This window comes from Alexandromys fortis, unplaced genomic scaffold, assembly GCF_014885135.2.
Source record: "Alexandromys fortis isolate MF-2015 unplaced genomic scaffold, M_Fortis_MF-2015_v1.1 scaffold_7, whole genome shotgun sequence".
NCBI classification, from domain to species: Eukaryota; Metazoa; Chordata; class Mammalia; order Rodentia; family Cricetidae; genus Alexandromys; species Alexandromys fortis.
Genome location: NW_026067920.1, coordinates 5032472 through 5085865, shown reverse-complemented (window position 1 = coordinate 5085865; position 53394 = coordinate 5032472). Strand labels below are relative to the sequence as shown.

General features: G+C 43.6%; 2 protein-coding genes and 1 long non-coding RNA gene across 8 annotated transcripts in view; 2 read left to right on the top strand and 1 right to left on the bottom strand.

Moving 5' to 3' along the window:
* Positions 1–1886, bottom strand: part of LOC126500960 (uncharacterized) — an 8953-nt gene extending 7067 nt beyond the window's left edge. The window contains exon 1 of the long non-coding RNA XR_007591471.1: positions 1728–1886. This is a non-coding gene — a long non-coding RNA (uncharacterized lncRNA). The remainder of the gene's footprint in view (positions 1–1727) is intronic.
* Positions 1887–1904: 18 nt separating this feature from the next.
* Positions 1905–7993, top strand: LOC126500958 (zinc finger protein 120-like). 3 transcript variants are annotated; one of them, XM_050141310.1, is made up of 4 exons: positions 1905–2024; positions 4120–4246; positions 4449–4509; positions 5100–7993. In XM_050141310.1, the coding sequence occupies exons 1-4, from the start codon at positions 2022–2024 to the stop codon at positions 5911–5913; spliced, it is 1005 nt and encodes a 334-aa protein (XP_049997267.1). In that variant the 5' UTR covers positions 1905–2021; the 3' UTR covers positions 5914–7993. The 3 variants fall into 3 exon arrangements, with proteins under 3 accessions (XP_049997267.1, XP_049997269.1, XP_049997268.1); XM_050141312.1 differs by having other exon boundaries at positions 4449–7993; XM_050141311.1 differs by lacking the exon at positions 1905–2024 and having other exon boundaries at positions 3710–4246.
* An 8823-nt stretch (positions 7994–16816) lies between these two features.
* Maea (macrophage erythroblast attacher, E3 ubiquitin ligase) lies at positions 16817–52352 on the top strand. Of its 4 annotated transcripts, XM_050141308.1 has the most exons (11): positions 16827–16945; positions 17882–18068; positions 21791–21983; positions 37616–37798; positions 38697–38900; positions 41033–41155; positions 44844–44920; positions 47800–47908; positions 49573–49706; positions 50653–50848; positions 51328–52352. In XM_050141308.1, exons 4-11 carry the CDS (start codon positions 37691–37693, stop codon positions 51421–51423), a joined length of 1047 nt encoding a protein of 348 aa, XP_049997265.1. In that variant the 5' UTR covers positions 16827–16945; positions 17882–18068; positions 21791–21983; positions 37616–37690; the 3' UTR covers positions 51424–52352. The 4 variants fall into 4 exon arrangements, with proteins under 4 accessions (XP_049997263.1, XP_049997265.1, XP_049997264.1 ...); XM_050141307.1 differs by lacking the exon at positions 21791–21983; XM_050141309.1 differs by lacking the exon at positions 21791–21983 and having other exon boundaries at positions 16889–16945; positions 17916–18068.
* Positions 52353–53394: the final 1042 nt, after the last annotated feature.

Sequence of the window (53394 nt, the reverse complement as noted above, 5' to 3'; positions counted from 1 at the left end):
GATGGGGGGGGAAGGGGAGGCGGAGGTGGGGAAGAGACAGAAATCTTAAAAAAAAAAAAAAAAAAAAAGATTAGGTTGTGAAATTCCCTAATGCTTCTTGTGCTGAAATTCAAGGATCATTGTTCAAAACAGGGTGATCCTGGAAACGAAACACATCTTCAGCCACCCATCACTTTCTGTTTTCTGGTCTTTCTAGCAAATGTTCAGATGCTGTGACAATAGTACCACTTGTCCTCTGGACGGTCCAGTGACTATCACAACTGTCCAGCTAGTTCTGGAATCACTATTATCGGCTGTTTTCCAAGTTCTGGTCATTTTGTTTCGGCAGCTGGAACTAAACAGGTAGAAATGAATAGCCCTAAGAAACTAGATAGTATGTCAGACTGAGCATGCCAGTCAAACAGTAGTATAAGCGAGAGCCCTCGGTGGAATCTCTGCTAGCAGGACACTGGGTAAAATCCCTCCACAAAAGCGGTGGTGCATAGCAGTAGACCAGCAGGATGCTCCTGGTCACCGCTTCTGTAGTGTTACAGATATAAGGTAATGCTGTCAGAAAGGGAATATGGATTTTGGGGCAAAGATCAGGGTGGGATAAACCCATGGTGACCCCACCATGTCAAGGCCTGCATAAATGTTGCTACTTGGTTTTTGAGCTAGGGTATGGCCTATAACAGAGGTTTGCCTAAATCTCACAGTGATTCTTCTGCCTGACTCTACTCTTTGAGGGGGACTGCAACTGTCTGCCATACCTGACTTAAAAATATGCAGAATTAGTAGAAGTCAGGTGTGGTAGTGCTGATCTTTAATCCTAGCACCCTGGAGGTAGAGGCAAACTGATTTCTGTGAATTCAAGTCTAGCCTGGTCTACACAGTGAATTCCACTTCAGTCATTGCTTCAAAGATAGATGCTGACAGAGGGGCCAAAAAAATAAAATAAAATAAATACTTGTTTTTAATTTAGCTTACTTAGTTTCCCTAATCATGAAACATTGAGAGAAAAATAATTCAGTGGCTTTATATGTAAACTCTCATAAATAAGATATTTCCTATTTGGAAATTAATAAAATATTAATACCTTCCGGTATCCCTAAGGAGGATATAATCAATTAAGAAGTAATATATGCTTTATGGAGTCATCAGACTATTAAGAGCCTCGATACTAAATGATTTCTATTTAATGTATTAAGTGATTAAATACAAATCTGCTTTGTTTCCAAAAGACTTAACTGACTAAAATGCTGCATTTACAATGTTTGGCCTTTAATACAGTTTTTTTGGTGCATAGTATTATTTATTTATCTTGTTTTTTTAAGACAGAGTTTCTCTGTGTAGCTTTGGAGCCTGTCCAGGAACTAGCTCTGTAGACTAGGCTGGTCTTGAGTTCACAGAGATCCGCCTGTCTCTGCCTCCAGAGTGCTGGGATTAAAGGCATGTTGCCACCACTGCCCAATTTTTTTGTTCGTTTGTTTGTGTGTGTGTTTTGTTTTGTTGTCATACAACTTTTAAATCAAACTTTCTTTTTGCAAAAATGAAAATCAGAACCTGTTGCCCAGAGCTGGCCTGTGGTATCACTAGCTCAAAATACCCAAACTGGCAGAATTCCGTTTCCCTTTGTTGATTTCAAAGCAAAACCAGGATAGTATCTCAGAAATCAGCTCTCAGCACCCAGAAGTAAGTCAAAGTTGAGGTTTGGTCTGTTTCTAGGTGGGATGGTTGGAGGCCCTTACCTCATCCTGTAGGCTGCCTTAGAAGTCAGGGCTTCAGGTGCAAGTTCGATTTACTGAAATTTAAAACTCTGCAGGTGTGGGACAAATGGGTTGTTTTGTGCACGCAGTCATTAGAGAGAGTCTCTTGCCACTCAGGACGCACCATCCAATCAGGGCCTCAGGTATACCAACCGTTCAGAATGGGCGGAGGGCTCTTCCGTCCGCCATGCTTGGCTTGGCTCTGTGGCCGAACGTGTGTGAGCAGCGCTGTGAGCGCGTGTGCAGCGCTGTGAGCGGGCGAACGGAAGCAGCATCATGGTGAGCGGGGTCCACTGTCCCCAGGTGGGGATGAGCGGCCGGCTGCTCAGGGGGAGCAGATGTGGTGGGTCCTCTCCCTGCTTGGATGGCAATGCGCCCCATGCGGTCCTTGCAACTCCTGGTGCCAGGACTGCACCCTCCGAATCCCTTGGCTCTGCATCTGCTCAGAGCACTGGCTGCAGTGGATTGTGTGTTGATAAATTTTTGTGGTTTAGCTGACCTTGCTATTGCGCCTGTGGTGCCTTTGCTCTCTCTGTGTAATGCAAGTTTCTAAACCACGAGAGCCTAGATTCTCTACTGTCTTCTAGAAAGTTTTCACTTCGGATTTAACACTTACTGTACATTTGGAGTTAATGTTCTGGAGGTTATAATGTCTGTGTGTAATTAATTTATTTATAGTAATATATTTGCATATAGATACCAGCCACATTTGTTAGTAACTGCATACTGAGTGTTCTTGGCTCATTTGACTGTGTTTTTATTTCTACATTTGCTATTATACGCAGCTGATCTTTTTATTCTTTCCCAAATCGTACCGTCTTTATTGCAGTTGTATGAGAAGTTTTGAAGTTGGGGTCACTATATTTACTATTTATTAACTAACTAGTTGACCTTATTTTTCTGTCCATATTACCTTTTGATTTTAGTTTTCTGTTATTGATAAATTGTTAGAATTTTATAGTTCAAATTATTTTTTTCCCTGTTTTTGTTTGTTTTTTGAATGAGGGCTTCTCTGTGTAGCCCTGGCTGTCCTGGAACTCACTCTGTAGTCCAGGCTGGCCTCAAACTTAGATCTGCCTGCCTGTGCCCACTGAGTGCTGAGATTAAAAGATGTGTAGCACCATGCCCAGTTTTATAGTCCAGATTCTTAAATGAAATAATATTGAGGCTTCCTATCTACAGCCATAGAATTTCCACCTTTTTATGGTGTTTCTTAATTTTTTTAAATTATAAATTTATAGTTCTGGTCTATTGATATTGTTATATTTTTATATATTTCTGGCCATTTTATCCATGGTGACATATAAGAGGCACTCTATGTGTGTGGGTGTTTTGCTTGCATGTATGTATGTTCACACATGTTGGGTACCTCATAAGCCTCATGGCCTGCAGGAAAATGATCTGCCAGGCAAAGAATGAAACTCAAGTCAACAACTTTTGCAGGTACTCGGGTAATAACTTCTTTCATCTATGCCCAGGGTTTATTTTCCTACACACTGAAACACAGTAGGACTTGGGAAAAAGGCTTCTACATGACAATTATCCCAACAAAGCTTCAGGTTTAGCTATGTGGGAACTCTCTAGCAATGTAGCAAAGCACCTGTGACCTTTAGAGTAAGAATGGGTTCTATTGGGTGGTAAGTCAAGCTCAGGGCAAGGATCTAAGGAAGAAGGATTTGTAATAAGCATAAGTATCCTTCTATTGATGAAGAATGCAAAGTACATGGGACCTCTTTCATAAGGATGGTTTCTATTCACTGTAAGATTGAGCTCAGGATAAGCGCCTAAAAAATGTTCTGGATGTTGTGGGATTCAGGAAGGCTGGCTCTGTAGAACAGATCACCAAGAGCTAATTCCAGGACAACTAGGACTGTTAAGCAGAAAAACCTTGTCTTGAAAAAAAAAATTTTTTTTTTTTTTTTTTTTTTTTTNAGACAGGGTTTCTCTGTGGCTTTGGAGCCTGTCCTGGAACTAGCTCTGTAGACCAGGCTGGTCTCGAACTCACAGAGATCCGCCTGCCTCTGCCTCCCGAGTGCTGGGATTAAAGGCGTGCGCCACCATCGCCCGGCTAAAAAACAAATTTTTCATTGGTTTTATTGTTCTTCTCACTACTGTTGATCTGTTTGGCTGACTCTCTATATATCTGTTAGTAGGCAGTCCTTTTTCAATGGCATAGTCAGTAGCCTAGACATGAGAAGGTGAGCCTCCATTTCAGTTTCCTTCTAAAATGAATTGGTGGTTACATCACAGACTCTCTGTCATGAAATAAATGTGTGCAGCTCACTGGATTATGTAGATGCAATGTCAATGAAATAAACATTTGTAATCCTGCCAATCTCACCCATCTGTTACACACATGTATGGGACATTTTAGGACTCAGTGACCTTTCAGGATGTGCTTGTGAACTTCACTCAGGAAGAGTGGGCTTTGCTGGACAATTCCCAGAAGAGTCTATACAAAGATGTGATGCTGGAGACCTGCAGGAACCTCACTGCTATAGGTAAGAATGTGAGTTTTCATCTGCTTTCTAAATTAGGGGGCAAGTGTTTCTTGGTTACCAGTGCTCTACTGTAAATTATGCTGTGTAAAAGGAAGTACATGGTGAGGAATTCAGGAATGGTTACAAGGTTCACTGAAGTTTGAAACTTAAATTTTCCAAAATTACCAACAATATGTCATAAATTTTCTGGTATATATTTTAGGCTACCAATGGGAAGACTACAATAGTGAAGAACCTTGTCAAAGTTCTAGAAGAAATGGAAGGTAATTCTCATGTGAAAGATGGTACCAAGGTCCCTTTGAAGAAATTTTAACGTCTCCTGGTAATTTCAGGACAATCAACAGAAAAAAAACAAGCACAGCTTTAAATGTATTGATGATTATTATATTTTCACAAAGCTTTATTCTTCAGTGTAAAGTAGCTGTTTGGTGTTTCTAATACATTTCACTAAGAAACAACACTAGGATCCTGGTATTAAAATATCACTTTTTTAGCTATGAAGGATTTATCATCCTTCAATAGGCATATCATATATCTCTCTAGATACAAGCCATGTGTGCATACAGGATATGGAAATATGCAATGTACCTCTTTTTCTCTAAGAACTGTTCATAGTTATAGGAGCCCCAACTATGAATAGACCTGGTGAATGTGATACATGTTTACAGTTAATTGGTTTTCAACCTTCATTAGAAATATATCAGGAAAGTAACACTGGAAAAAAGCCCTATGAATACAAGCAGTGTGGAAAGCCTCCAGTTTGTCCTGGTTCATTTGGTACAGGCAGAGTGGCTCACACTATAGGATAATGTTATACGTGTGATCAGTGTGGTAAATCTCTGTGTTCTTCCAGTTCTCTTCAAAGGCATGAAAAAAGTCATAGTAGAAAGAAACTCCATGAATCTAATCTATGTGGTAAAGCCTTTGCATATCAGAGTCAACTTCAAAGGCATAAAAGCATTCATCCTGGCGAGAAACCCTATGAATGTAATCTATGTGGTAAAGCCTTTGTGTGTAACAGTCACCTTCAAAGGCATGGAAGAGTTCATACTGGTGAGAAACCTTATGAGTGTACTCAATGTGGTAAAGCCTTTACATGTCCCAGCAGTCTTGCAAATCATGAAAGCCGTCATACTGGAGAGAAACCGTATAAATGCAATCAGTGTGGTAAAGCTTTTGCAAGCCGTGCTGATCTCCGAGGGCATGAAAGATTTCATACTTTAGAAAAGCCCTATAGATGCAATTATTGTAGTAAAGCTTTTGCATATCCTAGTAATCTTCGATATCATGAAAGAATTCATACAGGAGAGAAACCATATGATTGCAATCATTGTAGTAAAGCTTTTGCATGTCGCAGTGATCTCCTAAGGCACAAAAGAATTCATACTGGAGAGAAACCCTATGAATGTGATCAGTGTGGTAAAGCCTTTGCAAATCACAGTCATCTTCAAAGACATAAAAACATTCATACTGGAAAGATACCCTATGAATGTAATCATTGTGGTAAAGCTTTTCCGTATCGTAGTCAACTTCAAATTCATAAAAGAAGTCATACAGGAAAAGAACCTTTCAAGTGTAATCACTGTGGTAAATCCTTTCTATCTCCCAATATTCTTCAAAGGCATACAAGAATTCATACTGGAGAGAAAAAAACCCTATCAGTGTGATCCTATGTGGTGTACACTCTGTATGTCACAATAATTTTCAAATACCACGAATTATGTCATACTGGAAAGTAACTCTGTAACTGTAATTAGTGTGCTGAAATTTTTTATGTCACAGTAGCCTTGGAGAGCATGGAAGATGCCATACTGGAGCGAAAGTGTAAATGTGAACAATGAAGTAAGGCTTTCACAAGTCACAGTCATTTTCAAAGACCTGAAGGAACTCCTTCTGGAGTGCAACCATATGAACGTAAACGGTGTGCATAGCAAACTCCATTTCAGATACTCATACAGCAGAAGAACTTAAGGATGTGTATAGTTCCGTTTCTGTTGCTGAGATTTAAAAAATGCATTTCTAAGTTAACTTACTGAAGACTTTGGGTTATGGTTCCATAATCCATCATGACAGGGAGGCATGGTAGCTGAAGCAGGAAGCTGAGAACTCACATTCTCAACCTGAAGCATGAAGCAAAGAGTGGGAACTGGAAATGATGCAAGGCATTAAACTCTCAAAACTCACCGCCAGTGACATATTTCCTCCAGCAAAGTGACATTTCCTAAATTATGCCACCAATTAGGGACACATTGCCACCGATTAGGGACACAATGTTCAAAATACCCAAAAGTTTGGAGGATGTTTCTCATTCAGATCAACATAGAGAGGTAATGCCTTTTTAAGTTACTGTCATCTCTAAATACATAAATGAAATACTGCACAGAAACTCTGTGTGTAAAAAGTCTTTAGCCAGCATGCCTGCTTTCAGTTATGTGAAGAAATCTATGATGGAGAAAACTTTGTAGGTGTGACTGTAGATGCTGCAACAACTGGCTTAGAGGAATGAACACAGCAGAAAAACAGTCAGAAGTGGAAATGTTTATTTAAAGATGTGTTGATTTTTAATTGTGTGGTGTTGGTGTGTTTGCATGTGAGTGTGCGCAAAGCAGCCAGAGGTATTGTATCTCCTATTGCAATAAATAGTAGGAAGTTGCCAGCCATCTGCCCTTGGTCCTGAGAATTAACTTAACTACTGGGCCTTCTTGCTAGCTGTGGAAGTAATATTTTAAGCAATATTTAAGTATATTTACCTTTTGTCAGAAAACAGGAAAGAACTCATACACTAGAAAAACCTTATTCATGTAAACAATTTGGTAAAGACATTAGGCATCACACTTATCTTCAGTGTTAATAAAAATGTTTGCTTCATCATTTCACCATAGTTTTGAAATAAATATAATTTTCCATGTTCACTGAAGTGCATATCACTCCAATGTTGTTTGCGGTTTGAAACTTTGGGGGGTAGCCATTGATGTGTGCAGTAGATGTGGTAAATCTCTCTACTGAAGTTTATTTGGAAGTTTTTATTTTCCTTCTATGATTTCTGTTTCTCTCCTATTGTGCTTTTACTTGGTAATTAGTATTTTTCTGCTGCAATATATAGACTTGGATGCCCATCATTCAAGTGGTTCACTTTTTATGTAAATACCAAGCAGTATGTGATCATATTATTCAAGGAATAGTATCTTTGAACTTAGGATGCAGAATTGTACCTCCAATATTTCATGTTGAATCAAATGGTCTTAATAATGTAAATGTTCAAATGATTGATAGCAGGATACCAGGATGACCTCGTGTATCTGAAGCAGCATTTCCACTTGTGGGATGCTCCATCACTCCTATGTCTCATAACACTCCTGGTGTTGTTTCTATTCTATCAGACATTTCTGTGGTGTTTGTGTGTGATCTGGTCATGGGCATGTAGGCTGCACCAATCTAGATAGGAGCCCGCAGGTGTCCTGCCAGATAAAACTTAAGCAGCCAGGACAGTGTGACACTGAAACAGCCAGCCTGCCTACAATAGAAATGTTTAAGTAAAAGGAGCCCCTCGGTGCTTCTGAGAACTGTTTCTCTGTCTGTACTCTCTGTGGGTGTACTGCAGTGTACAACATACTCTACCTACTTTTGTTTATTGTTTTCTTTTTAAAACTAATTTTTCTTAAGTGCATAAACACATCTCTGAGTGCATGAGTATGCAAGTATGTTTTATGGGAAAATCTTTTAAAAATAAATTGAAATTAAAAACAATGATTTCTACAGTGATATATCATCTATGAGACAGACAGCAGCCTGGGCTCATTAAATGAACTCTTTCTGGTCTTTTAGATTTGTGAGTGTTTTGGCATTGATCCTTCTGCCTTTTCAATCATACATTTTGATTAACAGATAGCATTGGCTCCTAAGCAATCCTCTTCCAAAGTATCCTTTACTTGATTTTTCACCTGAGACCTTATGATGCAAGTTGAACATGCTATAGGCATTTCTGTCTATCATTTTATAATTTACATATGTTCCTGCCTCACTTTGAGCTAAACATATCTCAACATGTTTGTGCATTTACCTTATGACCATGTTCAAAAGTGGACTTGAGCAGGGTTAGGAATAGGCAGAACCTCTACATGAACATGTCCAGACTCCCCAAGTAAAATCCTTTTGCTTTCTTGGTAGAAGAAAAGCATTTGGAAATGCTTCCCATGATCTCGCTGCCTCCTATTAGTAAATCTCAACTCTTTTTGTCTTGTCTGTGTTTGTTTTGTCTTCTTGGCCCCAGGAAGATGAGACCCGTTGAGTTGGCTAACAGTAGTGCTCATGGAAAGCACCCTCCCGTTTCTCTGTAGGTGTCTCTATAAACTTTCCTTTTGTGATTTCTCACCTGTCAACAGATTGGCCTGAATTTTATGGAGAAAACTCCTATAGAAATGGAGCCATAATCTAGCATTCTGGTAGGAGAAAGAATTGTTGTTTTTCTGATTTTTTTCAGTAAGGTAGAATGCATTGACTGACCCAGTGCCAACCTGCTGTTTAGTTACAGTTTACATACAGATAGACTGGGGTTAAGGTGGTTAAGCAAAATTAGTAAGTTCTGTTAGAGTCATCAGCTGAGGGAGCCTAGGAGAGATAGCTTTTAACTCTGGGGTGTGTCATTATGAGAAGTTTAGCTGTGAGTGAGACTATTTTTAATACTCATTTTTTATTTGTGACAGTGGTCACATCCATGTCTCCATGCAAGTTTGGAGGTCAGTAGACAACTGTGTACAGTTAGTTCTCTTCTTACTCTTTTCCTTGGGTTCCAGTGATGCAATTTTGGTCACACTGTGGGGCAGATAGATGTTCTACCTGCAGAGACATCTTTCCAGCACCAGTTTGTTTTTTGGTTTGGGGACATGTTTTTTTTTTTTTTTCTTTTTTGAGTTTTTGGTGGCTTGGAGGTATTTTCTTTTTCATTTTCATATTTGATGTCATTTCACTTTGTTTGCATAGTCTACTGTTTGAGATTTCAGTTTCTCTTTTTCTTCATCAGCTGGGTTAATATCAAATGTGCAAGGGCAGTTATAATCCCAGTTATGACTTTTCAAATTGAAGTAGTTTTTATTTAAAATAAAATTAACCTTAAGCCGGGCAGTGGTGGCGCACGCCTTTAATCCCAGCACTCGGGAAGCAGAGGCAGGTGGATCTCTGTGAGTTCGAGGCCAGCCTGGTCTACAAGAGCTAGTTCCAGGACAGGAACCAACAGCTATGGAGAAACTCTGTCTCGAAAATAAAAAAAAAAAAAAAAAAAAAAAAAAAAAAAACTAACTAACTATATGTAAATATGTATATATTATGTGTATACATAAACACACATACACATGCAGAGTAAAACTAAACAACCATATGCAAACTTGAAGAGGCAGTCAAAGGAAAGAACTAAAATAGTGTCCACCAGAGTGGAGATGGGAGGAAATGTTTCAACAAAGATGATACTTTTTATGGACTCATGAAGACATGTTGCCAGCATATTCAGACCAACATATGAATGTGCAGAATTTCTCCTCAATCAAAATGTGACAAGGAGAGAAGGAAAAGCTCCAAAATGAAAATTACAGCCCAGACTAGAGTGGTGGCCCATGCGTATAATCCATGCAAACAGGAGGCTGATGCGAGAAGACAAATTTGATGCCTGCCCTGGCTACATACTGATAACTACAATAAAGGAAAATTCACACACATGCGCACACAGCACATGAACTGCAACCCTCTGTTTTGTATAGAAACATTTTAAAACAGATTGAATTTGATTACAAATAAGATTCTATCACTTAAAAATAGTATTTGAAATTGAAATAAACAAGTTTTTAAAATCTGAATAAAGATTTATATATTTTATTATGTATATGATATACATATATAATAAAGTAGGAATATTTTTCCACTTCTGGGAATTGGAACGACAATATGAAGTAAAATTTAAATTCTGTGGAATTAAAATGCAATGAAAATCAGTCAGTACAAAAATAGGCCAGAACTGATGGCCAATGACTTTAACTCCAGCACTAAGGCAGGTTAGTTAGTGAATTAGTTAGAGGCAGGTGGATCTTTGTGAGTTTGAGTTCAGCTAGGTTTATATTGTAAGACCCTATCTACAAAAAGAAAAAAATAATTTTAAAAACTATCTGTATTTTTGCAACTTGTTGTTGTGACAAGGTTTATCTATTATATATATATATGTATATAATGTGTGTATATATAAAAGGTTTCAGCCTTATATAGGTGCTAGAGTCCAACCTAGGTCCTCTGAAAAAGAAGTATGTGATTATTGACCCAGGATTGGGCCCATTAGCACTTCAGCATGGAGAGAGAAGGAATTAGCAAGGCTCCACCCCTTCTTGAGGGTTTGTAAGCGGTTAATGGCTGATGGGGGAAGGAGAGACATTTTCTTCAGTAGTATTGCCATTAGTCAGTTGCTCATGTTCCTGTAAGTAACCCCTCACCCAAACTCCTATAAGCAATCCTAATAAACTCACTGGGTCACAAACAAAAAAGACATGTAGAAGAGGCAGAACAGCAACAACAAAAACAACATGGAGACCCAGGACATGCATTGACCTGGTTCTCTCAAAGATTTATGTGGCAACAGAGTCACAAGGTTCCTCTGAGCTAAGGGATGATCATTCTTGCAGGGCCCAACAGTCAAGGCCATGGGGCATCAAGTCACAGAACTTAGACAACCACTTACACACACAAATTCCCAGCATGGCATTCCTTTGGGCAAATTCAGTGAGCACCCAGGGGTGGAAGCGGCACAGGATCCATTTTCAGAATAAAAGCATAAGTTAAGCAATTCCTTTACACTAAAAGGACCACTCAGGAAAGTGCCTAGTATGACACAGGAAAAGTACACTCTCCAAAATGAGATTCGTTGAATTCCATCTAGTGGGGCAACTGGCAGGAAGCTGGACCACTAGGCCCTAATGTGACTTCTTTGGTACCCTTAGGAGAAAGTGGATCACTGGGTGGGGGGATATTCCTTAGATGGGCATAGCTATCTTGTCTCCTGAGCCTTCTCTTGGTCTCTGCCTCCTGCCTGCTATGAGAAGACTTTGCTCCACCACATGCTCGCTGCTCATCAATTACAAGGACCGGAACCATAAGTCAAAATAAATCCCACCTCCCTTGTGCCGCATTCCCAGGTGTCCTGTCACGACATGGAAACTGACCGAGATGAAAGTTGGTGTCAAGAAGCAGGATCATTGCTATGACTAAACCTGACGGTGCAGTTCAGGAGTCTTTCAGAGCTGTGGGCTCGAGAAACCTAGAATGCAATGAGCAGAATTTAGAATTTAAGGGCGATTCTGGTGTAAGATGAGCGGATCCAAACGTGGGTAAGGAATACAGATAGTAAAGACTGTGCTTGGGAAGTTTCATATGGAAACAAGAATGCCGTCTGGAACTGGACCAGAGGCCAACTAGAGACGAAGAATCTGACTGCAGTTTGCCCACGCTCTCAGACTGTAAGTCTGAGTTCAAGATGGTGGACTAATTAATTTAGCAGAGGAAATGTCAAGGCATCTCAGCATTCAGGCTGTGTTGTGGTTATTGTTAGCTCCTTTTAGTCAGCTTTGCATTGATAACTGGGAACAAAAAGCGGACTTTTAAAGCTTCCAGTTTGAACAGAAAAGGGCTCACTTAAAGTTATTCCCAGGGGAAGTTGCTAAGAACAGGACCGTTACAAAGGAAGATAAGTACTTTATAGTAGGACAGTGGGAAAGAAGCCTTTCCCGGGAATTTACCAGATCTCTCCCACCACAGGCTTCAGGGTGGAAAGGGAAAGCTCATCTGAAAGACATTTTCTTGCTTGAACAGAACCATCTATTCATCCCAATAGTAAACCAGGCATCAGAGGCCACAGGAGCCCAGTAAGCCCTGGTTACTGCTCATGCTCATAGCAGACTTCAGCCGTGTTCATATCATGCTGGCTTTGCAGGCATGCAGAATGTAAAAAAAAAAAAATGCCTATAAAGGCTTCCACTTATACATCAAAGCAAGGTCCGGGACTCCAGGAAGTATGTGGCAGAGTCTTACAGGCAACCCATAGTAGGGTTGAAACTGCATGAAACTGTGAGCAATAGAAAGCCCGGGATTTGGTGGTGCCAGGAATGTAGAACGCCTGCTGGAGAAAAGCCACTGGCGATGGGCAAAGCCAGATGAAGATAGAGGCCATGTGGGCTCCAACCCAATATGCTTCTCCATGTTCTAGGTGTTGGGCATGGAGCTGCATTTCTGCCTTGTTCTGGTCTCATTCCTCTTTTCTACCCCCTCCCATATTCCTGTTTTGGAATGAGAATTATTATAATTGGTTTTAATGTCAACTTACCATAATTTATGATCACCTGAATAGAGAACCTCACTTGAAAAATTGTCCCAGTTGCCTTTGTTGATGTGGGGGAGTACCTTCTGGTAAGAGCCCTGATTTTTCTTTCTTTCTTTTTTTTTTTTTTTAGAAAAAAAAAGTATCTCAGAAGGAAGCTTATTCTGCTTGAATAAAATTTTAAAAAAGAAAGAAAGGATGGGGGCTGGATAGATGGCTCAGAGGTCATGAGTTCAGTTTCCAGTAGCCACAACCATCTATAATGAGATCTGGTGCCCTCTTCTGGTGTATAGACAGAACGCTATCTAGGAGCTCTCAGCTATGCTAGGGTTGAAGAGTCACAAGCAGTCTCCTATGTGACAGATCCTAGGATCATAATAGGAGGGCCCCTCCTGCTACAGGACATTCATTAGACGAGGCCTTGTGTCCTGAATCACTAGGATGGGGATTTGGGGAGGGGCTATGCTAGACAAGTGCAGAGACGGTACCTCTCTGGAGTACCAGGCTATGAGAAAAAGAAGGCAGGACGTTCTCATGCTTAGGAACTTTGAAAATCACTGTCTCCTGTCAACTTTGGGTGCCAGTCACTTTCTTTCCTTTTCTCTAAGCTGATGATGTCCACCATTTCTGCAGAATCAAAAGATAAAAACTGCTCAGCTCTTTCTAGTCTCTTGAATGTATTATAGTTGAGGGGCTTGTTTCTCAGTCTTTGAGCCTCTAGATGACCATGAGGAGACATTTTCCTTCCCCATGTATTCCCTGTCATCATGCTCTGACCCATCACACGAGGCCTAGAGGCAGAGGAGCCAGAAAAAACAACTCAAACATTTTATCACTCAGAGAAAAATAGTTCCAGTGCAATTTTATCTTCAAATACAGGAAACTCTAGAGCAGAGGTTCTTCTCAACCTGTGCGTCATGACCCTTTTGGGGGTCATACACCAGATATCCTGTGTATCAGATATTTATGATTCCTAACAGTAGCAAAATTACAGTTATGAAGTACACCAAAATAATTTTATGGTTGGGGGTCAGCACAACATGAGGAACTGTAATACAGAGTCGCAGCATTAGGAAGGTGAGAACCACTGGTCTAGAGTGAAGGATTCAAGCAGACTGTGTAAGGTCTACAACTTCACTGTGCAAACGGTCACTTTACTGTTGCTGAACATTTCTGATTAAGTTCAGACATGATGGCTTGGTACAGAGATGAGCAAATAGGAATGAGACAGCCCCTGGTAGGAAGACAAAGAGGTAAAAGAGGCTCTAAGTAGATCACTCTACTTTTTTGTTTGTTTGTTTTTGTTTTTCCAAGACTGGGTTTCTCTGTAGCTTTTGGAGCCTGTCCGGGACCCGGGACTAGCCCTTGGAGACCAGGCTGGCCTTGAACTCACAAAGATCCTCCTGCCTCTGCCTCGGGAGTGCTGGGATTAAAGGCATGCGCCACCACCTGCTGGCAGATCACTCTACTTTTCACTTAAATTTCTAAGATGGCTGACTTCCTGTTTCTTCTCCCTCTTTAAAGACAAAGGCGTGTCCCCTGACTCCCACAGAGGAGTTGGGTGAGACTTTCAAATCTCCCACTGGAGAGCTCCTGTGGTGGGAACCAATCTGCTTCCCTGTATTTGGATCATACAATCCCCTGCCAGAGCCCAAATCAGCCAAGGGAGAAAGGGAACTCACCCCATTCCCAAATACAAAATCCCCTATCATCTGAGCAGACTCTGGCGCCATCTTTTGGCTCCCTCCCTACTATGGAGAGCCTTGTCTTTTTGTGTTTGTCTATGTGCTTCTGCTTTCAACAAACTTGGTTGAGTGCTGAGACCTTGCTTACCCTGCCTTTTTATTCTTTAAATCAACAGTATAAGAATTCATTCCCACAACCCTAGACACATCATCCTGACAGCATCAGAGAAGTCTGTTTTGGATTAGCTTTAAATTCATGAATTGGCCTCTAAGATGGCAGTGGAGCAGCAAATATTTCAACACTGAACACAAATGTGACCACAGCAGAATCAGACAGGATGGCTACAGAGAAGAGTGTGGAATATCACCTGTGCAAATATGGACTGGAGGACTGGGAACTTCTGTGCCTCAGGGTCTCTGATTTCTCCATCATCTCAGGCCAGATAGGACTAATTCTAAGACTAAAGACTATCTAGTGGTGGGGGTGGGGAGAAGACTAAAGGGGAGAAGATACCATCCAGGAAGGAACCCAGAGCCTTCTCTAGAATCGAAAATGGTCCTAGCTTTTGATCAGCTTGTGTGAGGGGAAAAACAAAACAAAACAAAAAAACATTCAGTAGCTGCAGAGTTGAGATGTGAGCAATTTATTCAAAGCAATGTCTCAAAGCTGGGCGGTGGTGGCACACGCCTTTAATCCCAGCACTCTGAGGCAGTGGCAGGCAGATCTCTGGGAGTTCAAGGCCAGCCTGGTCTACAAGAGCTAGTTCCCGGACTGGCACCAAAGCTACAGAGAAACCCTGTCTCGAAAAACCAAAAAAAAAAAAAAAAAAAAAAAAAAAAANAAAAAAAAAAAAAAAAAAAAAAAAAAAAAAAAAAAAGCAATGTCTCAGTATTCAAAAGAATCTGGATGAGCAGAATCTGCGTGCATACACACACACACACACACACACACACACACACACACACACGGACTAATGTATGTTTTCAGCTCTCAATCTCCTGCTAAAATGGGAAGCCCTTCTAAGATGCCTCTTCCCTCCCAGCTGTGACAAACTGTGACTGAAGTTCTCACGCATCATCCAGCAGGTTCTCCCTTCACTGAACGGCACCACCAGAAGTCCTTTCTTTTCTAATGCTGCACTTAATGTCTAAAACATTCCTGAAGAATTGAGTTCTGAAAGGCGGTGGTGACACACATCTTTTATCCTAGTACTCGGGAGGCAGAGGCAGGCGGATGGATCTCAGTGAATTTGAGGCCAGCCTGGTCTACAGAGTGAGTTCCAAGGTAGCCAGGACTATATAGAGAAAAGACCATATCTCAAAGAACAAAAACAAAACATAACTAAGCTCTATAAAACACAAAAGATGATTTAATGTAGAAGTCCTTTCCTAATGAATGAAGCCAAACTTCATTCATTTTTAATTTTCAAAGTAGGCGAGAGGGCTGGAGAGATGGCTCGTGGGTTAAGAGCATTTCATCTTGTAGAGGACCCAGATTCAGTTCCTAGCACCTATGTGCTTGCAAACTTTCAATCCAACAACAGAAAGTGAAATGCAGAGAATGGAATCTAATATGCCACATTTTGTACAGATAAAGGGGTTCAGTGACCTCAGGTTTATTGTCTGGCCACCAACCGTCAACTTTAAAATAGAGGAAGAACTAGAGCAGAGGTAAGAGGTATAATGACTAAACAATCCTAGTCAAGGTGTGGTCTTGTTGAGCATTAGTTTTCTGTGGAGTGGTTCAAAAGAACTCCTTATTGCCTGAGGGGACAAGCAGATTCGCAGGTCATCACTACTTGTGCTTTAGGGTGCAGCCTACCTCACAAATAATTACCCTCACTTGGGGGCCCTGGAAGGTCAACGTTGTTCAGTTTCAGTTCCTTGCTAGATGTTAACCCATCAGTACCATTGCTCCAGGAATCCAACTTGACAAGTGTAGCACAGCCACTGGACACTCTAGGTGCCTTTTGGACCCGATTCAAGGAATCAACATTTTTTAACAAAATCAGTTGCCGAGCGTTCCTTATGGTATCACCTGCGGGAAAGCCCAGCTGCTCGCAGGCCCCGTCCTACTCTATTGTAAACATCCACTTTTATCTTTCATTAGGAAGCCTGTGTAAGGACTCCAGCTCTGCTAATCCGTGAAAATGGAGACGAAGGAAAGTAGTTCCCGGATGGCAAAAACCGCACCTCTGTGTGACCACCAATAGATGATGGCCACCAAGCACTGAGACAGGGCCAGTGGCCACTACCAGAAGTGACCGGTGCGTGGGCGGGGGCGTGGGCGTTTACAAGACAGCTATCTAACACGCGCTACCCAGCCCCAACCGCCAAAATGCACACGGCGTAGGTGTCTAGGCTACTTAAACCCGCATCAGCGGCCTAGGCCGGCTGACAATTCTATGAGGAAGCCGCTCTCTAGAGCCGTCGACGATTGGTCGAGCCCGTGGACGGTGACTGGCCCGGGACTTCTTCCTCTCGAGCGGTCCGGTGACGTGATTGGTGCAGGCGCTCAGCCGCTCCGCCTGCCCCCGCGCGTCGCACGTCACTACCCGGCGTGCCGCGTACCCGCCTCCTCCGCTCGGCCGGCCCAAGATGGCGGTGCAGGAGTCGGCGGCCCAGCTGTCCATGACCCTGAAGGTGCAGGAGTACCCGACCCTCAAGGTGCGTTCTGGGCGCGACCAGAGCCGCTACCACACCTTCGAAGGCGCCGTGGGGGCGCCGAGGCTGGGGCGCGGCGGGAGCCGCTTCTCCAGGGGCTGCACGGCCGGGGGCGGGGTCGGGGTCGGTGGGCTGTGGCTCTCCGGGGCGTCAGGCAGGGGCCGGGGCCTTTCGGCGGGGCCCCCGGGAGCTCTCTGCGTCTTGGGGACCCGATGGCGCGGGGCGGCGGGGTCTGAGGACCCCCGAGGTCCGGGCGACGGCGCCTGAGCCCCGCCTCCCGCCTAGAGGCTGCGGGCATTCCGTGTGCGGGCAGCAGGGCTACGGCCCAGGCTGCGGGCACTGGAGAATTGGGGGCCCCTGGTCGTGGGCGTGGGTCGCGGCGGTACCCGGCGTTCTTCCGGAAGCTCGGCCTGGGGCGTGGCGGGCATGCCTTGGTGCTAATTAGGGGGCCATTGGGGAGCATTGGCGACCCGGTGGCACCCTGCCTCCCTGGCCGTCCCCAGCGCAGCTCCTGCCCTTGGTTTCCGGGGCGTGACCTTGGGTGGTCGCTGCGCCAGTGCGTTCCTCTAGGACAAATGTTCACCCCTTGATGGACGACTGCTAGTGGCTCTTCGGTTAAAAGGGGGTTTGATGGTGGCGGATGGTCTGCGGTGACGCACCGGGGAAGAAAGCCTTCGGAGAACAAATCGGGTAGTTTTTAGGAAGGCGGCCGAGCCTTGGGGTTCTACATTCCTCCTGAGGGCCGGGCAGCTTTCTTCTGGAGCGCTTGGCACCGTGTCTATCTCTGTGGTGACCGAGCGGTTGCCGTGTGGCTTGGCGGTGGGTGGGTAGTTTAGCCGAGATTGAAGAGCACAGGTTCTAAGCTCGGCTGCCTGCTTGTGCTTAGGGAGCCCCGGAGTGCGTATGGGAGGCACCTGATTGCTGGCATTCTCTCATCAGATGTAAGCCCTAGGGAGCGTTTGTTTCCCACTAGGGTGAAGTGAGCGATCACGTATTGCACACGGACGTCTTGGCATTCACTGGAAGTTATCTGCTGTCATTGTCCCTGTGACATCTGACTGCTCTGGTGTAGTTGGTCTTCACAGGAGGGCAGAAGCAAGGCCCTGCTGCTCCTCTTCAGCAGTAGGTGAGCAGCCATATTTAATTGCTGTTTTGTATCCCATGCTTTATTCACCCAAGGAAAGGAGCAAACAATGCTGGCATCGCCAGCCTCTTTGCCACACCTTCAAAACGAAGGGTTATGGGGGGGGGGCGGACTCGTGACAAACTTAGTTCTTGTGCTGCTAGGCAAATGATCATTCTGCTACTGCGCTATACCCTTAGGCCTTATTTTTTTTTTGTTTGTTTGTTTAAAGCAGGCTTCTGTTGGCCTTGAACTCTCTTTGTACTTCCTCCTGTGTGCTGGGAATCTAACAGTCCTTAGCCGCAGTTTTCTGGCATTGTTGGATTTCTGTTGATTGACAGATGGAAACCCTGCAGCTCCTAGTGGGCTGTACCTGGGAACTGCTATCAGTGGACCTGTAACCACTTTGCGGCCTAGTCGGGGGCCTCCAGGCCTATTGCAAGGAAGTTGCTTTGGGAGAACCTGGTTTTCTGCTTTGGCTGGTGAATTTAGGACGCACAGACAGGAAGGGTTTCCAGAGCTCCCTCTCTGGCCTACTAAATGCCTTAGGCAAGGAAATGGATGGCCAGGAAAGGATTCCTCCAGTTCTACATCTTCTGGTGATCATGAGTGCACTTTGCATTCCAAAGCAGTTGCACAGCTTCTGAGCAAAATGATTACGTGGATCCTCATGTAGGTACAGAGAGGTGGTGGTGTCGTTAAACAAGATTGCTGTCTCTTTCTTTTTTGGAAGAGTGACTATAAGCAAAGATTTGTGGGTAGAAATGCTACTTCCTCCAGAAAAAAAATAGCACTTCCCTCCAAGTCCTTTAGGTCCTACCATATAATTTCTGTTATGTTGACAGTATGTCTTTGCTTTGTTAATGTTTTTCCTATAAGTTACTATTGCTTGTTTGTTCTTTGTTTTTTGAGATGGGCTCTCACACCGTCTTGGCTGGCCTGCAATTCACTGGGTAGCTAAGGATGACCTTGAATTTCTGCTGCTCCTGGCTCCAGAGTGCTGGGATTTCAGGCATGTGTACCACACCCACTTTATGCAGTGATGGATATCAGATCCAGGACTTTCTGCACCGTTGGCAAGTACTGTGCCAACTGAGCTACATTTTTCGCTTTTTTTTTTTTTTGTCATTTTTTCAAGAGTAATTAATGCTGGGTACTGGGAAGTTTTAGAGCTTTGATTTAGAAGTATGTATTGGCACAGAATCGATCAGGATGCCAGGAGAAATGTATTTGTGGACAGTCTTAGGAATGTCCAGATGCAGGTGTGACATGGTGGGTTGGGATCCACAGGAAGTGAGGATTGGGGGCTAGAGGGCTCCTGAACAGTCCTGGGAACGGAGTATACTAGATAGACCTTTACACTTTTTTATTCACTGAAAAATTCGTAATTTATGTATTTTTATCATTGACAGATTTTTTTTTTTTTTTGCCTGCCAAGCAAGGCCTCCTCAGATGTGCAGGCTTGACAACTGTAGGTGGGCTTAAGCAGTAGACTAAGATGTCTATTGTGCAGTCTCAGGCCCCTGGCAGGAACTCTTTCTGTTTTTCCTTTCTCTTCGTTTTCCTTTGAGGTGCTATTGCTGATATGCATATATTTCCTCCATAGTGGTGAACTGATACAGGCTTCTTTATAGCCCTTGGAACCTTTGGGCTTAATTTCCCAGTTTCTGGGGTCAGGAATTTCAGGATGTTTCCTAGTATCTCTAACCTCTGCCCTCCAGGTGTAGGAGTGTCCTCAGAATACCTCCAGACTTCACCAGGTTGCCCTGGGTACAAAGTCACCAGCATGAGGATCTCTGGACTGAATGTTGCTTAGGGGACTTGTTTCTGTGTTCTTCAAAAGCTCTGGAAATGTGGTTCATAAGACATCCTCTTGTATTCTGACTGCAGAATTTTCTGCTGAAGTCTGTTCTGATGCCAGTTTGTAAATGACAGCCCTTTGAAGCAAGGGGAAACTGGGATTTGTGGCTCAACGTCTTAAGCTTAGATCCCTTGTTTGATTTAAGTTTTAAGCAATCTTTAGTTACAGAAGATTTTTCTTCCTTCAAATTACTCTACTGAAGACACCACTCCATCAGTATTCCTACTTCCCTCCAGATAGCTGTGGCCTAGTGCCATGCCAACCTTCTCTGCTCATCACCTAAGTCAGGAAGCGGCTGTTCAGTCCAGTGGCAGGAGCTGAAGACACTGGGACAGCCAGCTCTGACCCCAGCTCCTTCCTGAATCTCACCTGCTGTACCTTTCCGCTTTTGGACACCTAGTCAGGTGTCTAGCTCCTGCAGTTAGTTCTCTTAGACACACAGACACAGCTGCTGATCTGTTCTGTGCTTTACAGAAGCCTAGGTGTGTTTTTGAGCATAAACTCATGTGTTCTTGGAAGTTTTACAGGAATAGTTAAAATTTCAGTCTTGAATTTGATAAAACACTGGTGGACCAATTACTGCTTTGGTAATTCATATCTTGAAATATCACACAGAAAGTGTAATACAAGCCCTGTATTATAACTTATAGAGCACTTTTGCAAACTTGATTTTGGCTGGATTGGAAGGATCATCAAGTATTAAAGCTGCAGATAATCATAAAAGTTTGACTTGAAGCGGGTGATGGAGGCGCACGCCTTTAATCCCAGCACTTGGGAGGCAGAGGCAGGCGGATCTCTGTGAGTTCGAGACCAGCCTGGTCTACAGAGCTAGTTCCAGGGCAGGCTCCAAAGCCACAGAGAAACCCTGTCTCGAAAAATCAAAAAAAAAAAAAAAAGTTTGACTTGAGACAGGCACACACTGCATTAGGTAGTAGGTATAGCAGTATCCTACAACAGTCTAGATCTTTTAATATGCAGATTTGAAGCTGCTTTTCTCAGTGGGCAGGCTATATGATACTAAGAGTACTTGGTGCATTCTTTTTGCACTCTTAAGTACTTGGTAAATTGTAATCTCCTTACTCCTTTATGCACCAAACCCTGCCAGATCTTCAGCGTGCTCTCTATTCTAGTCTGAAGCGTCGTCCTTTTAGAACCTGCCATCCATTGGTGGGCCCACCTGAATTCCTTTTGTTCTTTAAGAACTCTGCCTGATGCTCAAGTCTTCCCACCTCTCACTCACCTTGTCTTTGATTTGTTGGACATTTGAGTGAATGAATCTGTTTCAGATGTGTGTCCCATTGGTGTATCTCTGTGTTTGTGAAAGGTGGGTGCCCACTGAGATTAGAAAGGCTTGAATTCCATGATAACTTCTGGGTTTTTATTGCTGTTGTTGTTGTTATCTTAAACAGATTTTTTAAATTAGGAAAACAAAACATTTTGTAATACCTAGTTCTCTGTGGTGGGTGGATCATGTTAGAGGCATTGCTAAGTTGAAGCACAGATAATATGGCTCAGTAGGTAAAGGCACCTGCTGCCTGCCAAACCCAATGACCTGATTTTGATCCCTGGAACCCATGTAGTTGAAGAAGAAACCAGTTTCCCAAAAGTTGTACCGTGTTCTCCTCATATACTGTATTAACACTCATGCTTCCACACACATGTACAGACATAAAAAATAAACTTCTGTTTTTGTTTGTTTTGAGATAGGGTTTCTCCAAGCAGCCCTGGCTATCCTGGGATACTCTGTAGACCAGATTAGCCTTGAATTTAGAGATTTGCCTGCCTCTGCCTCCCAAGTGCTGGGATTAAAGGCTTGTGCCACCACCCTCTGGCATTAACTTTTTTTTCCTTTCTATTTTTAAAGATACCAGTGAAACCAATGTGAAGTTGAGTAGTGGAAGGGGACTGGGCTCCTGTGACTGACAGCCTGAGCCAGTGATCATGGAAATAATAGCTGGTGCTGCGAAGCCTTGTGAACTGTGTAAAGTCTTGGCTGACATTGCCCCAGAGGCCTGCAGTCCAAGAAGAAAGGAGACTGACTGACCTGTATAGTCAGTGTATGTATCCATCTGTGGAAGTCCCATGACTATCAGTCTCATGGGACTGTGTCAGAGTTCAGACTCTGCTGATGGTATGTGGTTAGACATCGGAACCATTTGAAAACTTCAAGAGAGTTATTCACTGTTGTCACAACTAGTAATTATTTGGCAGAATGTGTCTAAATGGAGAAAACTGATTTTTTTTTTTTTTGTTTGTTTGTTTTTTAAAGGTCTGGGCCTGGCTTTACTTTCCTGGCTGTGAACCTCTGGTGCTGCCCATTACCTACCTCTATCCTAGGTTATCCTTCCTCACGTCCTATCATCCATTCTTCCATCCATTCATCCATCTTGAGCCAAGGTCTCTGTAGGCCCAGCTGTCATGTACCTTGCCATGTAGACCAGGCTGGCCTCCAACTCATACCCTGTCCCCCAGCCTCTTCCTCCTTTTAGATACTCTTTCCTACCCATCTGTCTTCTCAGACCTTTCCCAGCTCAATTGCCCATGCCTATCTTGACAGTTGTGGGTCCACGTGCCCCACTTTAGATCTTCACAGTGTCTACTGGTGTTCTTTCCTGCTCCCTCCCTACTGGGTTGGGAGTTTTTAGACAAGAACTATTGCTGCTCGCTCTACCTTCTTCTCTTCTTCCTACCTTCATACTGTTCAACCACATGTTTCTTCAGGTTTTCTTCTTTCTTTCTGGGAAGTCTATGGTTCTTTTACTGTTTCTTCAATCTTCTTTTTACTAGCTTTTTGGTGTCACCAATTAACCCTGAGAGGTGGCCTTAGTGCATGCATCCTCACTGCCCAGCTGAGTTTTGGGTATTTGGGATAGTCTCACTGTATAGCTCTGGCTGCTCTGGAACTCGCTCTGTAGACCAAGCTGGCCTGAAACTCAAGAGATCTCCTACCTCTGCCTTCCCCAGTACTGGGATTAAAGGTGTGCGCCCCCATAATAACCATCTTAATTACTCATTTTTAAAGATTTATTTTTAATTATGTTAGGTGTTTGTGTGTCTGCATATTGGTATGCACATATGAGTGCACATTCTCTGAGAAGGCTAAAAGTATCAGATTCCCATATCTAGAGCTACATTTTCCAGCCTTGTCATGGGTGCTGGGAACGAAGCCTCAGATCCTCTGGAGCAGCAAGTGCTCTTAATCTCTGAGCCATTTCTGAAGCCCCCACCCTCAGTTTTGATTTCTTTATAGTATTAATCACAGTTCTACAGAATTATCTACACTTATGTCTTTTTTCTTTTCCTTCTCTTTCTGTCAGACATCTCCTTGTTTGTTTGTTGTTTTAAAGTTTTTTTTTAAATATTTATTTATTATGTATACATTGTTCTGTCTGTGTGTATGCCGAAGGCCAGAAGAGGCACCAGACCTCATTACAGATGGTTGTGAGCCACCATGTTGTTGCTGGGAATTGAACTCAGGACCTTTGGAAGAGTAGGCAATGCTCTTAACCACTGAGCCATCTGTCTAGCCCCACACTCAGCTTTTAACCCATATATTTAGAGTAATTTATTTTAGCAAGTATGTCAAGACAGATCAAGAATAGTGTTTTCAACAAGTGCTGAAAATAACTGGGTTTTCACAAACAAAATGTAGTTGGGTCCCTATATTACAAAATATCCAAGAGCTAAAAATAAGTCGAAAGAACTAAATTCATAAAGAACTAAATTCATAAAGACCTAAAATTATAAAGCTTCTAGCACAATATACCAGATAACTCTAACCTTGAGTTAGTCTGTGGTTTCTCAACACCTGAGTACAAGGACCCACAGATAAAAGACTACTTTGTGGGAAGCTGCAAAAATGAAAAGACTGTCATTCAGAGTAAGTGTGCCCATGTCCAACCCCTAAAAAATGTATGCTGAAGCCCCAGTCCTTGCGGTGTAATCTTTGAGAACGGTTCAATTTGGAACAGATAAAACGTGCTATATAGTCAAGGATGAGGAACTTTTTTTTTTAGTTTAGCATTTTTGCATTAAACATACCTCATCCAAGTTTTATTTGTTTATTTATTTTGTTTGTTTGTTTTTCAAGACAGGGTTTCTCTGTATAACAGCCCTAGCTGTCCTGGAACTAGCTCTTGTAGACCAGGCTGGCATCAAACTCACAGGGATTCACCTGACTTCCTCCCGAGTGCTGGGATTAAAGGCGTGCGCCACCACCACCTGGCCCCGAGTTTTATTTTTAACCCCTTGTCACATTGCAATTTTTAAATATTTTAAAAGTTGTGTGTATGAATATTTTGCCTGCATTTATGTAAGTGTACCCTGTGTGCCTGGTGCCTATGGAGTCCAGAAGAGAGTGAAGGATCAACTACAACTGGATACAGACAGTTGTGAACCACCTCGTGGGTGCTGGAAACCAATCCCATATCTTCTGCAAGAGCAGCAAGTACTTGTAACTGTTGAGCCATTTCCAGTCCTCCATTTGCAATTTTTAAAATTATTCTTTGATGTATTCATGTGTGTATATATATATATATTCATTTTTCCTTCACTATCCTCTGATTCTCCTCTACTACTAAATCTACTTTTTTTCAACAAGTCCCTTACTTAATCTCATTTTATATTTTGTGAACCAGTGAGTGTGTGTAGAGTTACTTGCAGGAGGATGGATGGGGGTTATCTATTGGAGCATGGGCAACAGTGCTATAACACCCATTCCTCCAGCAACCTCTAGTTGCCAGTAGCTCCTCAAGGAGTGGTGTGGCCTTGTGAGCCCCTTTGCAATCCATGATGGAATGCTGATGGGCCCCATCGTGACCACAGCTGCTGTGAGCTCCTAAGTACAACCACCATATCATGTCCAAAAAACTGTTTCACAGCCCTCTCCCCATCCTGTGGCAGTTACATTCTTTCTACTCCCTCTTGAGTATGCCTCAAGCTTTGGAGGGAGTGGCACAGATGTCCCATTTGGGATCCAGCACAGGACGTGTACTTTCAAAACTTTGATCAGTTATGAGTCTTTGTGTTAAACTGTTGCTCACTACACAGAGAAGCTTCTCTGACCAGTACTGAGAGCATCACTCGTCTATAGTTAATAAATACTTAGAAGGCAGTTTGACAGCTTGACCACAAAACAGCCTTAATAGGTTCCCTAGTAGGAAACCAGCCATAGGCTTTTGACCAGGTTTACAGTACCAAATGTGAATTCCTCCTGTGTAGTGGATCTAAAATCCAATCAGAAAATGGTTAGTTACTAACCCTCATAACGTTCATACTGCTATTGCAAAAGTGGTCAACTCTTTCCTGGCAGGCTTCATAGCTGAGTGAGTCTGTTGATGACTATTTTCCCTCTCCTAGCAGCCTGTGTAGCACCTTCCAACACTGTGAAAGCTATCCAGAAAGAAGGAAGTTTCCAAGTCCTGCCACCAAAGTGTGTGGTGTTTTCAGCAATGGGGTCATAACCATCCAATTCTGATTGGCAGCCTTGAACAATGGCAGTAAAGTAGCCTGTATTGTTTTAGGGACCTCTCACACTTCAGTGGCCAACAACTTAGGGGAGGCACTCCACACCTGGTACTAGGATTTTTATTTAATTTATGGCTTTCGGAGCAGTATAATTTACCCATGCAGGGTGACTACATTCAAACCTTTTTTTTTTTTTTCCTCTTTTTAAGACAGGGCTTCTCTGTGTAACAGCCCTGGCTGTCCTGGACTAGCTCTTGTAGACCAGGCTGGCCTTAAACTCAGAGATCCACCTGCCTCTGCCTCCTGAGTGCTGGGATTAAAGGTGTGTGCACCACTGCCTGGTTCAAACTTCTTTTAATTAGTTTTCAGTTAGCTTACAAAATAGGTTTGCATATGTCTTTTTAATACTCAGTTTGATTACCCTTCCCCCACCCCTTCTCTTCCCCATCCCTCCTTACACCTTTTTGTCTGTATCTTCCCTGTTTACTGTCATATCACATGTGTTCTCCTATCAACTGACCGTCTTCTTCCATTCTCCTGCTCTCCCTTCTAAGTGCTGGGATTACAGGCATGTGCCACTCACTATACCTGGTTTGATGTGACGGAGCATAGGACTTCGTGCATGCTAGTCAAGCACTACTGTGAGTGACACTAATCCCAGCCTGGATTATTGTGGTTTTTTTTGTTTGCATTCATTTATTTTTTAAAATATTTATTATTTATTATGTATACAGTATTCTATCTGTGTGTATGCCGAAGGCCAGAAGAGGGCACCAGACCTTATTACAGATGGTTGTGGGCCACCATGTGGTTGCTGGGAATTGAACTCAGGACCTTTGGAAGAGCAGGCAACGCTCCCAACCACTGAGCCATCTCTCCAGCCCCCATTCATTTATTTTGTATGTACATGTGTGGGCATGCATGAGTAGAGAGAACAGCTTCCAGGAGCCAGTTCTCTCCATGTATGAGGTTCCAGGCATCGAACTCAGGTCAGCAGGCTTGGGAACAAGTCCTTTTAAAAGCCCACTAAGCTGTGTTCCTACTCTCTAATGTTTTTATATGAAGATAGTTGGCTAAAGCACTCTGCATATATACCAAAAGAAAATGTGGGGTTATAGCAAGCAAGAGAATTTTTGCTAGATCCAGCACTGCCAGGACCTTGCTCCAAGATTTTCAGCCTTTTTAACTTCTATAGTTGATTGTATAAGCTGAACTGACCAAGATAATTGCTCACAAAATAGGAAGAAACATTTGCAAATCACCGATCTGATAAGAGCACGTGTTGAGCTATATGAAGAAATCTTACTGTTGAGTAATGACTTAAATTTTAAAAATGAGCAGACATGGGCTGGAGAGGTGGCTCAGAGGTTAAGAGCATTGGCTGCTCTTCCAGAGGTCCTGAGTTCAATTCCCAGCAACCACATGGTGGCTCACAACCATCTGTACTGAGATCTGGCGCCCTCCTCTGGCGTGCGGGCATACATCGAGGCAGAATGTTGTATACATAATAAATAAATAAATCTTTAAAAAAAATGAGCAGACATGGTAGATAAAGCAAAGTTCTCACTATGCAGACTTGAGGACCTGAGTTCAGATCCCAGGACCCCCCCCCCCCCGCATAAAGCCTTTTTACGGAAGGCTACCTGTAGCCCACCTGTAATCCTAGCATGTGGAAGACTGAGGCAGGGTATCCCAAAACAGCTGGCTGTCTAGACTAGTCAAATTGACAAGCTCTGGATTGGGCAGGAAACCCTACCCCAATAAAATAGAGACACCATAAATGTCAACCTCTGGCCTGTACACACACTTGTGCATGTGCACCTACATGCATTCCAAAAACCAAAACAATTTGAAGACTTTCTCCAGAAAAGATCCACAGATAGCCAGTAAGCACATAAGAAGGTGCTCAGTGTCTTTGGTAATCAAGGAAGTGCAAACCAAAGCCACTGGGACACACTACTTCCTTCTGCTATAATGGGGTGGGGAGATGCGGAGAAATCGGAAACCCTCAGGTGCTGTTGATGGGAGTGAAAAACAGTGGTGCCTCCTTTTAAACACCCTAGGCATTAGGTAGTTGCTGTCTATATAAGGTACAAAAACTTTCACAATCTTAATCATAATTGCCCCAAAGTACATGCAGTCTTAATGTGTGTGCATAACAGTTATTAATACAGGATTGCTCATCATCTAGAAAGAGAGCAAAACACTGGTATATGCCACATCATGATCAGTCTCAGAAACAACAACAACAAAAAAAGACAGACAAAACCTGTTCCATTTGTGTGAAATTTCAAGAACAGAGACGGAGTCATGGCCGATGCTTGTGTCTTGAGGAATGGCCGTGATGTGGTTATGAAAACACTCTCTTATAGATGGTGGTAATGGTTTCACAACCTTGCAATTACAATCAAACCCCCTAAGTGTTATCTTTTGAAGAGGGTCTTAGAGTATGTGAATTACATAAATAGTAACAACATTCCTTTTTTTAAATTGTAAGTGTTGGTTTGACTGACAACTGAAGTGGCCTCATGGCCAGATCTGATGGTTGGCTGGGGTACACAACGCTCTGCATACATGAGCAGTTGTTTTAAAGTCTGTTCAGTGACCAGGTTAGGAAGCCAGGCATGGTCTGTGACTCACATCTTCTCCACCTGTGTCCCTTCCTCATCAGTGATGTGAAGCCCAGACTCAGAGGAGTTGCCCATCACATATATGTACTACATTCTTTCAGGGCCACTGTGAACTTGTGTGTCTGGAGAGCACTGGGAATGTTACATGCTCTGAGTTAAGATGAATCTGGTTTTAAAGACTTAGTACAAAGTGGGGAATGGACACCGTGTCCCAGCTGGATACAGATTGGGTTCTGTTCAGTTCTTCAGCTGATTGGATGAGAGACCTGCACCAGAGAGGCCATCAGCTTCACTGAGGACTGACTTACTCATCCAGAAACATGCTCACAGACACCCAAAGTCTGTGGCCAAATCAAGATTCTGTCTAGGAATAACCACTTTTCTTTTACAGTTTTCCTTTATATTTCCTGGTCACAAAAAACCAGCATTGTAGGTCTTCCATATGTCGTTTTGGATGGCATTCCTGCTGATACTCTGGCCTGTTTCGAGAATAGGATTTTTGCTATTCTCATTTTAAATTATTTGTAAGCGCTCCACATTTCCCCTGAAAGGAGTCATGCTAGATGTGTATATTCCAGGGGCTTCCTTTCAGTCTGGCTTCTGTTCTCTTTCCTAGGTGGTTGTCTACAGAGCAGAAGTTTGGGTTTGGTAAAGAGCGTTGATGAGTTTTCTTCACAGGTTGTGGTTTGTGCCATTTACAAAGCTTGTGTCCTCCTAAAGGTCATGACAATGTCTTGTTTCTTCCTCAAATGATTAATAGAAAGTGTCAGCTCCTATTTTTGGATATGTGATCTGCTTCGGGGTGGTCTTGATAGATGTATGAGGCATGGCTTAGTTTTCACTGCTTTGAGGTGTGTTTTTAGTCCTACTATTGTCACAGTGACTATAATTTCCCTTGGCCTTGTGGCTGGACATGTATGGTTGATGTGGTTTCTCCACTCTCATTTGGTCTATCTCTAAGCTCAGACCAGCACCTTGTTAAGGGAATCACAAAGGTTTATAGTTACTTCTTTTTGTTGTGGTTTGGTTTGGTTTGGTTTGGTCTAGGGTAATGGTGTTGGCATGGGATCTTATGCAGCCCAAGCTCAAACTCACTAACCTCCTGCCTTGGATTCCATGCCACCATGCTAAGCTATAGTATTAAGTCTTGATATCATGTACCATTGCTCATATTATATCAAAAGTGTTAGTTGGTTTCTTTTGCCTCAGACTTAACTATGTAGTCAAAAAGGATCTAATCTTGAACTTCTTATCCTCCTGCTTCCTCTTCCTGAGTGCTAGGATTGCAGGTGTGCACCACCACCATGCAGTTTGTTTATGCAATGTTGGGGAACAAATTCAGGGTTTCCTGTACTCTGGGAAAGCATTGTCTGTACCAACTGAGCCACATTCCACCCTGAAATTTAAAAAATTTTTTGTAGTAAAAGCACAACATAGAATTGTTAAAGTGTACAGTGTGTGCACTCTTACTTGTGTGTACCCTCATCGTGCATGAGGTCTCTGGAAAATTCAGTCTTATAGAACTGAAATTCTGCCATTAGAGAATTACTGTGCATCCTACTTTTTTCTCTGAGAGCTTGTAGTTTTTAAGAGTCTTGTTTAGTAGACTTTGATCTTTTTAGGAGTCTTGTTCAATGACAGTTTTGTCATTTTGTGGTTAACTCATCTTACTTAACATGATGTCCTCAGGTTTCATACATATTTTGGTATGTGGCAGGACTTTCCACTGTAAGGCTGAATTATATGTATATGCTGCATTTTCTTCATTCATTTGTCAGTGAATACCCAGATGGCTACTGTTGGGGTTGTAGTAAACATGGTATGCAAACATCTTGTAGATTTGATGCACACTCAGAAGTGGGCCTGCTATCATATGTGGTTCTCTGTAGTTGGCATTTTCTTTGGCTGCCAACCAACTCCCAAATAGACACTTAGTATTAATTATGAATGCTCAGCCTTAGCTTAGGCTTGTCCCACTAGCTCTTTTTAACTTAATTTAACCTGTTTCTATTCATCTATGTTTTGCCTCAGGGCTTTTCACCTTTCCTTTATTCTGTATGTCCTGCTTTCCTGCTTTCTCTATGTCTGGCTGGGTGGCCCCTGGTGTCTCCCTGTCATCATCTTTCTTTTCTTTATTCTCCCCTGAGCCTAAATTCCTTCTACTTACTCTCCCTGCCTGGAAGTTCCTATTCCTCCTCCCTAGCTACTGGCCATGTAACTTTTTATTAAACCAGTCAAGGTGCCTTAGGCAGGCGAGGTAAAAAACAGCAACACATCTTTATATAGTTAAACAAATGCAACTTTTGTTTTGTTTTGTTTTGTTTTGTTTTTCAAGCTTTCTCTATAGCTTTGGAGCCTGTCCTGGAACTCACTCTGTAGACCAGGCTAGCTTCGAACTCACAGATATCAGCCTGCCTCTACCTCCCAAGTGCTGGGATTAAAGACGTATGCCACCACTGCCCAGCTATACAACACATCTTTACATAGTTAGACAAATATTTTGCAACACAAATGCAACTCATCTTTGCATAGTTAAATATTACACATTTCCCCCTTGTCTAAATAAAAAGGTTTTAGTTTTAACATAGTAAAACTATACTCAATAAGAACACTTATAAAGTAAGAATTGTATTTACAATATCCAGTCCATTTGCACTTGACAAATTCAGAGAAAATACTCCATTATCTGTCCTATCTTGGTGAATCCAAAGTTGTGTATCTAATTTACTTTCTATCCTAACTCGTATTACCATCCCGAAATGATCTTTTTAGACCTCAAGTCATTTTCTTAGATAAAAGTTTAAGCTTTTTTTATGTTTCTCAACCTTTTAAACTTTACATTTCTTATGTAAGTTTCTTTTCTGAATTTGGTAACAAGAAAAACTAACTATCTCTTCTTCAACTCCATCAGAGACCCGAGAAGGATATAATATTACGTGAGTAAACAGGAAGTGCAGAACAAGCAACTTCCAAAATTATAGAAACGAGAGCAACTGGTTGCCTGGACAGTCACCCAGAGTTTCTCTGCAACATTGGGGCATCCATCTTTGGCTTCCAGGCCTAGAATATCTGGCAGACTTTTATATGAAACATTAATTTGAAGGACTGCTGCATCTTATCTTGACCAAGTTTAGGAGTCTTTTTCCTTTGTGTTTTTCTTGTCCAGTTTGTATAGTATACTGTCTGTATTTGAGGCAAGGGCAGTTTCTTGCTCAAATGGCTAGCTTTACCACAATGAATGTGAATTCCATATGGAGGTTCTTCTATACTCATCATCCTTTTATTAAGAAGATTGGTGCTGCCAGGAGCAACGTGTCTGACTGTCATGAAAAGCATTAGGTTATTAAACATCTTAAATGCCATATTCTGTAGGTCTCTGAAATGTTTGAACATCATCTGTCTGTCTAAAATATATCTCTGTTTAACCTTGTAAACATACCTAATGTAACTACAAGCTTGATTATTATAGATAAGTAACTACTAACCTGTATTTTTTAATTATCCTAAACAGAATAGCTTTCAAGGACTAGAACTTTATATTACATTTTTAAATGAGCTGCATAGATAGCTTAAACAAGAGTAGAAAAATATAAATGGTATGACAAAAATAACCTTAAATTTGTATCCATATACAAACATCCATTCCAGTGTGTAAAATATTTGAGATGAATAGTTGTCTTTTTAGTCCTATATTCCTGTATTCCCACTAAATGATAACAAACATCCATAACCCACCGAATGACCAAAACTACCTACCCCACTTCTTGGGGATGGAGGCATTTTGTTCTCTAGACTCCTTCCTGTTGTCGGAGGGTGACAGCATCCCCAGGGGATCCTGAGAAAATTGAGATAATGGTCAAGTCCTAAGAAAACTAGCAGTAACAAATTTTAATCTAGTCTCTGTGTAATGGGAAAGTGCAAGGCTTATCTGAAGTCCTGGCTAGAATAGTCTGTGAGGCTGGACCATCTCAACTATCTGCCTTGAAGTTGTTGTGACTGCAGAACTCTGAGGAGACCGCAACAATTGTTGTTCATGGTAATCCTCTGGTGGTTCACCATTAACAGTGCCATTCCTGTCCTCACCAGCAAGACACTTTGCTAATACACGGTGTGGTTTCAGTGTGGTTTTGTTGTTATTTAGAGACGAGGTCTGTGTGCCTGCCTCAGCTCTCCTCAGTGCCACCATGCCTGGCAACATTTTAATTTGGTAAGAGCCATCCTAACAGATATGAGGCAATGCTTCATTGTGGTTTTAATTTGTATTTTTCCACTCGAGTGATAATAGCATCTTTTACAGTTTTATTTGTTTGTTTTTAGATCCTTTTTTTGCTGAGCATGTGGCACATGTCTTTAATCCCAGCACTTGAGAGGTAGGCAGATCTCTGGGTTCAAGGCTACTCTGTTCTATAAAATAAGTTTCAGGATACCCATGGTTACATAGATAAACCCTGTCTTTAAAAACTAAAAGAAAAAAATGTTTTCTTTTTAATCCTGGTGTGAGTTCTGGGAATGAGCCATGTCTCCACACATACACACCCCATCATTTATATTCTTGCATAGCATCTTTAGAGACTTTTACACACTTTTTTTTTTTTTTTTTTTTTTTGCTGAGTTTAAGAGCTATTTTTCTTGTTTTTGAGACAGGATCTTTCTATGTATTTTAGGTGTCTTTGGAATGTGATGTGTATCACCTAGACAGGCTTTCTACTTATATTCCTACCTTCACCTCCAAGTACCAGTAATGCAAGTGTTGGACTCGTGGCTTATATACCATCCTGCAGGTTGTTCTTTATGCTATTGTTTTCTGCTACTTGTAAACATCCTTGCTGCCTCATTTGTCTTTTTTGTGAAGAGTATATATTTAGTATTTTGCCTCATTTCCGCAGTTTTTCCTTAAAGTCTATTACATGTATAGGCATGTTAGTTACCATTTTTTTTAGTATCATGTCCTGTGTCTGTTGTCTTCCCTTATAGATTTCCTGTTTCGCCTTATTGAATACTGTCTTGAGACATTTTCCTCCCAGAGAAAATTTGTGCTTGCTGAACTTTTCAGACTTGCTTATCTAGAAATGTCTTTAGACTGTCCTTATCTGTGAGTGGTGATTTAGCTTGGGTCTTAATGCTGCTGTTCATTCTCCAGAGCCCTTTGGAACTTATAGTTTGGAATCACCTGGCATAACTCAATGAGGGGAGCATTTGTGTCTGGAAAGGGGCAGAGAGAAGAGGACTGGTTTCCAGGTCTGGGAAAGGTATGGGTAAAAGGAAGAAGCTGGTTTGGAAGCTCCTTCTTGATTGTTGACATACTATGAGACATGTTCTAAGAGGCCCTGAGAGTAGTCAGCTACTTTACCCATTCTCTAGTCTTAGATGAGATGCAGGCACCTGGCTTAGGCCCTAAGAGGAGCAGACCATTATGCTGGAGTCTGAGGAGGGGGAAGGTAAGCTAAAGAAGGGAATAAAGAGGGGTGCCTGACAAGCATGTGTCTAAGTCTAACCAAGGAAAGTTGACACTAGGCTATTCTAAGGTTAGACTCAGGTGTGATGACTGGCTGGGAAGAGATGTTCAATGCAGAACCCCAGGAGGACACTCAGCTGACAGTATTAGGAACTGTCACAGTACCTTTCAGGTCTATGCCATCATATTAGCCCAACACAGACAACAATTATGGGTTAATGCAGGATGTAAGAGTTAATAAGAGGTCTGAACTATTGTAGACCTCTGTGTGTTTCTTTGAGACTGATCAGCTGAGGGTCCAGGCAGGACAGAAACCTCAGTCAACATGTGAACCATTTGCAGTGCAAGCCATATGCTGTGCAGCCTTCCCGTAGATTCCACATGGACATGGTGGTTTTGTTCACACCTCACTTCAATATACTCAGTCTTGGATTTTATTTTCTCAAAAGATTCTCAACAGAGCCATGAACTTAGAATAGATGACTATCTACCATCTCTAGATAACAGATGGACACCCTGAACTGATGGGGTTTTGCTGTCATTACCTGTGTTGGTAGACCATCTCAGTAAGTATGGAGCAATGTAGATGTGTTAGTCCCAGCAGTCAGCTGATCTATTGACAGATTTTTATAACACTTGAAACCTGCAGGTGTTATATGCTAGGTTTCACTCAGGTATGGGGCATAAGACTTGTCAGGATTCTCATTCTATTGAGAGTCTATTCACATCACCCAGTGCCACCTAGATAGAGCTTTATGCCCAAGTTTATAATTACATTTTCATATTTATTAGAATATAGTTTTAATGTGTGGCAGATGGTATTGTGTAGCTTGGGTTTTGTTTTTGTTTGTTTTCATTTTAATTTTTATTAACTTGGTGTTGCTGTATTGAAGGAAAGTGTGGGTCCAGGTCAGAAGGGCAACTGTCTAAAGGATCGCCAGCAAAAGGGAGAAAAGGTAGACTGTTGCATTGTGTTGAGAGTGAGAGGGCTAGTGGGACTCCTTTGCTCACTCAGTGCTCCTGCCTTGTAGTCAGATGTTTTTGTTTTGATTTTTAAAGAGTTGCTTATATAATTTTATGTGTATATCTGAGTGTATGGATGTGTACCATGTGCATGTAGGTTCCTGAGGATACCTCAAGAGCATGTCACATCCCTGAAGCTGGAATCACCGCAGTTGTGAGTCACCTGATATTGGTGCGGTGAACTGAACCCGGGTCCTCTATAAGAGCACCAAGTGCTTTTAACAGCTAAGCAACACCTGGTGGAATTTCTTAGATGATAACCCATGACCGCAGCTGGGAACTGGTGTTTTCCCTCTTGGAAGCTCAATATTTTTTTCCTATACTTGGGACTGAATCCCAGAGCCTGGCAGTACATGCAGGTGTGAGTCAATGTTTCACACTATGGCAACAGCTCATTCTTCTGATAGCATTGCTCCTGACAGAGGAGTTTTAGCAAATGCTGCTTTCATTTGTCTTGACTTTATAAACTTTGTATTTTGATATAATGTTAGGCAAAACTAAACCCTTTTCCTTTGGCCATAAAGAACAGGAACCTGTGTCTGCAGCCTACTGGTAGTATTTGTTTTCTCTTGTTATTGCACAGAATAGGCTTGCTAGCAAGACATTCTTCAGGCATCCAGCAACACCCAGAGAAAGTATTCCTGGCCACAGGTTGGACTGTGTTGGGGCCGGGGAAGCTAGGTACATGAAGCCTCTAACTACATACTCTGCTCTTTGGTGGGCTGGAATGCATTGTGGTTGAAGAATATGCAATTGATTTGCCTGCCAGAATTCTACCTCCTTGCAGGATAATCCTTAAATTGGGTGGCATGTAGGAGAGTTGGACCGGACAAAGGTGCCAAGTGCTATGGTGGCTCAGGGACTTGGTGGCTGCCGAAGTCTCACACCGGGTCTTATGTCTTTCTACTTTCCCATTAGGTTCTTCCTAAGAGTCTGCAGTAGTAGGAAGGCATTGGACAAAAACAATTTTGAATACATCTCTCCATTGAATAGATAGGAATAGAGGAATCTCTTTTGCGTGTGTGCGTGCATGCATGCGTATCCACACATATCCCACTTCCCCCCTCCCCTTTGGTGAGACATGCTGAATCCTCAGGAGAACATATCCATGAAGACAAACAGTGTTGGCTGAGCAAGGTAATGCAGGTTGCCTTGGCCACCCATACTGTGACAGGCTGACTACTTAGGAAGCGTATCACAGAGCCTCCAGAGAGGATGCTACAGCCTGTGCTATTTTCTACCTGGCCCAGGAGCTGTACTGGCCACACGAGTCTCTTGTTTATTACCCTGTTGAGATATTTGCTATTTGACAGCTTCTCCATCTTCATTTTCAACACCGCAGGATTTCCTCGCTTGCCAGCAAGAGCTCACTGCCATTTTGCTGTACCTTCCTCACATGTCTCGACTAGTGGAATTTACCTCATGTACCAGTGAAGCCTTAGGTTAGACAGGAATGGGTACACATTGCATGTTCCTGCCTGAAGCTGCCTGCCTGGCAGGACTAGAGAAAAGTGGGTTTGGGGTTGGGGGAAGTAAACCTAGTCCTTTCCCCATGTCTGTTGTTGTCTTTATATTACCTGCTCTTAAATAGCCTAGGTTTCATAGTGAACCATGTCTAGGTCTCTGTTTACATTCCTGCCTTTATCAAGCCTCACCATGATCTTAGTGACTGGCTGGTGCAGAGTCCACGAGTTTGCCCATGTTGCTGAGTGGATTTAAGATCATGGGTAAGCTGGGTATTGAGTGTGGTGGTGCACATCTTTAATCCTTTTACTATGGAAGCTGGATTTCTATGAGTTCCAGGGTAGCCTGGTGTACAGTTTTAGGACAGCTGGCACTAAACATTGAAACCTTGTCTCAAGAAAGAAAGGAAGGAAGGAAGGAAGGAAGGAAGGAAGGAAGGAAGGAAGGAAGGAAGGAAAGAAAGGAAGGTTAAAAAAAAATTTCCTGCAGGTGAGTTTGCTGTGACAGCAAAGTTGATCCTAGCAGTACTTGACAGTAGAGATAAGAGCCATGGCTGTAGCCTCACTTGCCATAGAGGTGGGGCATTGCTCAGGTACAGCTTAGTGTGTTATGTCCACAGTCATGGGCCAGGAAATGAGAGAAAAGTGTGACAGTGATGTTATAAGGAGGCCGCTTGTTGGTTCCCAGCTGCTCAGCAGCTTAGACCCAAAATAATCACACAGAAACTATAATATTTAAAACACTGCTTGGCCTATTAGCTCTAGCTTTTTATTGGATAACTCTTACATATTAATTTAACCAATTTCCAGTAATCTATGTATTGCCACATGGCTGTGGCTTACCGGGTAAAGTTCCATCTGGCATCTGTCTCTGGTGGGGCTACATGGCTTCTCTCTGACTCCACCTTCTTCCTCCAGCATTCAATTTAGTTTACCCCACCTACCTCTATTCCCTGCGCAGGCCCAAGACAGTTTTCTGTATTAACCAATGGTATTCACAGCATACAGAGGGGAATCCCACATCACAGTGATTTTCTGGAAAGACAGAAAATAATAGTGACTTGACAGTTCTTTGCATAATGCTTACTTTGTAATTTTTCTGTAGGAAATGGTAGTTTTGTTTTTTTTTAACAGTTTGGATAATATTTTTTCATGGAGGAGAAATGTTAATGTGCGTTTTTAATTTCACATGAAATATGATGACTTCACATTAACCTGAATGATATGAAGCTCTTTGGACTCACCTTGCCCTACCCAGTGTAGTCTTTACCTCCAGTTTCCCATGACTTGATGGGAAGCCCCTTTCTTTCATCTTCTTTAACTGTTTGTTTTTCTAGATAAAAAGTTTGCTGTTATTTTGTCTGTATACGCTTATTTTTTTTTCTTTTTTGTGAAAAAAAAAATGTTGCTCAGCATTATTCAAAGACCAGGGCAGCATGTGTCTTAGTGTCAGTCTCAATTCCAGGCTCTGGAGCATGTCTAGTCATGCTTTGTGGGTCCTGGTCCAGGATGCTGGGAGATGTTTTTAGAGCTCAGGGTCTTAGACTTAGCACGGCCTTTGCTGCATGTGAAGGAGACCCATGTGCTATGCCTGGGGTGTATCAGTGTACTGAATGTCAGGGCTGAGATTCTTTCTGCCTTTTCTTGTCTAGGTGCCCTATGAGACACTGAATAAACGCTTCCGAGCTGCCCAGAAAAACATTGATCGGGAGACCAGCCACGTCACCATGGTGGTAGCTGAGCTTGAGAAGACCTTAAGTAGTTGCCCAGCTGTGGACTCTGTGGTCAGCCTACTGGATGGTGTGGTGGAGAAGCTGAGTGTCCTCAAAAGGAAGGTTTGTCCTCTGGGAATGGCTGGGAGATGAAGACATAGGCAAACTGTGGAAAGGATGTTTAGGTCTGCTAGATAGAGAACACTGAAAGTGTCCTAAGCCCCACCCATGAGGAAGCTAGGGCTTGCGACACTGATATTTCATCCCAGAACTTCCTGGAACTGTCAAAATGACCTAGCCACTGAGAATGACCTTTAAAGATTTGAGTAGCCCTTCAAAATAGTTTCCCAAAGAGGCTAGAGAACTCAGGCAACAGAAGAGAATCATCAGTCCCAGATAGGGGTCAGATGTAAGAAAAAGGCCAGGGGCTGCACCTGTCTAGGAGCACTGTCTGAGCACGAGAGGTTATATTTAAAAGTCAGACCAAACATGACACATGCTTTTAATCCCCACATTCAGGAGGCAGAACCAGAAGGATTTTTGTGAGTTTGAACGACAATCCTGGTTTACATAACAAGCTCCATACTACGAGCTAGGGCTACACAGTTGGACCCTATCTCAAAGTAATGAGTCACATTATAGTCAATAATAAGACAAGGAAAGTACAATAAATTTCAAATTTTAAGCATCTGACAATATAGCTTAAACCAAAAAAGATATGCATGCATTTTAAGCCTTTTTTTTTTTTTTAAAGGGAAATAGGGCCTCAAATGTGCTCAGCAAGTATGTGAAGTAGTGGGTAGTATGCCATGTCCCTCTTAGTAATTACTGTCTCACACAAATTCACCCCAAACAGATGTAGAGCCTGATTTCTTCTATTTCTACCATATAGTCCAACAACATCTTAGCTTTTACCTTTCCTTGCTTGTCTTCTTGCAAGTATTCAGAAGAGGTTGTAAATACGTATGTTTTCATTGCTGCTGGTGGACCAATCATCTCAAGTGTGTTTGCTGTGACTTAGGCAGTAGAGTCCATCCAAGCTGAGGATGAGAGTGCCAAGCTCTGCAAACGTAGGATTGAGCACCTCAAGGAGCACAGCAGTGACCAGCCAGCAGCAGCCAGCATGTGGAAACGGAAGCGCATGGACCGCATGATGGTGGAGCATCTCTTGCGCTGTGGCTACTACAACACAGCTGTGAAATTGGCTCGCCAGAGTGGCATCGAGGTGGGCTCTTTGAACTCTTGATCCCCTGCTTAGGAGTGAATACCATCGCATTCCCTTCTGTTTCTACCTCTTATGGTGCCCCAACAGTCACTGAAGATCACAGGATAAAATTAACTTGCTTTTAGCCAACTTGAACTTGTTGGCCTTGTGGTGCCTAAGGAGGCATGAAGGTTGGTGTTCTTGACAGGAGCTCCCTGGAGTCAGTGACATGCCCATATAGCCAGGGGAAGGTATTGCTGCTTTCTTGCCCCTGACCAGTGACCACTGTTTATAGCCACTGCCACTAGACATTGAATACCCAGCCTGTGGATGGCCACCAGAGTATATCACTGAACCCATAGGTGGTCACATGTTTTTTTCTTGTTACTTTTCTTGTAAGCCATTATTATTTTAAATTTTTTATTAAATTTATCATACATGTTATGACATGTGTAGAAGTTAGAGGACAACTTTTGGAAGTCAGTTTTCTCTCTGCCATGTGAGTCCTTGGATTGAACTTGGGTTGTCAGGCTTGGTGGCAAGCATCTTTTTCCAACTGTGCTATTTCACATCATCCAGACCATTAGTTTTAATTGCATTGGTATTAGCTCTAGTCTGCTTCTTACAATAGTTTATCTTGAAATAGGAATAGTAGGAGTCTTATTACGATTTCTTTTACTTTAAAGGCTGTGTTGTGTCTGCACCATGTTCAGCAGCAAGTTCCACGTGCTCTGCTCAGCCATGTCTCTGGAAGGAGCTTCCCATAATTTCCACTTTCTCCCGTCTCTGGTCATTTCCTGTATGCGTAGTGTCCAGTGCTTAGGATATGATGCTAACTGGGATCGTTGTCATGGGGTTTGTCAGAAGAAACATGCAGTCCCTGTGATTCTGGCCAGAGCATACATACTACACGTGACTCAGCTAGGAATCAGCAGTTCTGTGCTGTTACTCTACTTGTTATCAATATGTTTTGTTGGAATATAGCCCAGAAATTGTGTTTTCAGGCTGGTGAGACGGCTCAGCAAGTAAAGGCACACTTGTTGTCAAAAGTGCTTTTTACCCTGTGAACTGCATAGTGGGAAGAGAGAACTAGCTAGCTCCTGCAAGTCATTTTCCGACCTCCATATATCTGCCCACTGGTATACAAATCAGTGTGATTTTTAAAATTTCCATTTTCTTCAGGTAGCTTCCCTGCTTTTCTCATAATGTACGTACATCTCATTGTCCCAGCCACTCAATTGCTAATCTTGCTAATCTTGTTGGACACTTTAATGAAGAGCGACCCTTACCTTGTACGAGCCCTCCAGACTCAGCAGATTTTCTGTCTTTGGCACTTCTTTAAAGAGCATAGGGACTGGGGAGAGTATTATATCACACACACACACACACACAAACACACACACACACTGTGGAGGCATTGTGCCCTATGCTGAGGGCTTGAAGAAGGTTGTACACTGGTTTGTGGTTTGTTTGGGGTATAACTTTTGTTGCTGTACCAAAATGCCTGACAAACGTAACTTAAGAAAGGTTTAATTTGAGAGTTACAGGAGATAGTCCATCATGCCAGAGAAGGCATGGCAACAGAAGCAGGAGGCAGCTGTTTATGTGTGTACATAGTTAGGAAGTAGAGATGATTACCAGTACTCAGTTTGCATTCTCTGTTTTCAGACTTGATACTTGTGGCCCCTGGAATAGTACAACCCACATTTACCATGAATCTTCCTACCTTTAAAATTTACCTAAGCTAGGTGGTCCCTTACAAATACGCTGAGATTAATTTCCATGGTGATTCTAAATCTCATCAAATTGACAAGGTTAACCACAGAGTGCCTGTACCCTGTGCTGTCTATAACAGTCTGGTTATGATCCTTGTTGATCTTTCTTTATTACAACAGGATGGGTCTGGTTCCCCTAACCAGTAGGCATCTGCCACATGTAAGCTTCCCAGTCATCACGGACCATTTCTGCTCCTGGAATCTATTCCCTGGGTACTATCAATGAGCAGTGCCCCAGACAGGTTGAACCGGAGGCAGGGGTACAGTAGGGCCAAGCCAAAATTCTGGTTGGGAGGCTGGGGTGAAGAGGGTAGAAATCAGTTGCCCCTGCTTTAAGGCCACAGGCATGTTGTGACCTGAGCTGCCCCTTCCTCTAAGGACCTTGTGAATATCGAGATGTTCCTGACAGCCAAAGAAGTAGAAGAATCCTTGGAGAGGCGTGAGACAGCCACCTGCCTTGCTTGGTGCCATGATAACAAGTCCCGACTCCGGAAGATGAAGGTATGTGGGCTTTCCCAGTTGGACTTCTGGTAAGGATGGGTCTCTTTTGAAGGAGAGGCCAAAGTTGAGTAACTGTGCCTCCTCTCCAGGACCATCATGCCCTCACCTGCTTGCAACCTTTTGGTTTGGTGATGGTTTGTAAGATTGAGTTGTTGGATATAAGGTGGGGTTCAAGGTGTTTGGGTGTTGGTGCTTTACCTTTAGGTAAAAACCCTGCCTCTTGTGTTGGTTTGGTTCATGCCCACTGCACTTATGAGTTGAGGCAGCTGTGGGTTCCCCACTTAGTCAGATAGGGGTTACACAACTCTGGGGTGTGATGTTCTACTGAATATACACTTTGTACTTTTAAAACATTCTTTCAAAGTGAAACACAGACCACAGACCTTAAATCTGCTCACTGAAAATTATCGTCTTAGGGCTTTGTAGCAGAAATGTGTTAGTTTTCATTAGTAGCCCCTGCTTCCACCAGAGGAGCTGTATTCTAGACTGCTGCTTTAATCCATCGGGTTGAGTTTGTTGGGGTCATGTAGTAACCAGCCAAGAGTGACACTCTGCCACTCAGGACTGCCAAAGTGAGCATGAGATGAAGATGGAACAAAAGAGTGGAACCACCGGTGAGGATCTTGGTACAGAAACCCCCAAAAGGAAAGCCAGAATGGTTCGTTACATAATAGTCTGACCTACTCAGTTTTCACCTTCACTCCCTCCCACAGAAAACACTGGGCTTTTATCTTTCATGAAGTGATCTCACAAGCTTTGACCTCTCTAGGCAGTGTGTCTACAAACTTGTTGAATTTACTATGTGGACCAGGGGTGGACACTCTGGGTAGGCAAAGCCTGAGAAATTGAGGTGCTGATTGAGCGCTGAACTGGTAAGCATTACCTTAGTGCCTAAGCAGTGAGATAGAAGGGAATGTTAGGGGTGTCCATAAACACACTGTGAAGGTGCCTAGTGATAGGGTTGCCCATCACATCACATAATCTGTATAATTCGAATGAGCACATGAACACATGCTCTCTCCTCCTATCGGAGAAATAGTAGAGGAGCCACACTGCACTGAAGTCCCACAAATCAGACACACTGATCTAGATGGGAAAAGAAACATCTCAGATGCAGTTTCACTAAATTAGAAATACAACAGGGCACCAAGATAAGATCTGTAAATTAGCTTTGGTCTCTAGACTAGACAGGACACTGAAAGAACAACCTGGAAGCCTTTTGTCTAGAAGTCATACAGAATGGTAAATTCAGAGTCTCCAGCTGCTGTAGAGTGAACAGGGTGGCCCGTCATTTCACTATATGATTTGGTAGATACATGTTTTGGATTTAGGTCTGGAGGCTTAATTTGCATGACAAACTGGCACTCTGTATATTGGTAAGGTATTTGGAAGTTAACTGTTAGGGAATATTGCTCCTAAAAAATAAAGGCAGATTTAAGGTACATGCTTTATGAAACAAAACTTTCCACTGAGCTGTGGTGGTGGTGCACACCTTTGATCCTAGCACTCAGGAGGCAGAGGCAGGTGGATCTCTGAATTGGAATTCAGGGCCAGCCTAGTCTACAAAGGGAGTCTGCAAAGCTGTCTACAGGACAGCCAGAATGTTACATGGAGAAACGCTGTCAGGGTTGGGAGGAGGGATACTGCTTTTCCTTTAATACCTGTACAGTGGTCTCATCCTGCTGTTAAACATCCTCCTGGTGCCCACCAACTATAGGAGGAACAGTGTTACTCTGCAACTTAATGGGGCTCTAATGTGCAGGTTCACCTTTCAGTCCTGCTTTGTTTCCTGGTTTTAAAGGGAGCAGAGCACTCACATGTATCTCTTCGTCAGTGGGGCCAGGCTGCTCCTAGGGAGCCTTGGGTACCCTGTCTTTTCCTGATAAGCCTGCCACCCACCACTCAGTCAGGACAGCACCTGCTCTGGCTTGAAATGTACTGTTTCCAGCCTGCTTGACCCTCAGCCTGGGCACGGGAGGGCCCCAGTGCAGGGATCAGAGGAGTGGATATCTGTCATCTTCCTGCACAGAATTGTCAAGCTATGGTTACACTGTGTTGGTGGAATAGAGTCAAAGCAGCTGGAGATGGAGTATGCTTTGCTGAAGTTACATTGAAATGGGCCATGGGGATTGGGTACATAGAGGAGGCTAGGTGGGAAAGGATGTGGCACTGGAGAATTTGAGTTAAGTCTTAGATGTTCAGGAATGATTTACTTGCCATGTGAAGTCTGTGCTGTTGTAATACGGATTCTCTGAAATCGGTGACCTATGATGAATAGTCTTAGACTAGTTTTTCATATCCTCATTACTGTTTTCTGTTAGGAAATGCTTTATGTGTCCTGTAGCTATGCTGAAGGTTTTGAGTATCTTTTAGGAGAACGTTGCCTCAGGCTAACCTCAAATTTACTGAGGCCTCAGCCTCCTAGGTGCTGGTTTTACAGGTGGCTCTGTACATGCTGGGCAAGTGTTCCACTGTCCGGTGCTCATTGCCTGGGGATCTTTAGATTATTACTTACAAAGAAAGGTGCTTTCTGTGTAAGGTGGTTAATATTCCTACTAGCTAGCCTCCAGTCACAGGAACTTCTGCCTGCATTGGATTGTAGTGCTGGTTTTAGAGTCAGCTTTGAGCTTCTATGTAGATGGCATCTCCCAGCATACCCTGTACTGTCCCCAAGAGCCATTGTGGTGCTGATCTCAGATCTTCCTTACAACTGCAAATCTTAAAGCTTCTGCATTTATGGATGCATCCATTCTCTGGTCTCCTGATCCCCCCAGCCTGGACCTTTGAGTCTTGACAGGAACATTAGCTTCCTTGGGCTTATTGCTCCAGGTATTTTTTTCCTTCTCTCCTATGGCCTTTGTACTATCCCCGTTTCTGCCTGGAACCCTGCTGGTCATCTTTTCAGCCTTCCATCTTTTGTTGTTGTCTTTGTGTTCCGTGTCAGCACCTTTGAGGTTCCACCTTCTTGCTACCTCATACCCACTTGGCACTGTCCCCTTCTACCAGATATCAGTCTTAGATAAAACAACTTGTGGACATTTTTACAGAGCAACCACCAGCTCAGGCAGCATGGCTTACAGTACAGACAAGAAATGTGCTGAGTTGAAGCCTGGTGGAGGTGGTAGAGAGGAAACTTTTTAAGACAAGGTCTCTTTACATAGCTCTGGCTGTCCTGAGCTACTCACTATGTAGACCAGGTGGTCTTTAATTCACAGGGATCTGCCTATCTCTGCCTCCTGAGTGCTGGGATTAAAGGTGTGCACCAGCATGCCCAGCTAGAGGAAATATAGAGGAAGAATTGCTTTATGGTATTCATAGACACTAGGATCTTGACTGTAGGGGACCTGGAAAACTCTCCAGGGAGTTGGCAGGATTTCCTCATACAGTCACTTAACTTTACCCCATGTACTCTGGGAGCTAAAACAATCCCTGTCTGTTGCCCATACAGATGCCACATGACTGCCTTCGGGTATTGAACTCATCATCTGCATAATGCATTAGTCCTACTGGAAGAGGACTGTTGTCCATTAGAATAGAGACTCTGGCCATAGCATTGCTTCTCAGTGCCCATGGGAGGCCCTGAGTTTTGATGATAGAATCTGTGGGACCTATGGATCCTGGTGCCCGGGCACCTAGGCCATCTCACTGCTGACAGGTGACACCTAACCCTGTCTGTCTTTGCCCTCAGAGCTGCCTGGAGTTCAGCCTCAGGATTCAGGAGTTCATTGAACTTGTTCGGCAGAACAAACGCCTGGATGCTGTGAGGTAAGAGGCCATACACAAGGTTCTATTCATTAGGACAGGACACTCGGTTGCTGTTGCTCTTTCCCTGTCCTCTTAGTCAGAGTGCTGGAGAAGGAAACACATGTTGGGGCACTTCTCATCTGATGGCTTCAGTCCTACATGCCAACTACATTTTTGGCATGTAGTTCTAAGCCAGGGATTGAAGTCCCCTGCTCCACAGACAATTTCATGTAGCAGTTCAGATCCTCATAGTTGTCAAGTAAGCTAGATTGGCGTCCCAACCACCCATGTAAACCTGTGATCAAGGCTCTGGGGCCCATCTTCTCCACCTGGGACATAATCATGAACTTTAAGTAACAGGTTTGCCTCAAGGGGCTGTTCCTTGGTCAGTTCACACTTCCTTGGTCTGGTGTTTTCTTCGTGGCCATCTTAAAGCATGCTTGCATCAGGAAGTATACCTTAGGGCTTTCTACAGACGTAGCTGAGCTTCCAGGGTCTATCTCTGCCCTAAGAGGACATGTGCTTCTACTTGGGAGGTCCCTAGTGGCTCTCTAGGAGTCCAGCATAAGACTCGCCCTTTTTTGCCTGGAGTGTTACGAAGAGTACCATGTGCCAGTTTCTACTCCTTTCCTTGAACCACTTGCTTTCAGTAAGCTTTGTAAAGCCTTCCTGGTGCCTACCAGGCGTCTGGTCAGTGCCTGTAGCTGGGGTTTTCCAATTCTAGCTTTGCCAAGGCTCCTGCCCAGTTAGTCCTGGAGTGTGAGCAGGGAGGAACACTGAAACAGTGAAAACGTGGCCTGCTGCTCCCGAGACATGTTCTGAGCTGGTGGCATATCCCAGTATAGGCACTGAAGGAATATATCTTCCAGAAGGTGTCTGTCTGTGATGAAACGTTGAGACTCAGCAGTGACATGTTCCACCAGAGAAGCCTGGGTTGGGAGCAGAGTCCTGTTGGTCCAGCCCAGACTTAGCTTTTAGTGAACCCAGGACTGCTATTCCTTGGGAGCTTGGGAAGGTGAAGGTAGGTATGGTAGAGCTGGCTGTGGACCTTACTAGCTGCTGTCACTTCACCTTAACTCATACATTGTAAAGGGAAAACATGAGATGCCTACATGTGTGTATGCCCTCCATTGATTGGCAGGGATTAGAAAAATAAGATAAAAAAGAACACAGATATAGCATCAGGAGGGAGTTCCGGTGAATGCTGAAAAATCGCCTGCTTTTAATTCCCATTTCTTAAATATCCTAACTCCAAAAGGAAGGAGTAAGATAGAAAAACAAAACAAAACAAAAAAACCTGCATTAACAAGAGACAAGGAATGAACAGATCAGTTGAAGGACTGCAAGCTGCATTCTTAGTTAAACGTTCTGTTGGCCAAAACAGGACAAGTTAACGCTCACACCCAAGACCACAACATTCTGTAGGTATACCACTCCGTGTGTGTAATCCATTATTATTTCCCAAAGGGAATAGGAATCTAGTTGGATCCTTAGACTTTTGTTTGAAGTAGAAACAGATCTACTTTTTAAAACCTGAAATACTAGGTCTGGCTATTAGCCACACCTGTTTTCTAAACTGTTAACAATAACCAACTCTCTGACCTTTAGTCAAAGCAGAATGGACCTGTCAGTTGGTTCCCTTCTTTCTAGCCTGTGAGCTGTAGACAAGTACTCTACCATTAAGTTAATTTCTCCTCTTCTCATTTCTAAGAGCCCTGGTCATGCCAGGAGTGGTGGTATATGCTTCCAATCCTAGTACTTAGAAGGCAGAGGCAAGTGGATCCCTGTGAATTTGGGGACAGCCTGGTCTACATAACAAGTTCTAGGCTAGCCAAGGCTACATATAGTAAGACCCTATCTCAAAAAAAAAAGCACATTTTGCTGCCTAGTCCTCAACTTCCTGAGCAACCTGGAGTTTTGGGAGGGGCACTGTGCCTGGTGCCTGAGACTTGAGGCTTGACCTGTGTCAACTACAATGTTACAGGGATTGTCACTCTCCTCAGACTGGGGGCTGGCTGGTTGGTTCAGGTGTGTCAGTCTCTGGGTATCTCACATTTATGTTTGCAAAGAAAAATTTGGTGTTGCTGTACGCCAGTTGCCAGTTTTACCACTGTGATGTATTCTTGAGGCAAACAACTTCAAAGGTGGAAAGGTGACTTGATTCTAGGGGTTCTGCTGTGTCACTGGCCACTGGTTAAAGGGACTGGTTCTGCAGGAGGGACTCAAGGTATAGAGGCTATGACAGTGAGTGAGGCCTTGTGGGAAGATATGAAGATTTACGTCTTAAGGGCTAGTGGCCAGCGGAGGAAAGTTCCATACTCCTCCTGGCTGCCCAGCCCTTCCAGGTATATTTTGGCCCAGTCCTAAGACAGCCATGTGTATCACATGTGAAAGCCCACAGTGTGTGTTTGCTTGTACATGATGGGCTAGACAAGCCTTGGAGTCCATCTGTGGGCCCCAGTTGCTCCAAACAACTTAGAATTAAAGATGTTGGACTCAAGTCCCTGAGCCTGAGGTAAGCACTCAGGGCAAATGGAACTACTTGAAGGCTCAGGCAATAATTCTAGCACTAATTGAACCCATTTTCTGATATCTTGACCCCTCAGGCCCTGCCCAGCACATCTTCTGGGATGGGATTCCTTTATGCCAGATTATGAAGGACCTGCTAGTCTAGATCCTTTCAGTTGGAGTTCTGGGGCTCAGAGAGTTGGCTTAGCAGGTAAAGGAAGGCACTTGCCTCTCAGCCTGGCAACCTTAGTGTAACCTCTGAGATCCACATGGTAGAAGGAAATACCTAGCTCTCACAAGTCGTCTTTTAACCTCTGAGTTGATTGTCTAAGTGATTAATTATTGAAAATCTGGGAATACAAACTTAAATGTGCCGAAATGTTGTTTTTCAGACATGCAAGAAAGCACTTCAGTCAGGCTGAAGGGAGCCAGCTGGATGAGGTTCGCCAGGTCATGGGCATGTTGGCCTTCCCTCCAGATACACACATCTCCCCATATAAGGTAATGTTCATGACCCTGGCATCTAGGTTTCTACTGGTCCTTGGAGTCAGGGGTCCACTGGGATGGATTAGAGGATGCTAGCCAGCTCCTGAGGGCCCATCCATTGTCCCTTCTTCACACCTCATAGCTTGTCCTACCCAGCTGTGCTTTTCTTGCTTTATTCCCATACAGCCGATGCAAAGTTTGGGGCAAAGGTGAGGAGGTTTCAACCTGGCAGCTCTGGGGTCTTCACTCCCTGCCACACCTCCTTGGTGCTCTCTTCCTGTAGTCTTTTGCCATATCCACAGCCTGTCTCCTGCTCTGCTCTCCCTCGCCTCCTTGCTGTTTTTGTAAGGCCAGAGTTCTGGGTCTAAAGGACATTAGAGTCTGGTCATGGTGGTGTTCTTGCCCTTCCTGGGCTGTGCCTGGTCTTTTCCCTTGGTGCAGACCTCTTGTTTTCAACCCCCTGTTCTCTAGCCTGTGGTGAGGGAGGTCTGGGAGAGGATCATGTTCCATTGCTCAGACAGCTTTGTACAGACTTCAGCCCACGTCAGGGTATCTGTGCCTAGCCCTGAGTGAGCAGCCTGTTTACCTCTTTTGAGTATAGCCGCACCAAGCCAAGAGCTCTGAAGGCATTAGGTACAGGCTTGGCTCATACTTTGAGACTGGCCTTTGTCAGAGGCTTTTGTGTCTGCCCTGCAGCCTCACCCACAGTGCCAGCATGCCTGAGTAGACCAGTTGGTGCCGTTTTGAAGCTCTGAGCCCTAGTAAACCCACCCAGCTTTGAGGAATGGAGCATCATGTCCTGAAATGCCATCAGACCAGAGTGTCAGGAATGTCTAAACTCATTTTTTAAACTGATGTTGTAAATTTCTCTTCACTGCATTGGAGGAGGTTTGGTTTGGGCCTGAGGCATCTGAGTTAGAAGATGAACCATCTCTCTGATGCAAGACCTCATAGTACAGGGAGGGATGGAACATACCTGCTGTCCCACCAATGTGCACAAGGGAGAAAGCCTCCTCATGGGGTAACAAGAATAGCTTATCAAGTCCTGTCAGTGACAGAAATTTAGTGACCTGAAAGAGAAAGACCAAGATCATACTGAAAACCTTTGTCTTGAGGGCAGTCAGACATTTAAGGGTACAGCAAGCTATAAAAAGAACTGAAAGAATGGCTTTTATAAATTAAGGAGGAAAAAAACCAGGGCACTAGTGAGGAAGGCAGGGAGGAAGCTTCCTTCAGAGGAAAGTGGTGGTCTGGCCCGATACCATCCCTTCTATGAAAGCGTCCCAGACTGGGCATACTCCTCTGTAGACTGCTTTTATGGAATAATACTGAAAGCCATGTTTCTATAAAAAAGGTGGAAGGGAAGTGTGTGGTGTCCCTGGTGACAGTGAGGCTTCACCTCTTTTGCTCTTGTGCATGTGCATTCCTTATGTGTGTCTAAGACACACGCATTAACCAGACGTAGTTCTGACCTGAGCATTTCTTCTCTGGAGTGACCCCCCTTTCAGTTTTATTCTGTGATTCTGTTTATAGTTGCAAGACCACAGGATACACACCAGGGAGTATTCTGGAATATTAACCCAGCCAGGGGCCTTGCAATGGCTACTGGAGCATCTGTATTGTCTGGGCCTCCCAGTAACTGCCAAGGAGGGTCCCAGCATTTCCATGTTGTTTTTCAGGACCTTCTGGACCCAGCCCGGTGGCGGATGCTGATCCAGCAGTTTCGATATGACAACTACCGACTGCACCAGCTAGGAAACAGCTCCGTCTTCACCCTCACCCTGCAGGCTGGGCTCTCGGCAATAAAGACACCGTATCCTTTTTGCTCCACCTTGTCCTTTGGGGTAAAGGTTGATAGGGCATAGGACCCGCAGCTTGGTCTTTTCTTGGTCTATCTACTCTTGGTGGCTTTTGCATCTCAAATGTTGCCATGCACCTGATACTGACTTCCCAAGAGTCCTTAAGACCTGAGCCCTGGTTGTCTAGCCAGCTTGATTCATAGTGGTCATGGCTCTGGCAAGTTAGTCTCCCTTCTTAAGAAGGACAAGAAAGGCTGATCCCTTCTTGCTTATATCTGACATACTAAACCCTTGTATGGCTCCCTCTTGTGTGGCTGACCTATTCCTTCCTGTGATGGACCATCCCCTATGGTAGATGTAGATTCTTGTCCTTTGTGTGGCTGACCTTCCCACATGTGTTTGACCCTCATCTCTTGTGGGTCTGTCCCTGCCCCCTCAGGTGAGTTGCTTACTTACATGTGGATGACTTGTATCTGTTGTATGGCTAAACCCTACCTCTCTGGCTGAACCTGTCCCTTATATGCCTAACCTGATTGCTACATGTAGCCAACCCCATTCTGTGTATGACTGGCTGTCCCACAAAGTAGTGGCTGTTCTGGGGTCACAGCTGGTGTGTGTTGTGTTATGCTCCAAGCTGAGGCTCAAGGCCCATCCTTCTCACCATCTCTGGTGGACACTGGAGAACAAGCATGTGTTTGCCTGACATCTCCTGACAGTCACCAGAATATCCTGTCTCACACTTGGGTGAGGTGCCAGCAAAGGTGCATGGTACCATTGCTTGGCCATGCTAGTGGCTTGTCTTAAGTCAGGTGTTGGTAACCATTGTTATTGAATAGTATAGCATTTTTTCACCTTGAGCCTTCTTTGTTTTCTGCATGGTGTCCCTATGACCATAAGGATGCCCTGTGTGTAGACAGTAGTGGTCACAACATGCCTGCCTTTCCTTAACCGTGTGTACAGACAGTGCTACAAGGAGGATGGCAGCTCCAAGAGCCCCGACTGCCCTGTGTGCAGCCGCTCTCTGAACAAATTGGCGCAGCCCCTGCCCATGGCTCACTGTGCCAACTCCCGCCTGGTCTGCAAGATCTCTGGTGACGTGATGAATGAGAACAACCCACCCATGATGCTGCCTAATGGCTATGTCTATGGCTACAATGTGAGGGGCCCGGATGAGGAGGGCTGCAGGCTAGGTTGGGCTGGGCAAGGCAGCTGTGTGGAGGATAAGGGGGAACCAGGGTTGGGGTAACATTACATTTGAACAACTTCAGGTTTCTTTGACAGGTGTGCATTCAAGTGACTTTGTAACATTAGGTGGCTTGAAGCTGAAGAGATAGCTCAGTAGTTAAGAGCATGTGTTATTCTCGTAGAGAACCCAGGTTTGGTTCCAAACATCTGCATGGTAACTCACAGCTATCCATAACAAGTTCCACAGGATCTGACAACCTTTGCTGACTTTCAGAAGCATCAGGCACACATGTATACATACATACAGGCAAAATACTTATAAAAGTTAAAAACTATAAAATTAGCTGATTAATCTATGGTAGCTTATTTTGGGGGATGGGCCCTAATTCAGATCTTTTTTTGTGCTGGATTTTCTCATTTTAATGCCTAACTCTGGTCTTGTTTTTTCAGTCTCTGCTTTCTATCCGTCAAGATGATAAAGTTGTTTGCCCAAGAACCAAAGAAGTCTTCCACTTCTCCCAAGCTGAGAAAGTATACATCATGTAGGCCTTGCGTTGCCACGTGCACGCTTTTGGCCAGAGGCTGTGGTGGGTGGGAGCCATACCCTCCTACCCTGACCCATAACCCCGACCCCAGCCTGCCTCGGCATTTGTTTCTTGCGACCAAAGATCAGTGAGCAACGACAAATACTCTTAGGAAAAGAGGAAGTGAGATTTAATAAGTCTGTGCTTGAGAACAGCGTTTGATTGGTAGGATTTTGTAACATAAGTCGACTGATGCCTCTGCAAGTTCTTGCACCTCTCAGAGGAAACGTTCTCTACAGTGTGACCTGAACACCAAGGAAGTCCAGAGCATCTCAGAAGTAGGAATTGGTTCATCGGTTATTTCCCTGTGTTTCTCCATTTCCTTCCTTCCTTTTGCTAGTGATGGGACTCAGGGGAGCTTGAGGAACAGGCTGGTCCTTTGCCAACTTTTGTTGGCCACAGCCTGGGCAAGGTGTTGGCCACACCAGGTTGGCTGCAGTGACTTGTGACGTGGTGCCAAGGCCTTTCCTGACTTCACTGTCTAGCTGCTGCCAAAGCACCGTACACACCTGGGCTGCTACTTGAGGAGGCTCCGCCTACATGGCCAGGGTGTCTGGGGCTGTGTCTGTGTACAGGTTCAGTATCTCACCTCCAGCACCGCCTTATCTCCTGCTTTGAGAATGTATTCACGGGAAAGCCACTGGACCGAGTTTCTGCAGAGGCCTTGCCAGGTGGTTCCGTAGTCCTAGAGTGTAAATGCTTTTCATTACAGAAACTGATAGTTGAGCTAAAGTAAGTACTGACGGGTTTTCAAAACAGATGAACCATTGTAATTCACACAAAACCATATTGTAGAGGTTTGTATCTAGCGCTTATTTTTGCATGTTGATGTTGATTAGCTAATTAACTGTAAATGTAAAGCGTGTTAATAAAATAGCTTTCTATTTCTCATTTTTTGTGTGAGGTATTTCTAAGACCTCCGGTCTCTTCCGCTCACCCTGCCAACCAGTAGGCTATACAGTACCTATATGGGACCTGGGTTTGCCCTATCACTACAGTAAAGGGACTTGGCACACTGCTGGTCTACTATATATATACAACTGAGCCTGCTAACCTCCAAGGGGCTCTTCTGAGGAATGAGGGCATAAATATTAAGAGGCCTAAGGTAACAGCTGGCTCCTGCCGGCCTAGCCAGCGCCCACCTGGAGCTGGAGCATTGCAGGTTTTCTGAAGAACCAAAGTGGATCTTGATAGCAATTCTTTTTTTTTTTTTTTTTTTTTTTTGGTTTTTCGAGACAGGGTTTCTCTGTGGTTTTGGAGCCTGTCCTGGAACTAGCTCTTGTAGACCAGGCTGGTCTCGAACTCACAGAGATCCGCCTGCCTCTGCCTCCCGAGTGCTGGGATTAAAGGCGTGCGCCACCACCGCCCGGCCTTGATAGCAATTCTTGTTGTGTCTGTTCCTGGGATCTTAGGAGCCACTGCTGGGGCAAGGGTTCAAGTTGTAGACAACAGCAAGCAGGGGTCCTGAGTGTTTTCTTCACTTCCCTATAGTCAGGACATTGTATACACTTTTTCACTTCCCTCCATTCTGACTCTCCCTGCATGGCAGCTACATTGACCACAAACACATGTACCTCAGTTCAAACGGTGGTAGGAGTAGGCTTTGCCTGTGGTACCTACTGCTTTCCAATGCTCTCAGGAGCTACTCTGTTTGGGGGTCTCTCTGACCCAGCACCAGTTGACACCTCTATACTGGAGCCACAGCCTGTCTGGGCCTTCCACTTCTACCCATGGCACCAGTGACAGGTGGCAACAGAATGATGTCAGCACTTTTTTTCTGTCCTTTCCTGCAAGGTAGCTGTCCTTTGGGTCAGTATGGCCATTGTCATCCCTGCATATGGCCTTCCTGCAATTAAACATGTTAACATTCTTTTGGGGAAAGGGGGAAGGTTCCAGAGGCTTTTCCCCTCGCAAAGATTGTACAGGGTAAACA

What these genes read in the sequence shown, in the direction of transcription:
- LOC126500958 (XM_050141310.1), top strand. An exon ending in CAGGAACCTCACTGCTATAG is followed by an intron (nt 4,247 to 4,448) that starts GTAAGAATGTGA and finishes TATATATTTTAG; the next exon opens with GCTACCAATGGGAAGACTAC. An exon ending in AGTTCTAGAAGAAATGGAAG is followed by an intron (nt 4,510 to 5,099) that starts GTAATTCTCATG and finishes GTGTTCTTCCAG; the next exon opens with TTCTCTTCAAAGGCATGAAA.
- Maea (XM_050141306.1), top strand. Translation starts at nt 16,877, where the DNA reads ATGGCGGTGCAGGAGTCGGCGGCCCAGCTGTCCATGACCCTGAAGGTG. An exon ending in AGGAGTACCCGACCCTCAAG is followed by an intron (nt 16,946 to 37,615) that starts GTGCGTTCTGGG and finishes TTTCTTGTCTAG; the next exon opens with GTGCCCTATGAGACACTGAA. An exon ending in CCCGACTCCGGAAGATGAAG is followed by an intron (nt 41,156 to 44,843) that starts GTATGTGGGCTT and finishes CTTTGCCCTCAG; the next exon opens with AGCTGCCTGGAGTTCAGCCT.